Source organism: Pseudophryne corroboree, chromosome 2, assembly GCF_028390025.1.
Source record: "Pseudophryne corroboree isolate aPseCor3 chromosome 2, aPseCor3.hap2, whole genome shotgun sequence".
Classification (NCBI taxonomy): Eukaryota; Metazoa; Chordata; class Amphibia; order Anura; family Myobatrachidae; genus Pseudophryne; species Pseudophryne corroboree.
Genome location: NC_086445.1, coordinates 947,098,041 through 947,170,129, shown reverse-complemented (window position 1 = coordinate 947,170,129; position 72,089 = coordinate 947,098,041). Strand labels below are relative to the sequence as shown.

General features: G+C 48.4%; 1 long non-coding RNA gene across 2 annotated transcripts; it reads left to right on the top strand.

Annotated features, from left to right (window-relative positions):
* Positions 1–24,709: 24,709 nt before the first annotated feature.
* Positions 24,710–53,433, top strand: LOC135050129 (uncharacterized). 2 transcript variants are annotated; one of them, XR_010241546.1, is made up of 4 exons: positions 24,710–24,957; positions 25,033–25,099; positions 25,187–25,246; positions 53,124–53,433. It is a non-coding gene; the product is annotated as an uncharacterized LOC135050129 (long non-coding RNA). The 2 variants fall into 2 exon arrangements; XR_010241545.1 differs by lacking the exon at positions 53,124–53,433 and adding an exon at positions 31,039–31,266 and having other exon boundaries at positions 24,713–24,957.
* The last annotated feature ends 18,656 nt before the right edge of the window (positions 53,434–72,089 follow it).

Sequence of the window (72,089 nt, the reverse complement as noted above, 5' to 3'; positions counted from 1 at the left end):
AGAGGTAGCTACAGCCGTGAACTACCGTACTGTGTCTGCTGCTAATACAGACTGGATGATAATGAGATGTAGTATGTATAAAGAAGAAAGAAAAATAAAAACCACGGGTAGGTGGTATACAATTATGGATGGACTGCCGAGTGCCGACACAGAGGTAGCTACAGCCGTGAACTACCGTACTGTGTCTGCTGCTAATATAGACTGGTTGATAATGAGATGTAGTATGTATAAAGAAGAAAGAAAAAAAAAAACCACGGGTAGGTGTTATACAATTATGGATGGACTGCCGAGTGCCGACACAGAGGTAGCTACAGCCGTGGACTACCGTACTGTACTGTGTCTGCTGCTAATATAGACTGGATGATAATGAGATGTAGTATGTATAAAGAAGAAAGAAAAAAAAACCACGGGTAGGTGGTATACAATTATGGATGGACTGCCGAGTGCCGACACAGAGGTAGCTACAGCCGTGGACTACCGTACTGTACTGTGTCTGCTGCTAATATAGACTGGATGATAATGAGATGTAGTATGTATAAAGAAGAAAGAAAAAAAAAACACGGGTAGGTGGTATACAATTATGGATGGACTGCCGAGTGCCGACACAGAGGTAGCTACAGCCGTGAACTACCGTACTGTGTCTGCTGCTAATATAGACTGGTTGATAATGAGATGTAGTATGTATAAAGAAGAAAGAAAAAAAAACCACGGGTAGGTGGTATACAATTATGGATGGACTGCCGAGTGCCGACACAGAGGTAGCTACAGCCGTGGACTACCGTACTGTACTGTGTCTGCTGCTAATATAGACTGGTTGATAATGAGATGTAGTATGTATAAAGAAGAAAGAAAAAAAAAACCACGGGTAGGTGGTATACAATTATGGATGGACTGCCGAGTGCCGACACAGAGGTAGCTACAGCCGTGGACTACCGTACTGTACTGTGTCTGCTGCTAATATAGACTGGATGATAATGAGATGTAGTATGTATAAAGAAGAAAGAAAAAAAAAAACACGGGTAGGTGGTATACAATTATGGATGGACTGCCGAGTGCCGACACAGAGGTAGCTACAGCCGTGGACTACCGTACTGTACTGTGTCTGCTGCTAATATAGACTGGATGATAATGAGATGTAGTATGTATAAAGAAGAAAGAAAAAAAAAACCACGGGTAGGTGGTATACAATTATGGATGGACTGCCGAGTGCAGACACAGAGGTAACTACAGCCGTGAACTACCGTACTGTGTCTGCTGCTAGTATAGACTGGATGATAAATAATGATATAAAAAATATATATACCGTATTTTTCGGACCATAAGACGCACTTTTTCTCCCCAAAAATGTGGGGGAAAAAGTATGTGCGTCTTATGGAGCGAATAAGAGCAGATGCAGATGGAGTTCGCATGTAGCGGCGGGTCCTGGATGCTGCTGCTGCTGCTGAGCCGTCATCAGCAGAGCGCGGCGCATCTCAGAGCCCAGCAGCAGAGCCCGGCATCATGTGACTCCCCCCCCCCCGCTCCCCCACACCTCCTCCCTCCTCAGGAGTTTCCCTGCAGGCAGCGTTAGCTGAGTGCCTGGACATGGGGGAACCGGCGGGTCCTGGATGCTGCTGCTGCGCCGTCATCAGCAGAGCGCGGCGCATCTCAGAGCCCAGCAGCAGAGCCCGGCATCTACCCCACACCTCCTTGGTCCTCAGGAGTGCACCCGGGGCAAGCGTTAGCTGAGAGCCTGGACGCGGGGAACCACTGGTACTGTCTACAATATATGTGTGTGTGTGTGTGTCTGTGTATGCTGGCTCTGATGTGTGTGTCTGTGTGTCTGTGTATGTGTATGCTGGCTCTGATGTGTGTGTGTGTGTGTGTGTGTATGTGTGTGTGTCTCTGTCTGTCTGTGTATGCTGGCTCTTTTTTTTCCAGTTTACTTACTCTAAAAACTAGGTGCGTCTTATGGTCCGGCGCGTCTTATGGTCCGAAAAATACGGTATATCACTACTGCAGCCGGACAGGTATATATTATATAATGACGGACCTGCTGGACACTGTCTGTCAGCAGAATGAGTTTTTAAATTTTTATAGACTAAAAAAACACCACACAAGTCACACGACGAGTGTACTTTTTCAGGCAGACATTCAATCACAATATACTATACTGGTGGTCAGTGTGGTCAGGTCACTGGTCACAGTGGTCAGTGGTCAGTCACACTGGCAGTGGCACTCTGGCAGCAAAAGTGTGCACTGTTTAATATGTACTCCTGGCTCCTGCTATAACCTATAACTGCTCCCCAGTCTCCCCCACAATTAAGCTGTGTGAGCACAGTCAGATATTATACATAGATGATGCAGCACACTGGGCTGAGCACAGATATGGTATGTGAGTGTGACTGAGTCACTGTGTATCGTTTTTTTCAGGCAGAGCACAAGAACAGAACGGATTATTAAATAATAATAAATTATAAAACTGCACTGGTGGTCAGGTCACTGGTCATCAGTCACTAGTATAACTCCTCCTAAGCTCCAGTAAGTAAATGAAGTGTCTCACTCTCACTCTCCTATCTATTTTAATTTCTAAACGGAGAGGACGCCAGCCACGTCCTCTCCCTATCAATCTCAATGCACGTGTGAAAATGGCCGCGACGCGCGGCTCCTTATATAGAATCCGAGTCTCGCGATAGAATCCGAGCCTCGCGAGAATCCGACAGCGTGATGATGACGTTCGGGCGCGCTCGGGTTAACCGAGCAAGGCGGGAAGATCCGAGTCGCTCGGACCCGTGTAAAAAAACATGAAGTTCGGGCGGGTTCGGATTCAGAGAAACCGAACCCGCTCATCTCTACTATAAAGGGGGGGCACAAAGCAATTGTGGTGCATTTGATAGTGTATATTACTATTTCTCTAACGTCCTAAGTGGATTCTGGGGACTCCGTAAGGACCATGGGGATTAGCGGCTCCGCAGGAGACTGGGCACAATTAAAGAAAGCTTTAGGACTACCTGGTGTGCACTGGCTCCTCCCACTAAGACCCTCCTCCAGACCTCAGTTAGATTCTTGTGCCCGGCTGAGCTGGATGCACACTAGGGGCTCTCCTGAGCTCCTAGAAAGAAAGTATATTTAGGTTTTTTATTTTACAGTGAGATCTGCTGGCAACAGACTCACTGCAGCGAGGGACTAAGGGGAGAAGAAGCGAACCTACCTAACAGGTGGTAGTTTGGGCTTCTTAGGCTACTGGACACCATTAGCTCCAGAGGGATCGACCGCAGGACCCGACCTTGGTGTTCGTTCTCGGAGCCGCGCCGCCGTCCCCCTTACAGAGCCAGAAGCAAGAAGAGGTCCGGAAAATCGGCGGCAGAAGACTTCGGTCTTCACCAAGGTAGCGCACAGCACTGCAGCTGTGCGCCATTGCTCCTCATGTACACCTCACACTCCGGTCACTGATGGGTGCAGGGCGCTGGGGGGGGGGCGCCCTGAGGGCAATATATGACACCTTGGCTGGCAAATCTACATCATATATAGTCCTAGAGGCTATATAGATGTAAAATTACCCCTGCCAGTATTCCAGAAAAAGCGGGAGAAAGTCCGCCGAAAAAGGGGCGGGGCCATCTCCCTCAGCACACTGGCGCCATTTTTTCTTCACAGTGCAGCTGGAAGACAGCTCCCCAGGCTCTCCCCTGTAGTTTTCAGGCTCAAAGGGTTAAAAAGAGAGGGGGGCACTAAATTTAGGCGCAATATATGTATACAAGCAGCTATTGGGGGAAAAATCACTCAGTTATAGTGTTAATCCCTGCATTATATAGCGCTCTGGTGTGTGCTGGCATACTCTCTCTCTGTCCCCCCAAAGGACTTTGTGGGGTCCTGTCCTCAGTCAGAGCATTCCCTGTGTGTGTGCGGTGTGTCGGTACGGCTGTGTCGACATGTTGGATGAGGAAGGTTACGTGGAGGCGGAGCAGAGGCCGATAAATGGGATGTCGCACCCTGTGGGGCCGACACCAGAGTGGATGGATAGGTGGAAGGTATTAACCGACAATGTCAACTCCTTACATAAAAGGCTGGATGACGTAGCAGCTGTGGGACAGCTGGCTTCTCAGCCCGCGCCTGCCCAGGCGTCTCAAAGGCCATCAGGGGCTCAAAAAACGCCCGTTACCTCAGATGGCAGACACAGATGTCGACACGGAGTCTGACTCCAGTGTCGACGAGGTTGAGACATATACACAATCCACTAGGAACATCCGTTACATGATCTCGGCAATGAAAAATGTGTTACGCATTTCTGACATGAACCCAAGTACCACATAAAAGGGGTTTTATTTTTGGGGAGAAAAAGCAGCCAGTGTTTTGTTCCCCCATCAGATGAATGAATGAAGTGTGTAAAGAAGCGTGGGTTCCCCCGATAAGAAACTGGTAATTTCTAAACAGTTACTGATGACGTACCCTTTCCCGCCAGAGGATAGGTCACGCTGGGAGATATCCCCTAGGGTGGATAAGGCGCTCACACGTTTGTCAAAAAAGGTGGCACTGCCGTCTTAGGATACGGCCACCTTGAAGGAGCCTGCTGATAAAAAGCAGGAGGCTATCCTGAAGTCTGTATATACACACACTCAGGTTTTATACTGAGACCTGCAATTGCCTCAGCAAAATAGTGCTGCTGCAGCGTGGTCTGATACCCTGTCAGATGATATTAATACCCTAGACAGGGATAATATTTTGCTAACATAGAGCATTTTAAAGACATCGTCTTATATAGGAAGGATGCACAGAGGGATATTTACCGGCTGGCATCCAGAATTAATGCAATGTCCATTCTGCCAGGAGGGTATTAGAAACCCGGCAGTGGACAGGTGATGCTGCCTTTAAAAGGCACATGGAGATTCTGCCTTATAAGGGTGAGGAATTGTTTGGGGATGGTCTCTGGGACCTCATATCCACAGCAACAGCTGGGAAGAAAAAAATTTTACCTCAGGTTTCCTCACAAAAGCCTAAGAAAGCACCGTATTTTCAGGTACAGTCCTTTCGGCTTCAGAAAAGCAAGCGGGTAAAAGGCGCTTCCTTTCTGCACAGAGACAAGGGAAAAAGGAAAAAGCTGCTCCAGGCAGCCAGTTCCCAGGATCAAAAATCTTCCCTCGCTTCCTCTGAGTCCACCGCATGACGCTGGGGCTCCACAGGTGGAGACAGGTGCGGTGGGGGCGCGTCTCGGGAACTTCAGGGACCAGTGGGCTTGCCCACAGGTGGATCCCTAGGTTCTGCAATTAGTATCACAGGGATACAGGCTGGAGTTCGAGGCGACTCCCCCTCGCCGTTACCTCACATCAGTCTTGCCTGCTGCCCTCGGAGAAAGGTAGTACTGGCGGCAATTCACAAGCTGTACTTCCAGCAGGTGAAATCAAGGTACCCCTCATTCAACAAGGCCGGGGTTACTATTCCAAAAATGTTGTGGTACCGAAACCAGACGGTTCGGTGAGACCCATTCTAAAATTGAAATCCTTGAACACTTATATACGAAGGTTCAAGTTCAAAATGGAATCGCTAAGGGCGATTATTGCAAGCCTGGAGAATTTCAGGGTATCACTGGACATCAAGGATGCTTACCTGCATGTCCCTATTTACCCTCTTCACCAGGTGTACCTCAAAATTGTGGTACAGGATTGTCATTACCAATTCCAGACGTTGCCGTTGGTCTGTCCCCGGCACCGAGGGTATTTACCAAGGTAATGGCCGAAGTACTTATCCTGTACTTGGACATTCTCCTTATAAAGGCGAGGTCCAGGGAGCAGTTGTTCGTCGGAGTAGCACTATCTCGGGAAGTGCTACAGCAGCACGGCTGGATTCTGAATATTCCAAAGTCGCAGCTGGTTCCTACGACGCGTCTACTGTTCCTGGGTATGGTTCTGGACACAGAACAGGATAAAAAGGGTTTCTCCCGGAGGAGAAATCCAAGGAGTTGGCGTCTCTAGACGGAGACCTCCTAATACAAATACAGGTGTCGGTGCATCAATGCACGCGAGCCTTGGGTAAGATGGTAGCTTCTTACGAAGAAATTCCATTCGCCAGGTCCCATGCAAGGATCTTCCAGTGGGATCTGTTGGACAAGTGGTCCGGGTCGCATCTTCAGATGCATCGGCGGATAACCCTGTCTCCAAGGGCCAGGGTGTCGCTGTGGTGGTGACTGCAGAGTGCTCATCTTCTAGGAGGCCGCAGATTCGGCATACAGGACTGGGTCCTGGTGACCACGGATGCCAGCCTTCAAGGCTGGGGGGCAGTCACACAGGGAAGAAACTTCCAAGGCCTATGGAAAAGTCAGGAAACTTCCCTACACATAAATGTTCTGGAACTATGGGCCATTTACAATGCCCTAAGTCAGGCTAGGCCCCTGCTTCAACACCGGCCGGTGCTGATCCAGTCAGACAACATCACGGCGGTCGCTCAGGGAAACCGACAGGGCGGCACAAGAAGCAGGATGGCGATGGCAGAAGCCACAAGGATTCTCCGATGGGCGGAAAATCATGTGTTAGCACTGTCAGCAGTGTTCATTCCCGGAGTGGACAACTGAGAAGCAGACTTTCTCAGCAGACACGACCTCCACCCGGGAGAGTGGGGACTTCATCCAGAAGTCTTCCAAATGATTGTACACCGTTGGGAAAGGCCACAGGTGGACATGATGGCGTCCCGCCTCAACAAAAAGCTACAAAGATATTGCGCCAGGTCAAGGGACCCTCAGGCGATAGCTGTGAACGCTCTGGTAACACCGTGGGTGTACCAGTCGGTGTATGTGTTCCCTTCTCTGCCTCTCATACCCAGGGTAATGAGAATAATAAGAAGGAGAGGAGTAAGAACTATACTCATTGTTCCAGGTTGGCCAAGAAGAGCTTGGTACCCAGAACTCCAAGAAATGATCTCAGAGGACCCATGGCCTCTGCCGCTCAGACAGGACCTGCTGCAGCAGGGGGCCTGTCTGTTCCAAGACGTACCGCGGCTGCGTTTGACGGCATGGCGGTTGAACGCCGGATCCTGAAGGAAAAGGGCATTCCGGAGGAAGTTATCCCTACGCTATTTAAAGCTAGGAAAGAAGTGAACGCAAACCATTATCACCGCATATGGCGAAAATATGTTGCGTGGTGTGAGGCCAGGAAGGCCCCAACGGAGGAATTTCAGCTGGGCCGTTTCCTGCACTTCCTACAGTCAGAGGTGACTATGGGCCTAAAATTGGGTTCCATTAAGGTCCAGATTTCGGCTCTATCGATTTTCTTCCAAAATAGAACTGGCTTCACTGCCTGAAGTTCAGACTTTTGTTAAGGGAGTGCTGCATAGTCAGCCCCCGTTTGTGCCTCCAGTGGCACCGTGGGATCTCAACGTAGTGTTGGATTTCCTGAAGTCGCATTGAGTTGAGCCACTTAAATCCGTGGAGCTACAATACCTCACGTGGGAAGTGGTCATGCTGTGGGCCTTGGCGACGGCCAGGCGTGTATCAGAATTGGCGGCTTTGTCATGCAAAAGCCCTTATCTGTATTTTATATGGATAAGGCGGAATTGAGGACTCGTTCCCAATTCCTTCCTAAGGTGGTATCAGTTTTTCATGTGAACCAACCTATTGTGGTGCCTGCGGCTACTTGGGACTTGGAGGATTCCAAGTTTCTGGACGTAGTCAGGGCCCTGAAAAAGATATGTTTCCAGGACGGCTGGAGTCAGAAAGACTGACTCGCTATTTATCCTGTATGCACCCAACAAGCTGGGTGCTCCTGCTTCTAAGCAGACTATTGCTCGCTGGATCTGTAGCACGATTCAACTTGCACATTCTGCGGCTGGACTGCCGCACCCTAAATCTGTAAAAGCCCATTCCACGAGGAAAGTGGGCTCTTCTTGGGCGGCTGCCCGAGGGGTCTCGGCTTTACAAATTTGCCGAGCTGTTACTTGGTCGGGGTCAAACACTCTTGCAAGAGTCTACAAGTTTGATACCCTGGCTGAGGAGGACCTAGAGTTTGCTCATTCGGTGCTGCAGAGTTATCCGCACTCTCCCGCCCGTTTGGGAGCTTTGGTATAATCCCCATGGTCCTTACGGAGTCCCCAGCATCCACTTAGGACGTTAGAGAAAATAAGATTTTACTCACCGGTAAATCTATTTCTCGTAGTCCGTAGTGGATGCTGGGCACCCATCCCAAGTGCGGATTGTCTGCAATACTTGTATATAGTTATTGCCTAACTAAAGGGTTATTGTTGAGCCATCTGTTGAGAGGCTCAGTTGTTATCATACTGTTAACTGGGTATAGTATCACGAGTTATACGGTGTGATTGGTGTGGCTGGTATGAGTCTTACCCGGGATTCAAAATCCTTCCTTATTGTGTCAGCTCTTCCGGGCACAGTATCCTAACTGAGGTCTGGAGGAGGGTCTTAGTGGGAGGAGCCAGTGCACACCAGGTAGTCCTAAAGCTTTCTTTAATTGTGCCCAGTCTCCTGCGGAGCCGCTAATCCCCATGGTCCTTACGGAGTCCCCAGCATCCACTACGGACTACGAGAAATAGATTTACCGGTGAGTAAAATCTTATTTTAAAAGCGCTTTTGGGTTGTGGACATACTGTGTTGGCAATACTGGCGCTGGGTTTGTGAACTGGCTGCTCCTATCCTGTGTACCTCTGATAGATTTTACTGTGGGTCTGTGCCCAAAATAAGTCCCAGTGTGTCTGTGAGTGTGCTGTACACGTGTGAGGCATGTCTGAGGCAGGGAGTTCCTCCCCGGAGGAAGCCATTTTAGGGACACAGAGTTGTAATGTGGTGGCGCTACCGGCACACCAAGAGCCTGCATGGGTGAAAGAGCTACGTGACAGTATGCATCTGATTAACCGTAGATTAGATAAGTCTGAATCTAAGGCTGCATGCTGGAGAAGATCTGTGGAAGATGTGATTTTTCAGGATGCTGTTATTCCTTATGCAGGCGACCCCTCTGGGTCACATAAGAGACCATTTGCAAATGTTGAAAACACTGATATCGACACGGATTCTTATTCTTGTGTCAACAATAGTGAATCCAGAGAAATAGATCATAAATTGGCAAAAAGTATACAATATATGATTGCGGCTATAAGGGACGTGTTGGAGGTTACAGAAAGCACTCCTGTACCTCAGGAGAAAGCTTATTTATGTAAGGAAAATAAATCCAAAGTCACGTTCCCTCCTTCACACAAACTAAATGCTCTGTTTGAAGGGATGTGGGTGAATCCTGATAAAAAAAATTTGTATTCCCAAAAGGATTCACATAGCTTATCCTTTCCCGGTTGAAGACAGAAAAAAATGGGAGTCACCCCCTGTGTTAGACAGTGCACTTTCCAGGTTGACAAAGAAGGTAATTCTCCCTGCTCCTGGCACGGCTTCTCTTAAAGAGCCGGCAGACTGCAAAATGGAAACAACATTGAAATCCATTTATGTTACCAATGGTACACTGCTCAGGCCCACTATTACCTGTGCATGGGTGAGTCGCGCTATTGAAAAATGGTCAGAAAGCGTGTCATCAGAAATTGACACGATTGATAAAGATGAGATACTCCTTAAGTTAGGGAATATCAAGGACGCTGCCGCCTACATGCTGGAAGCAATGAAGGATATTGGACTCTTGAGTTCACAAGCCGATACAGCCGCTACCATGGCAGTATCGGCTAGGCGGGCGTTATGGATTCGCCAGTGGAATGCGGATGCAGATTCCAAAAGAAACATGGAGGCTCTCCCATATAAAGGTGAGGCCTTGTTTGGTGATGGCCTGGATGCATTAGTCTCAGTGGCTACCGCAGGTAAGTCAACCTTTTTGCCCTCTGCGCCTGCACCGGCAAAAAAGACCTATCACCCGCAAATGCAGTCCTTTCGGCCCAATAAATACAAAAAGGCAAGAGGTTCCCCCTTCTTTGCAGGTAGGGGAAGGAGAAAGAAGCCCACACCGGCTCCAGGATCCCAAGAGCAGAAATCTACCCCTAATTCTGCCAAATCCCCAGCATGACGCTGGAATTCCCTTGTGGGAGGCCGCTCGGGTGGGGGCACGTCTCAAGCTCTTCAGCCAGGATTGGATTCTGTCTGGCCTGGATCCCTGGGTGTTGCATATAGTATCCCAGGGATACAAACTAGAGTTTCAAGACATTCCCCCATGCCGATTTTTCAAATCGACCTTGCCAGCTTCTCCGCCAGAGAGAGAAGCAGTAACAGCGGCAATCCAAAAATTATGTCAAGACCAGGTTATAGTCCTGGTACCGTTGTCACAACAAGGGCGGGGTTTTTATTCAAGCCTCTTTGTTGTTCCAAAGCCGAATGGCTCGGTCAGACCGATCCGAAATCTAAAAGATCTGAATTTCTTCCTGAAAAGGTTCAAGTTCAAGATGGAATCACTTTGGGCGGTGATTGCCAGTCTGGAGGAGGAGGACTACTTAGTGTCGGTGGACATAAAGGATGCTTACCTGCATGTTCCCATTTATCCTCCTCACCAGGCTTATCTGAGATTCGCGATTCAGGATTGCCATTACCAATTCCAGACGTTACCTTTCGGTCTCTCCACGGCACCGAGGGTATTCGCCAAGGTGATGGTGGAGATGATGGTCCTTCTTTGTCAGAAAGGAGTCAATATAATCCCTTATCTGGACGACCTCCTGATAAAGGCGAGATCCAGGGAGCAGTTATTACAAAACATATCCCTCTCCCTGTCAACACAGGTGTATCATAAATTACCTAAAGTCACAGTTGCAACCGACGACAAGGTTGTCTTTCCTCGGGATGATTCTGGACACAGAAGTTCAGAGAGTATTTCTTCCGCTGGAAAAGGCTCTGGAAATCCAGAAAATGGTAAAACAGATATTGAAACCATCAAGTGTGTCGATCCATCAATGCATTCGGTTGTTGGGGAAGATGGTGGCGGCCTACGAGGCCATACAGTTTGGCAGGTTCCATGCCAGAGTATTCCAGTGGGACCTGTTGGACAAGTGGTCGGGGTCACACCTACACATGCACAGAAAGATAATCCTGTCGTCAAAAAACAGGATTCGCTCCTGTGGTGGTTGCACAGCTCTCTCCTGCTAGGGGGAGGCAGGTTCGGGATTCAGGACTGGGTCCTAGTAACCACGGATGCAAGTCTCCGAGGCTGGGGAGCAGTCTCTTAGGGAGAAAACTTCCAGGGACGTTGGTCACATCAGGAAGCCTGCCTTCACATAAACGTTCTGGAGCTAAGAGCCATTTACAACGGCCTTCAACAAGCGGTACATCTTCTTCAAGACCGTCCCGTGCAGATCCAGGCGGACAATGTAACAGCAGTCGCATACATAAACAGGCAGGGTGGAACGAAAAGCAGAACGGCAATGGCAGATGCGACAAAAATCCTCCGCTGGGCAGAAAAACATCTACAAGCTCTGTCGGCAATATTCATTCTGGGAGTAGACAACTGGGAAGCAGAATTCCTCAGCAGACACGATCTCCATCCAGGAGAGTGGGGCCTCCACCAAGAAGTCTTCGCAGAGGTGACAAGTCTTTGGGGAGTTCCTCAAATAGACATGATGGCGTCTCGTCTCAATAAGAAGCTTCAGAGATACTGTTCCAGGTCAAGAGACCCTCAAGCAGTAGCAGTCGATGCACTGGTGATCCAGTGGGTGTTTCCATCAGTGTATGTTTTCCCTCCACTTCCGCTGATCCCAAAAGTACTCAGGATCATAAGAAAGACAAGGGTTCGAGCAATCTTCATTGCCCCAGACTGGCCAAGAAGGGCTTGGTACCCAGATCTTCAGCAGTTACTCATAGGAGATCCTCGGCCTCTTCCTCCTCGGGAGAACCTGCTGCAGCAGGGGCCCTGTGTGTACCAAGACTTACCGCGGCGTGACGGCATGGCTGTTGAGCTCCGTATCCTAGCCAGGAAGGGTATTCCTAAGGAGGTCATCCCCACCCTTATTCAGGCCAGAAAGGGAGTAACGTCAAAACATTACCACCATATTTGGAGAATATGTGTCTTGGTGTGAATCCAAGAAAACTCCTACGGAAGAGTTTCACTTAGGACGTTTTCTCCATTTTTTGCAGGATGGTGTGGAGACTGGCCTACGATTGGGATCAATCAAGGTCCAGATTTCGGCCTTGTCAGTGTTCTTCCAAAAACAATTGGCCTCTCTTCCAGAGGTTCAGACCTTCGTGAAAGGGGTTCTACACATCCAGCCTCCATTCGTGCCTCCAGTGGCACCATGGGACCTTAACGTGGTATTGCAGTTCCTTCAATCGGATTGGTTTGAGCCTCTACAAAAGATAGAGTTGAAGTTTCTCACTTGGAAAGTGGTGATGCTTTTGGCATTGGCATCCGCAAAGCGGGTGTCGGAATTGGTGGCCTTGTCTCACAAGAGCCCTTACCTGATTTTCCATGAAGATAGGGCAGAGTTGCGAACTTGCCAACATTTTCTTCCAAAGGTTGTTTCTGCTTTTCACATAAACCAACCTATTGTGGTGCCAGTAGTTACTAACACATTCACTGATTCAAAGTCTCTAGATGTGGTTAGAGCTTTGAAAATCTATGTTGCTAGAACAGCTCGTATACGGAAAACAGAGGCTCTGTTTGTCCTGTATGATCACAACAAGATTTGCTGTCCTGCTTCCAAGCAGACTATTGCACGTTGGATTAGAAATACGATTCAGCAAGCTCATACTATGGCTGGATTGTCATTACCGACGTCAGTAAAGGCCCACTCCACTAGGAAGGTGGGCTCATCCTGGGCGGCTGCCCAGGGGGTCTCGGCATTACAACTTTGCCGAGCAGCTACTTGGTCAGGGTTAAACACATTTGCTAAGTTCTACAAGTTTTACACCTTGGCCGATGAGGACCTAAAGTTTGGTCAATCGGTGCTGCAGCGTCATCCGCACTCTCCCGCCCGTACTGGAGCTTTGGTATAGACCCCATGGTCTTGATGTCGTCCCCAGCATCCTCTAGGACGTATGAGAAAATAGGATTTTGATAACCTACCGGTAAATCCTTTTCTCCTAGTCCGTAGAGGATGCTGGGTGCCCGTCCCAGTGCGTACTTTACCTGCAGTTTAGTTATTACAGTTACACAAGTTGTGTTATCTTGGTTTCAGCATGTTGCTGCAATTAGTTCATGCCTGTTGGCGTGTGTTATGTTGAATGCCATGTGTGCGGCATGGTTGAGGGTGTGAGTTGGTAGATATCTCACCACTAGTTAAGTAATTCCTTTCCTCGGAATGTCAGTCTCCCTGGGCACAGTTCCTACAACTGGGGTCTGGAGGAGGGGCATAGAGGGAGGAGCCAGTTCACACCCAATGAAAAGTCTTTAGAGTGCCCATGTCTCCTGCGGATCCCGTCTATACCCCATGGTCTTGATGTCGTCCCCAGCATCCTCTACGGACTAGGAGAAAAGGATTTACCGGTAGGTTATCAAAATCCTAATATATATATATATTTTTCTCCCTCATTGAGAGGGTCAGATCTAAGGATATGGATGTGCTATAAATACTACACGGAAATTACGTTTGGCCACACGCCCCCTGACGAAGTCTATTGTGACGAAACCGGTCGGGACGCTTACACCAAGTGCTGAACGAGCAGCCGCATGCACTGTGATTGAGTGCTTGGATGGAAGCACAGCTGAATGTGAACCGCTAAAGTTCCCCTGTCTGAAGCATTGCTGGGTGCGATCCGGAGACGTTTCTTGTGGGGTTTTGGAGACGGGAGCTGGTATTATTTTACTTCGATGTACGTGAGCTTGTACTCTTTTACTAGTAAAGATTTCATACTCTGCTCATATTTGCGCCTTCCTTTTTTCTGTTTCTTTATATATATATATATATATACTGTATATATATATCCACAGAATATCCTGCACTCTCATCAATTCATAAATGTATACATGCGGGTGCTCCCAATGACCATCTCTGGCCACAAAAAAACCACCAAGGTGGAAGGTGCACTCTCGCCAAAATCAGTCTCTGGAGTCACTTGTTGAGTCAACTTAGTTTAATCGGGTTCAGGGATGATGCCACTAACCATCGACGTTTCGGTCCATGTGTGGACCTTTATCAAGACAGGCACTTCACAACAACTACATAATAAAAATTAAACATTACAAATAATTAATATCAGTATAAAATACCGAAATCACCTGCACCATCACCACCAGTGCCTCCCAGGCCCTTGTGACAGACGGGGGTGGAAGAACAATACACAAAATATAAAGTCTAGGGATACTTATCAAACATGGGGTGCGCATATTCATGTAAAAGGAAAACACCTCCACCTCACTCCTAACCCCATAGAGGGTATTAATATCAGCAATATGTTATGTTACCTGGACTCAATATTGGAAAAGACAAGGTAGTCAAGATAGGAACTCCTTAGAAAGGGACCACTAAAGTAAAGACAAGGCATAAAGCCTATTAAACAACCACAGAGTTGTGTAATATCAACTAACAATGCTACTAATGATGTATCGTACCTGGTGATCATACAGGTAACAAGTGGCAGCTATGGCTTAGTCAGCAGGTTCAATATAACATCTGTAACTGCAGAACAAAGAGTGTACTTACTAACTGAGCAAAGAAAGGCACCACAAGTAGCAGCAAAGGAGGAATACTCACAGAGGTCACGGGCCAAATGATAGCTGCATGCTGAGCTGTTTGAGCCTAAGGCTATTTAAGGCATCTAGACAGGAAGTGCCAATTGGAGATACTTACATGCTGCAAACAAACTAAATAATCAACCGATAGGGAAGGTATATTGACCTGTGTATTCCACAAGATAATACATCAACACAATATCACCACAAATATATTTAGAACATAATCCCAAAAGAAGGAGCTGAATACAGGCAAATACGCTAAACGCTGGGTACGCGGCTTCCGTGTTTCACAGACAGGAAGTCCGTGCGTTTCACGGACCGGAAGTGACACGGCCCCGGCTCCGCCGAGCGGCTCCACCGCTAACAGACAACAGACGCGGTCAGGGAGCATATTGTAATAAAAGATACCATGCCTGTGGGCAGTCAGAAAGGAGGGGGAATGAAAAAAAAAATGACAAAAAATGAAAATTAGACCATCAGCATACTTAATGGGTGGATAAATGAGATACACAAGGCAAAGAATCAATAAACTCTTATATCAAACATTGGGGCAGATTTATTAATCCTGGTGAAGTGATAAATTGCATGGTAATCATGTAAAAGCCAATCAGCTCCTAACTGTCATGCCACAGACTGGATTTGAAAAATGACAGTTAGGAACTGATTGGCTGGTACTTTATCACCTTCCACTTTATCACTTCACCAGGCTTAATAAATCTGCCCCATTATCACATATTGCTAAGAGTGTACCAATTCTTGAATGCCATCACTCAAGATTGGAGGAGAGTGATCGCCATTCTAAACACAGATCGGTGCCCTTGAGCTTATGTATCCAAAAACTTTCCCTATGTTTAAGGAGTAATGTGCGGTCTCCACCAGATTGCGGCGGGGGGACCCAATCAATCAACTGACATTTCAGGGCAGCTACTTGATGTCTTGCGGACACAAAATGTCGTGCCACCGGTTTATCCGAGAGGCCAGACAGAAGGGCGGTGTGGTTGAACGACCGGTGATTGGCCATCCGATCACGAAATGGACGTGTCGTCAATCCGACGTAACAGAGTCCACAAGGACATTTCAGGAGATAAACAACATAGTCCAATCGACAGTGAAGATGGTACTTGATAGGAATCCTTTTTCCTGTATGTGTATGGTATAGAAAAGGGCCAGTAATCATAGCTCTACATGTGGTGCATCTCCCACACGAAAAACTGCCAGGTTTGGCCTGCATGAGCTGAATATTAGACTTGTTTTGTTCTGGGAATGTAGTGGGCCTCATTTGAAGCTGTTTTAAGTTAGCACCTCGTCGATAGGCCACCATTGGTGCTGGTACCTTAGTAAAGGGCAAGTTATCAGATGCTACTATAGGCCAATGCCTACGAAGAGCTTTTCTGGTAACCCCCGAGGTGCCATCGAATTGAGTGGAAAAAATCATGCGCTGATCATGTACTGTACTTTTGGCCTGCTGTCCATTAAAGATACTATGTGCTTTACTCAAACACCGTGTCAGTACCGCTTTGGAGTACCCTCGTTCCAAAAATCGGGAAGTTATTTCAGCACATTGTTGATTTTTGAGTGTTGGAATGGAATTGATCCTCATCGCTCTGAGATATTGCGATATTGGTAAACCCTCTTTGAGTGCAGGCGGGGTGATGACTGGTCACGTGTAAGGTCAAATTGCGGTCCGTCTGAACATAGTGGTTTCCAAGCGGTTCTCGGTTTTGATGATACTCACGTCCAAAAAATTGATGGTCGTGGCCGATACAGAATACGTAAATCTGATAGGACTGTCCTGTAAGTTAAGATGATTCACCATGTCGATAAATTCGGGTTCAGTACCCTCCCACAACAGGAAAATGTCATCTATAACTCTTTTGAAAATGAGATATTGTGCCCGTAATTCAGCAACAAATATGTATTTTCATAATGCGTCATAAAGAGGTTAGCATATGAGGGGGCCAAATTTGACCCCATCCCCGTTCCGGCTAACTGTAAAAAGTAATCGTTTTTGTACATAAAATGATTACACGTCAGGACTAATGAGGTCAATTCCAACACGAACTCAGGAGGATAGTCTTTACAGGAAAAGTGAGACAAAAATTTCCGTATTACCTCTAAACCCTGCTGATGGGGTATAACCATTGTAACCAATAGAGTGTGATCACTGAGTTTGTCAAATTTCTGGAGCTGAGACAAAAAATCCCCAGTATCCCTGAGATAACTGTCAGTTTTTAAGACTAGAGGCTGAAGGATACTGTCTACAAATATTGCGATAGGTTGTAGAAGAGAACCTTCTGCAGCAATTATAGGTCTACCCGGAGGGCATACAAGGGTTTTGTGAATCTTGGGAAGTGTGTATAAAATGGGGCACCTAGGCGAATTGACGGTAAGAAATTGTAGAAGATCCTCACAGATAAATTCCTGCTCAAAACCAAACTTAAGACTCTGGTCAATCTTTGATTTTATCTTAGGTATTGGATTGACAGTCAACCTGCGATAAGTCATAGCATCGGATAATTGCCGATTGATCTCTGTGTCATAATCAACCCAGTTTTGAACAACAATAGCGCCGCCCTTATCAGCAGGGCGGATCACTATGTTGGTGTATTCTCCTAAAGTTTTTTTTTTAAGAAGAATTTTATTGGTCGATCCACAGTAATACACATAAACGGTGTGTTTCATAAGCATAGCAAACATTTTAGTACTAAGATGTACACAACTAGGAAATAACAGTAATCAAGTGAGTAAATCTTTTTTTTCTTTCTTTTTAAAGTGAGACAACAGACATAGTGCGAGAAAGGAGAGTCCTCCAGGTCCATGGTGTGGCCAACCAACCCAGGGGAGTGAGAGAACGGGAAGAATAGAGACAGGAAAAGGAAGAAACAAGATTGTGGGCAAAAAGGGAAGGTAGAAAGAAGAGGAGGGGAGGTCCGAGTGGCGGAGCCCGGGCAGCCAACATAAAGAATAAGGGTGGGTAGCTTAATCAGTTACTGAATGGGGAGGGGGCATTTTGGGAAGTGAGCCAGGGTGCCCAGATTTTATCGAATGCCCTGGCAGATTGTCTAATAAGACTAGTCATATATTCCATCTTATAAACGAACCAAATGTAAGTGACAACGGATTGTAGGGACGGTGGGGAGGGCAACCTCCAGGCCTTCGCTATTTGACATGTCGTGGCAGTAGCCACATGACGTAGTAACTTGTTTTGATGTGTAGTCACAGCCGGAAGGTCCAGAGGCAGTAGAAAGTATTTAGGGTCCAGGGGGAAAGGGGGGGAAATAGGGATGAAAGAAGTCGGACAACCTCCTTCCATAAGGGTATCAATTTCGGGCAGGTCCACCAGATATGCATATATGTCCCCTCAGAAGCACAGCCCCTCCAACAGCCGTCCGTAGCATCAGGGAACATCGCCTTCAATCGCGAAGGTACATAGTACCAACGGTATACCAGTTTATACAAATTTTCCTTTACCCTGACACAGATAGAGCTAGAGGACGCATTACTCCAAATTTCATCCCATTCCTCCTCGTCCAAAGTGACACCCAAGTCTCTCTCCCAGGCCAATTCTCTGTGATCTCTGGGGGTAGCAGAGCCCTGCAATAGCAAAGCATAGAGATCTGATATAAGACCTTTCGTAGAAGAGCGTCGCCAACATATATTTTCTAGAGTGGTGAGAGGCCTAGAAGAGAGAGTGGTATGAACCCCGGAGTGAAATTGTCTAAGTTGGAGGTAGCGGAAAAATTCACTATGAGGGAGAGAGTATTGCGTCTGAATCTCGGTAAACGCAGGAAAGGGTGTAGTAGAGGCAATGGGGGTAATTCCAAGTTGATCGCAGCAGGATTTTTTTTAGCAGTTAGGCAAAACCATGTGCATTGCAGGGGAGGCAGATATAACATGTGAAAAAATTTGATTTGGGTGGGTTATTTTGTTTCTGTGCAGGGTAAATACTGGCTGCTTTATTTTTACACTGCAAATTAGATTGCAGATTGAACATACCACACCCAAATCTAACTCTTTCTGCACATGTTAAATCTGCCTCCCCTGCAGTGCACATGGTTTTGCCCAACTGCTAAAAAAAATCCTGCTGCGATCAACTTGGAATTACCCCCAATGTCATTAAGAAAGGCAACGTTTCCCTGTTTCCAGAGTGAGAAAGCAGATTTAACCATTCCAGGAGGGAAGGCAGGGTTGTGGAACAGAGGTATGAGGGGGGATGGGCTAGGGGCCAATTGATGTTTCCTCACAACAAAATCCCAAATATATAAAGAACGGGCCACCACTGGGTGAGATGAAGTGGCACGAGGGTGGGCGGTTCTTGGAAGCCACAAGAGGGAAGAGAGCGTGGAGAGTCCCAGCTCGCCGGCTTCAATAGCTATCCACACCTTGTCCGCCCCCGGGCCACACCACTGAACACAGGATGCCATCTGGGCTGCGTGATAATAGTATTTTAAGTTGGGTATGCCTAAACCTCCGCCCCGGGAAGGCCGTTGCAGCAGCGGAAGTTTAATTCTAGGATGTTTATTGGCCCAGATAAAATGGGAAGTTTGATATTGCAAGAATTTAAAAACGTAGGGGGGGATATAGATCGGGAGCGTTTGAAAAAGATAAGTGAGTCTGGGAAGAACGTTCATCTTTACAGAGTTGGCACGTCCAATCCATGAAATGAAATAGGAGGACCAAGTTTGAAGGTCAGAGCGAATTTGGTCCAAAAGATGTGGGAAATTCACCTGAAAGAGTTGATGATGTCTGTGGGTTAGATAAATACCTAGATATTTGAGTTTTCGGTTATGCCAGGAGAATGGAAATGTTGATTCAAGATGCGCCCTAGACGCAGGGGTGATGTAAAAATCAAGAACTTCTGTTTTAGTAGCGTTAATCTTATAACCCGAGTATTGTGAATATAGGTCAATCTCAGAGAGGAGAGGAGAGAGTGACGATGTCGGGTTTGAAAGAGAAACCAGTACATCGTCAGCATAAAGTGCAATTTTGTGTTCCATGCGGCCAATTCGAATCCCTGTAATATTTGGATTGAGACGAACCCTGGCCGCTAAAGGCTCCATGACAAGGGCAAAAATCAAGGGCGAGAGCGGGCATCCCTGTCTGGTACCATTAGATATCTGAAAGCATGATGAAGTAACCCCGTTGACAGAGACCCGCGCTGAGGAGTTGCGATACAGTGCTGAGACACCATCATAAAACTTACCAGAAAAGCCCATGCGTTGGAGAACCGAGAAGGCGAAGGGCCACGAAATGCGATCAAACGCCTTCTCCGCATCCAGGGCTAGCAACAGGGAAGAGGACTTTTGTTTGTGGATAGAATGTATAGTATCAATGGCCCTTCTGGTGTTATCAGATGCCTGTCGACCTGGAATAAATCCAACCTGATCGGGATGTACCAGTGCAGGGAGATGGGGGGCCGATCTCAGAGCTGGGATTTTTGTATAAATTTTCAGATCGACATTGAGCAATGAGATGGGCATATAATTACAGCACTGAGTGGGGTCTCTGTCAGGCTTGGGGATCACGACTATATCAGCTTGAGTAGTCGCCGGAGCAAAAGATGCCCCCCCCCCAATATCCGATTAAAGAGGGCGGTAAGGTGAGGGGCTAGTATTTTAGCAAAGTGTTTATAGTAGTGTGCCGTGAAACCGTCAGGGCCAGGAGCGGCTGAGGACCGCATGGATTTCACAGCTGTTAATGTCTCCTCTACTGAGATATCTTGGTTTAGTGTGTCTAATTGAGCCGTGGATATGACCGGCAGAGGGGTTGAGGACAGATAGGAATGTAACCTCTCCGGGTCGAGAGAAGGGGAATGCGTCGGAGTCGTCAAGTTATAAAGAGAGCTATAGTAATCCCTAAACTCATCAACCATTTGTTTAGGATCGTAAGTAGGCCCACCCAGAGTTCGGGAATACAGTTTGTCGATTGCGCCAGTCGCCTGTTTGTGTCGCAATTTATTCGCTAGCAGGGAATCTAACTTGTCCGCCTTGTCATAGAATTTCTGATTTAATTTCCGCAGAATGAGAGCTGCACGACGGGACAAAAGTGCGTTCAGTTGGCCTTGTAAGTTAGTGATTTGTGTAAGTAAGGCAGGACAGGAAGTTAGTGTATGTTGGGCGGTAAAGGTGGCTATTTGGGATTCTAGCGAGTGTATCTCCTGCGTCGCTTTCTTGCGCAGCGAGGAGGTCCGTGCCATAAGGAGACCTCTCAAGGTGGCCTTATGAGCCTCCCAAATTATACCCGAAGAGACATCAGGCGTGGTATTCTCAGTAAAATATTGTTCTATCGCCAGTCGTATTTCTGAGGAGATTGACGAATTAAGCAACAGGGATTCATCGAATCGCCATTTGCGAACAGTGTGTGCGGAATGATACAGATCCAGGAGAACATAAACACCGGAGTGGTCAGTCTAAGTGAAAGGGGTTATTCCTGCGTCAGTGATTCTAGAGGCAATGGATGACAAAATATGTAACATATCAATCCGGGTGTAGTGTTGGTGCGGGGCCGAATAGTGGGTATAGTCTCTGGCTCCAGAGTGACAGAGACGCCACGAGTCCCGCAGGTCATGAAATTTAAGGGAGGCTGCAAGCGTGCGTGAAGCTCTAGAAGCAAGGGGGGACCAGTCCTATCTAAACTAGGGTCAAGAATGGTGTTAAAATCTCCACCCAACACAATATGGCCCTGTGCAACCTTGCTAATGTGACGGAAAAGAGAGTGGAAAAACTGAGGCTGATCCTGGTTAGGAGCGTATACAGAAATAAGTGTCAAGACTTCAGAACGGAGGGCACCAATAACCATCAAGTACCGACCGTTTGGATCCGCCACAGTTTTGCTGTGTGTAAAGGGAACGTGGCGATTAATTAAAATTGCAACCCCACGTGTCTTACAATCTGCTGAAGCAAAAAAAAGTCTGAGTAAATTGCCTACAGCGGAGTTGCGTATGGGAGCCCGCAAGGTGAGTCTCCTGAAGAAAGACTACATCAGCCTTCTCACGTCTACAGGCACCCAGGAGCACCGCCCGCTTTTTGGGGGAATTGACGCCATTTACATTAACGGATAGTATCTTTAGGGGCATAGCGGCTTGAGTAACAACATCTCATTGAGAGCCATCAAAAAGGGGGCACGAAAGCAAAGACTTCCCAGGATCCAACAACCCATAAAGGAATAAGAGCAAGTAGAATGGGTACCCAGACTCCACCACAAGGACAATAGGAGAAAAGGGAGATGAGAGAAAAGAAGGCCACAGAAGAAAAGTAAAGAAGAGCCAGAAGAAAGGAGAAAAAGCCCGTCCGGTCAAAAACCCTGTAACAATGGGTCCCGTAACAGGACCGCCACACTAAAGAAAAACATAGTCAAAAAAGCAATCAAGGCAGGGAGCATGGGGGTAGTGGCACGAACCACCATATCAGGCTGAGCGGCCTGACCGAGAACAGAATGGCCGAGGCCAAAAAACTATAACATACGAAGACAAAACCTGTGTCAGGAGAGGAAGGAAGGGGAGGGAGGGAGAAGAGGGGAAGAAGGAAAAAGGGAGAGGAGGGGGGGGAAAGAACCGGGGAGGAAGGAGCGGGAAGGAGGGTATCAAGGAGAATAGTATGGCAACTACATGTGGTCCACATGGTAGGGTAGGCATCATAGGACCAAACCATCAAAACAACCGGTCATCCTGTGAACATAAACCAGAAATCAAAATGTACAATAGCAGACATGACAGGTTAAACGTTTAAAGAACCTTCATATATAGTGCCTGCAATAAACTAGGAGGGTCCATGAGGAAGGGACCAGGTCAACCGGCTCCGTGGAGGGCCCCCAGGAAAAAACAAAAACAAAACACCATGCAAACAGCAAATGTCAAATGTCATTGGATATAGAACATTAAGGGCAAGACATCCAGCAACGTAAAGAGAAAAAAAAAGGGGGAGGTCCAAAGAACCGGGGATGGTCAGTCCAGTCCAGGGGGAACCTCTAGCAAACTGGAACAATGGCATAATGAAACCAGTAGTAGAAAAGAAGGCAGACAATCAAGGGGGAGCATCATCTTCACCTCTATGACGAGATACTCTCGTCCAGTCTGGCTGAGGCGGACGGAGTCGTTGTGATTTCGGTGAGGCAGATGGGTCGAAAGACGAGGACAACGAATCTGGGAGAAGATCAAGCTTACGAAGCAGTTCCTGCCCTTGAGCCAGGGTCTTAAATGTATAATTGATGCCATTAAAAGAAAAATGCAACTGAAAGGGGAATCCCCATCGATATTGGATTTGGTGGTGGCGTAGTAGCTTAGTAATCGGTTGGAGGTCCCGTCTTTTCTGGATGGTCGAGGGCGCCAAGTCCTGATAAATCTGCAGTTGCATTCCCCGGAAGGCTATATCAGAGGCATCCCGGACTGAAGCAATTATTTTCTCCTTTGAGCGGTAATAATGGAGACGGGCTATAATGTCCCGCGGGGGTTGTGACGTCGAAGGTTTGGCCTGCAGGGCCCTGTGTGCCCTATCAAAGAGGCAATCCTCGTCAGATAAGTCCGGGACTAAATGCTGAAAGAGGTCTTTCAAGAAGGAGGGCAACGTAGAGCTCTGAACCGATTCCGCCATATTACGTATGCGCAAGTTATTGCGACAAGATCGATTCTCTTGGTCCTCTTGGCGCTCCTTCAGGGTCTCAACCTCAGCATGGAGCCTCGAGAGTTCGTGGTCTAGACGCTGTTGCGAGCGACATAAGTCGTCAGTCTTCGTCTCCAAGGCATCCGTACGATTTCCAAGCGAGGCAATCTCCGTTTTGAAGTCCAAGACAGCCTTGGATAGTTCCTGCTTAAAGGCTGTTTGCACGCCCTCCAGGAGGCCAGACATCACAGCTTGTATCTGAGGATCGATACCCGATTCTGATGAGCGTGGTGACGAAGGGGACTCTGGGGAGGGCGCCAAGTCTGGGGACCCTTAGCCTTGTTCCCGAAGAAGTTTGCGGAGGCCTGGGGGGCCTTCTTGTTCCTTTGTGACATAATGGATGCCAGCCGAGGGGAGAAATATCTTGTCCAGTAAAGTTGCAATAGAGAGGGGGGAGAATAGGAATTGACACAGGTGGGTTATGAGGCGGTCAGCCCGACCATGGGGTGTTATTCATCCAGAGACCATCGCAGCCGCGAGGAATACCAGGGCCAGGCTGTTTAGGCAAGAGCAGGAATCTTGTAGCCGTGAGTAACAGCGACCACTGGGGGGGGTCAGTGTATCAAAAATCGGTCTGTAGAATCCAAGCAGGGGCAGTATATCAGGGTACGCTGTGGCGAGACAGAGATATAACTGTTGTGCCCCCTAATAAAGGGTAGGGGACGGTCGCGGACCTTCAGCAGGTGAGAGCGTAACAGCTCGTGGGTAGCGGAGGACCTTTTGTGGATGGCAAATAGGAGGTGCGGGGGAGAGAGAATGAGATGTCCCATGCAGCAGATCCCCGAGCTTGGTCAGATCCCAGAACACTCTGGTTACAGCATCCAGTGGGTACTTGCAGGGGGGTACAGCAGGTCCGTGAGTGCTGCAGGGTAGCTGCAGCGGGAGAAGCCCAGAGTCAGGAGTGGGAAGGGGGGACTATACTAGCAAGGGGGTAGCAATATGACTATTGGTGCAAGAACAGCACCACCCAAACATACCAGCCTGCTTTGAATTAAAAATATAGTTGAGGTGAAAATGTACAGCAGCCTTATGTACATATATATATATGGGGGCCACGGAGCTTCAGCCCCTCCACAATAATATGCACTAGGTGAGAGAGGCAGATGGGTGGGATCCCTTACACCCCGCAATCTCCACAGGGGGCTCCAGCACTCCCACACCCCACAGAGACCTGTAGATGCAGGGATCAGTGGAGGCTCGTGTCTCCCCCACAGCGCGCTACGAGCCACCTGCAGCCGCGGGCTGGCTTCTGCCTCTACACGCCGAAAGGCTAGCGGGGGGGTGTGACTCACCAGCTGCACGGGGCCGCCGCTTCCCCCACCACGTGATCCGGACCTCGGCCGCCGGGACGCAGAGGGAGCAGTCTCTGGTCCTCGTCCACTCACAGGGGTAGCCGCGTCTCTCCTCGGCTCATCCGCCAAGCGGCCTGCACCGCCACACTTCCGATCGGGAGGAGAGTACACTGCAGTCCCCGGCTTCAGGTGGACCCGGCATTTAGCATATTTGCCTGCATTCAGCTCCTTCTTCTGGGATTATGTTCTAAATATATTTGTTATGATATTGTGTTGATGTATTATCTTGTGGAATACACAGGTCAATATACCTTCCCTATCGGTTGATTATTTAGTTTGTTTGCAGCATGTAAGTATCTCCAAGTGGCACTTCCTGTCTAGATGCCTTAAATAGCCTTAGGCTCAAACAGCTCAGCATGCAGCTATCATTTGGCCCGTGACCTCTGAGCTGTGAGTATTCCTCCTTTGCTGCTACTTGTGGTGCCTTTCTTTGCTCAGTTAGTAAGTACACTCTTTGTTCTGCAGTTACAGATGTTATATTGAACCTGCTGACCAAGCCATAGCTGCCACTTGTTACCTGTATGATCACCAGGTACGATACATCATTAGTAGCATTGTTACTTGATATTACACTACTCTGTGGTTGTTTAATAGGCTTTATGCCTTGTCTTTAATTTAGTGGTCCCTTTCTAAGGAGTTCCTATCTTGACTACCTTGTCTTTTCCAATATTGAGTCCAGGTAACATAACATATTGCTGATATTAATACCCTCTATGGGGTTAGGAGTGAGGTGGAGGTGTTTTCCTATTACATGAATATGCGCACCCCATGTTTGATAAGTATCCCTAGACTTTATATTTTGTGTATTGTTCTTCCACCTCCGTCTGTCACAAGGGCCTGGGAGGCACTGGTGGTGATGGTGCAGGTGATTTCGGTATTTTCTCTATCGTCCTAGTGGATGCTGGGGTTCCTGAAAGGACCATGGGGAATAGCGGCTCCGCAGGAGACAGGGCACAAAAAGTAAAGCTTTTCCAGATCAGGTGGTGTGCACTGGCTCCTCCCCCTATGACCCTCCTCCAGACTCCAGTTAGATTTTTGTGCCCGGCCGAGAAGGGTGCAATCTAGGTGGCTCTCCTAAAGAGCTGCTTAGAAAAAGTTTAGCTTAGGTTTTTTATTTTACAGTGAGTCCTGCTGGCAACAGGATCACTGCAACGAGGGACTGAGGGGAGAAGAAGTGAACTCACCTGCGTGCAGGATGGATTGGCTTCTTGGCTACTGGACATCAGCTCCAGAGGGACGATCACAGGTACAGCCTGGATGGTCACCGGAGCCGCGCCGCCGGCCCCCTTGCAGATGCTGAAGTCAGAAGAGGTCCAGAATCGGCGGCTGAAGACTCCTGCAGTCTTCTAAAGGTAGCGCACAGCACTGCAGCTGTGCGCCATTTTCCTCTCAGCACACTTCACACGCAGTCACTGAGGGTGCAGGGCGCTGGGGGGGGGCGCCCTGGGAGGCAAATGTAACCTATATAAAGGCTAAAAATACCTCACATATAGCCCCCAGAGGCTATATGGAGATATTTAACCCCTGCCTGGATTCACTAAATAGCGGGAGACGAGCCCGCCGGAAAAGGGGCGGGGCCTATCTCCTCAGCACACGGCGCCATTTCCTCTCACAGCTCCGCTGGTCAGGACGGCTCCCAGGTCTCTCCCCTGCACTGCACTACAGAAACAGGGTAAAACAGAGAGGGGGGGCAAAATTATGGCGATATTTTGATATATATAAAGCAGCTATAAGGGAGCACTTATTATAAGGCTATCCCTGTTATATATAGCGCTTTTGGTGTGTGCTGGCAAACTCTCCCTCTGTCTCCCCAAAGGGCTAGTGGGTCCTGTCTTCGTTAGGAGCATTCCCTGTGTGTCGGTACGTGTGTGTCGACATGTATGAGGACGATATTGGTGTGGAGGCGGAGCAATTGCCAAATATGAGGATGTCACCCCCTAGGGAGTCGACACCAGAATGGATGCCTTTATTTATGGAACTACGGGATAGTGTCAACACGCTAAAGCAGTCGTTTGACGACATGAGACGGCCGGACAATCAATTAGTGCCTGTCCAGGCGACTCAAACACCGTCAGGGGCTGTGAAACGCCCTTTGCCTCAGTCGGTCGACACAGACCCAGACACAGGCACTGACTCCAGTGGTGACGGTGACGAATCAACCGTATTTTCCAGTAGGGCCACACGTTATATGATTTTGGCAATGAAGGAGGCGTTACATTTAGCTGATACTACAGGTACCACTAAACAGGGTATTATGTGGGGTGTGAAAAAACTACCTATAGTTTTTCCTGAATCAGAAGAATTAAATGACGTGTGTAATGAAGCGTGGGTTGCCCCTGATAAAAAGCTGATAATTTCAAAGAAATTATTGGCATTATACCCTTTCCCGCCAGAGGTTAGGGAGCGCTGGGAAACACCTCCTAGGGTGGACAAGGCGCTAACACGCTTATCTAAACAAGTGGCGTTACCCTCTCCTGAGACGGCCGCACTTAAAGATCCATCAGATAGGAGGATGGAAAATATCCAAAAAAGTATATACACACATGCAGGTGTTATACTACGACCAGCTATAGCGACTGCCTGGATGTGCAGTGCTGGGGTAGTTTGGTCAGAGTCCCTGATTGAAAATATTGATACCCTGGACAGGGACAATATTTTACTGTCGTTAGAACAAATAAAGGATGCATTTCTTTATATGCGTGATGCACAGAGGGATATCTGCACACTGGCATCACGGGTAAGTGCTATGTCCATTTCGGCCAGAAGAGCTTTATGGACGTGACAGTGGACAGGCGATGCGGATTCAAAACGACATATGGAAGTTTTGCCGTATAAAGGGGAGGAGTTATTTGGAGTCGGTCTATCAGATTTGGTGGCCACGGCTACAGCCGGGAAATCCACCTTTCTACCTCAAGTCACTCCCCAACAGAAAAAGGCACCGACTTTTCAACCGCAGCCCTTTCGTTCCTTTAAAAATAAGAGAGCAAAGGGCTATTCATATCTGCCACGAGGCAGAGGTCGAGGGAAGAGACAGCAACAGGCAGCTCCTTCCCAGGATCAGAAGCCTTCCCCGGCTTCTACAAAAGCCTCAGCATGACGCTGGGGCTTCTCAAGCGGACTCGGGGACGGTGGGTGGTCGTCTCAAAAATTACAGCGCGCAGTGGGCTCACTCGCAGGTAGATCCCTGGATCCTGCAGATAATATCTCAGGGGTACAGGTTGGAATTAGAGACAGATCCACCTCGCCGTTTCCTGAAGTCTGCTTTACCAACGTCCCCCTCCGAAAGGGAGACGGTTTTGGAAGCCATTCACAAGCTGTACTCTCAGCAGGTGATAGTCAAGGTACCTCTTCTACAACAAGGGAAGGGGTATTATTCCACTCTTTTTGTGGTACCGAAGCCGGATGGCTCGGTAAGGCCTATTCTAAATCTGAAGTCCTTGAACCTGTACATAAAGAAGTTCAAGATGGAGTCACTCAGAGCAGAGATAGCGAACCTGGAAGAGGGGGACTTTATGGTATCCTTGGACATCAAGGATGCGTATCTCCACGTTCCAATTTACCCCTCACACCAGGGGTACCTCAGGTTCGTTGTACAAAACTGTCACTATCAGTTTCAGACGCTGCCGTTCGGATTGTCCACGGCACCTCGGGTCTTTACAAAGGTAATGGCCGAGATGATGATTCTTCTTCGAAGAAAAGGCGTATTAATTATCCCATACTTGGACGATCTCCTAATAAGGGCAAGGTCCAGAGAACAGCTAGAGATGGGATTAGCACTGTCGCAAGAAGTGCTAAAACAGCACGGGTGGATTCTGAATATTCCAAAATCCCAGTTAATGCCGACAACTCGTCTGCTGTTCCTAGGGATGATTCTGGACACGGTTCAGAAAAAGGTTTTTCTCCCGGAGGAAAAAGCCAAGGAGTTATCCGAGCTTGTCAGGAACCTCCTAAAACCAGGAAAGGTGTCTGTACATCAATGCACAAGAGTCCTGGGAAAAATGGTGGCTTCTTACGAAGCAATTCCATTCGGCAGATTCCACGCAAGAATTTTCCAAAGGGATCTGTTGGACAAATGGTCAGGGTCGCATCTTCAGATGCACCTGCGGATAACCCTGTCTCCAAGGACAAGGGTGTCTCTTCTGTGGTGGTTGCAGAGTGCTCATCTATTGGAGGGCCGCAGATTCGGCATACAGGATTGGATCCTGGTGACCACGGACGCCAGCCTGAGAGGCTGGGGAGCAGTCACACAAGGAAGAAACTTCCAGGGAGTATGGACGAGCCTGGAAACGTCTCTTCACATAAACATTCTGGAACTAAGAGCAATATACAATGCTCTAAGCCAGGCAGAACCTCTGCTTCAGGGAAAACCGGTGTTGATCCAGTCGGACAACATCACGGCAGTCGCCCATGTGAACAGACAGGGCGGCACAAGAAGCAGGAGTGCAATGGCAGAAGCTGCAAGGATTCTTCGCTGGGCAGAGAATCATGTGATAGCACTGTCAGCAGTGTTCATCCCGGGAGTGGACAACTGGGAAGCAGACTTCCTCAGCAGACACGATCTTCACCCGGGAGAGTGGGGACTTCATCCAGAAGTCTTCCACTTGCTGGTAACCCGTTGGGAAAGACCAATGGTGGACATGATGGCGTCTCGCCTCAACACCTCTGCCTCTCATACCAAAAGTATTGAGAATTATACAGCAAAGAGGCGTAAGGACGATACTAGTGGTTCCGGATTGGCCAAGAAGGACTTGGTACCCGGAACTTCAAGAGATGATCACGGAAGATCCGTGGCCTCTACCTCTAAGGAGGGACTTGCTTCAGCAGGGTCCCTGTCTGTTTCAAGACTTACCGCGGCTGCGTTTGACGGCATGGCGGTTGAACGCCGGATCCTAAAGGAAAAAGGCATGCCGGAAGAAGTCATTCCTACTTTGATTAAAGCAAGGAAGGAAGTAACCGTGCAACATTATCACCGAATTTGGCGAAAATATGTTGCGTGGTGCGAAGATCGGAGTGCTCCGACGGAGGAATTTCAACTGGGTCGATTCCTACATTTCCTGCAATCAGGATTGTCAATGGGTCTCAAATTGGGATCTATTAAGGTTCAAATTTCGGCCCTGTCGATTTTCTTTCAAAAAGAATTGGCTTCAGTCCCTGAAGTCCAGACCTTTGTTAAGGGAGTGCTACATATACAGCCTCCTGTGGTGCCTCCAGTGGCACCGTGGGATCTCAATGTGGTTTTGGACTTTCTAAAATCTCATTGGTTTGAACCACTAAAGAAGGTGGATTTGAAATATCTCACATGGAAAGTGACCATGCTTCTAGCCCTGGCTTCGGCCAGGAGAGTGTCAGAATTGGCAGCTTTATCTTACAAAAGCCCATATCTGATTTTCCATTCGGACAGGGCAGAACTGCGGACTCGTCCGCATTTTCTCCCTAAGGTGGTGTCAGCATTTCATCTGAACCAGCCTATTGTAGTGCCTGCGGCTACAAGTGACTTGGAGGACTCCAAGTTACTGGACGTTGTCAGAGCATTAAAAATATATATTGCAAGGACAGCTGGAGTCAGAAAATCTGACTCGTTGTTTATATTGTATGCACCCAACAAGATGGGTGCTCCTGCGTCTAAGCAGACGATTGCTCGTTGGATCTGTAGCACAATCCAACTTGCACATTCTGTGGCAGGCCTGCCACAGCCTAAATCTGTAAAGGCCCACTCCACAAGGAAGGTGGGCTCATCTTGGGCGGCTGCCCGAGGGGTCTCGGCATTACAACTTTGCCGAGCAGCTACGTGGTCAGGGGAGAACACGTTTGTAAAATTTTACAAATTTGATACTCTGGCTAAGGAGGACCTGGAGTTCTCTCATTCGGTGCTGCAGAGTCATCCGCACTCTCCCGCCCGTTTGGGAGCTTTGGTATAATCCCCATGGTCCTTTCAGGAACCCCAGCATCCACTAGGACGATAGAGAAAATAAGATTTTACTTACCGATAAATCTATTTCTCGGAGTCCGTAGTGGATGCTGGGCGCCCATCCCAAGTGCGGATTATCTGCAATAATTGTACATAGTTATTGTTAACTAATTCGGGTTATTGTTGAAGGAAGCCATCTTTCAGAGGCTCCGCTGTTATCATACTGTTAACTGGGTTTAGATCACAAGTTGTACGGTGTGATTGGTGTGGCTGGTATGAGTCTTACCCGGGATTCAAAATCCTCCCTTATTGTGTACGCTCGTCCGGGCACAGTACCTAACTGGAGTCTGGAGGAGGGTCATAGGGGGAGGAGCCAGTGCACACCACCTGATCTGGAAAAGCTTTACTTTTTGTGCCCTGTCTCCTGCGGAGCCGCTATTCCCCATGGTCCTTTCAGGAACCCCAGCATCCACTACGGACTCCGAGAAATAGATTTATCGGTAAGTAAAATCTTATTTTATACTGATTTTAATTTTTTGGAATGTTTAATGTTTATTATTTAGATGTTGTGAAGTGCCTGTCTTGATAAGGTCCACACATGGACCGAAACGTCGATGGTTAGTGGCATCATCCCTGAACCCGATTAAACTAAGTTGACGCAACAAGTAACTCCAGAGACTGATTTTGGCGAGAGTGTACCTTCCTCCTTGGTGGTTTTTTTGTGGTATATGTATATATAGATTTGACCAACAGGTTGAACTAAAAATAAAACAATGAAAAACTGCTGCGTTGATTGAGGCTTTGCCATGAGCTTAGCATAGTTTTTAACTGTAATAATTTTGATTCTACCATATGTGCAATAACTGTTGTATTCACTCTTGAGATGATGCTTTGGTACGGTACAAAATGTCAATATCAGAATATTGACATGATCTGAATATCGACATTCACAATGTCAACAATGAGATAATGTTGCTAGAATGTCGACATTGTGAATGTCAACAGTTGGCATGTCGACACACTATATTTCGTTAACTTAAGCCCTAACCCTGGCTGCAACCTAACCCTAAGACTAACATTAGCTGTCGTCATTGTGCCTATCGACATTCAGAATGGCGATATTATGAGAGTGTCTACATTATGTCAATGAATGTCAACATTTAGACTGTCAACATAATGTCTGTGGGGGGTATCCAATTAGCTGCGCTAATGCATTCCACGATCACGGCTAAAGTTATCACCTGAAAAAAAACAGCTTATTGCTGTCTGTATGCTCCTTTTTTTTTTTTGCACTTATTCTATTCCAAAATGGTGAAAACGGAATTACATGTTAATTGTACTCAGCAAAACCAGAGATACATATAGGAGAAAATGGGAAAATCTGCCTGTACCCCCCAAAAAAGGCAAACTAATTGAGGAAAACATTATAGAAGTCTATTATACGGGTGGTTTTCAGTATGCCGGCTGTCGGGATCCCGGCGCACAGTATACCGGCGCCGGAATCCCGACAGCTGGCATACCGACACTTATTCTCCCTCGTGGGGGTCCACGACCCTCCAGGAGGGAGAATAAAATAGCGTGGCGAGCGCAGAGAGCCCGCAAGGGGCTCATTTGCGCTCGCCACACTGTCTGTATGCCGGCGGTCGGGCTCCCGGCGCCGGTATGCTGGTCGCCGGGAGCCCGACCGCTGGCATACCATACTACACCCCTATTATATCCCCTTCACACTGCATTTAGAGGGTCGCACCCAGGACTTATGCACAGGTGCTTCCCAGGTGCGATCTGCTTGAGAGCCCATTCAGACTGGCGTCCCCAGCCATGCATATTGCCGTGTTGGTGGCGTCAGCGGTGATGCGTGCGGTGGCGGCACTTGGAGATCAGATGATTTCCAAGTGCCGCTTGTTCCTTTATAGTGAATGGGTAGTGGGTCTCATCGGCCCAGCAAACCCATTCACACCGCATAGCGACCTGGGTTGAAATACCGGATGGCTTGATCCAGGTTATTTCCCTTTGGCCCCTTTTACACTGCACAAAATACTGGGATCAGTGGCGGTTCTTGCCACGGGCAAGCGGTACTTTTGCCCGGGGCGCCGCCTTCCGGAGGGCGCCGGCGCCATCCGGAGGGCGCCGCACCAGGGCAAGATCCGTCACTGTGCCCCCCGCAGTGCCCTGCTGTGCCCCCCCGCTTTGAAGGGAACCAGACGCGTAGCGTCTAGTTTCCCTTCATTGAGAGGACCTTAGTTGTGCGGTGCGCGATGACGTCATCGCGCACCGCACAGCAAAGGTCCTCTCCATGAAGGGAAACTAGACGCTACGGTCTAGTTTCCCTTCGTGTAGAGGACCTTTGCTGTGCGATGCGCGATGACGTCATCGCGCACCGCACAGCATAGTGGCACAGACACTAGGGGTCATAATTGACCTCTAGTGTCTATGCTGTTCTATGGGAGAGACGTAATAACGTCTCTCCCATAGATCGAAGAGAAGAGAGAGGGGAGAAGAGCGGTGCCGCCGGCGGAGGGGGTCTGGATCAGGAACGGGGATGGTAAGTATTCTTTTTATTTATTTATTTTTCTCTATCGTCCTAGTGGATGCTGGGGTTCCTGAAAGGACCATGGGGAATAGCGGCTCCGCAGGAGACAGGGCACAAAAAGTAAAGCTTTTTCCGATCAGGTGGTGTGCACTGGCTCCTCCCCCTATGACCCTCCTCCAGACTCCAGTTAGATTTTTGTGCCCGGCCGAGAAGGGTGCAATCTAGGTGGCTCTCCTAAAGAGCTGCTTAGAGAAAGTTTAGCTAGGTTTTTTATTTTACAGTGATTCCTGCTGGCAACAGGATCACTGCAGCGAGGGACTGAGGGGAGAAGGAGTCAACTCACCTGCGTGCAGGATGGATTGGTTTCTTGGCTACTGGACATCAAGCTCCAGAGGGACGATCACAGGTACAGCCTGGATGGTCACCGGAGCCACGCCGCCGGCCCCCTTGCAGATGCTGAAATCAGAAGAGGTCCAGAATCGGCGGCTGAAGACTCCTGCAGTCTTCTAAAGGTAGCGCACAGCACTGCAGCTGTGCGCCATTTTCCTCTCAGCACACTTCACACGGCAGTCACTGAGGGTGCAGGGCGCTGGGAGGGGGGCGCCCTGGGAGGCAAAATGAGTACCTATAAAGGCTAAAAATACCTCACATATAGCCCTAGAGGCTATATGGAGATATTTAACCCCTGCCTAATTTTTCTAAATAGCGGGAGACGAGCCCGCCGGAAAAGGGGCGGGGCCTATCTCCTCAGCACACGGCGCCATTTCCTCTCACAGCTCCGCTGGTCAGGACGGCTCCCAAGTCTCTCCCCTGCACTGCACTACAGAAACAGGGTAAAACAGAGAGGGGGGGGCACATTTATGGCGATATTTTGATATAACAAAGCAGCTATAAGGGAGCACTTATTATAAGGCTATCCCTGATATATATATAGCGCTTTTGGTGTGTGCTGGCAAACTCTCCCTCTGTCTCCCCAAAGGGCTAGTGGGTCCTGTCTTCGTTAGGAGCATTCCCTGTGTGTCTGCTGTGTGTCGGTACGTGTGTGTCGACATGTATGAGGACGATATTGGTGTGGAGGCGGAGCAATTGCCAAATATGAGGATGTCACCCCCTAGGGAGTCGACACCAGAATGGATGCCTTTATTTATGGAACTACGGGATAGTGTCAACACGCTAAAGCAGTCGTTTGACGACATGAGACGGCCGGACAATCAATTAGTGCCTGTCCAGGCGACTCAAACACCGTCAGGGGCTGTGAAACGCCCTTTGCCTCAGTCGGTCGACACAGACCCAGACACAGGCGATGACTCCAGTGGTGACGGTGACGAATCAACCGTATTTTCCAGTAGGGCCACACGTTATATGATTTTGGCAATGAAGGAGGCGTTACATTTAGCTGATACTACAGGTACCACTAAACAGGGTATTATGTGGGGTATGAAAAAACTACCTATAGTTTTTCCTGAATCAGAAGAACTAAATGACGTGTGTAATGAAGCGTGGGTTGCCCCTGATAAAAAGCTGATAATTTCAAAGAAATTATTGGCATTATACCCTTTCCCGCCAGAGGTTAGGGAGCGCTGGGAAACACCTCCTAGGGTGGACAAGGCGCTAACACGCTTATCTAAACAAGTGGCGTTACCCTCTCCTGAGACGGCCGCACTTAAAGATCCATCAGATAGGAGGATGGAAAATATCCAAAAAAGTATATACACACATGCAGGTGTTATACTACGACCAGCTGTAGCGACTGCCTGGATGGGCAGTGCGGGGGTAGTTTGGTCAGAATCCCTGATTGAAAATATTGATACCCTGGACAGGGACAATATTTTACTGTCGTTAGAACAAATAAAGGATGCATTTCTTTATATGCGTGATGCACAGAGGGATATATGCACACTGGCATCACGGGTAAGTGCTATGTCCATTTCGGCCAGAAGAGCTTTATGGACGCGACAGTGGACAGGCGATGCGGATTCAAAACGGCATATGGAAGTTTTGCCGTATAAAGGGGAGGAGTTATTTGGAGTCGGTCTATCAGATTTGGTGGCCACGGCTACAGCCGGGAAATCCACCTTTCTACCTCAAGTCACTCCCCAACAGAAAAAGGCACCGACTTTTCAACCGCAGCCCTTTCGTTCCTTTAAAAATAAGAGAGCAAAGGGCTATTCATATCTGCCACGAGGCAAAGGTCGAGGGAAGAGACAGCAACACGCAGCTCCTTCCCAGGATCAGAAGCCCTCCCCGGCTTCTACAAAAGCCTCAGCATGACGCTGGGGCTTCTCAAGCGGACTCGGGGACGGTGGGGGGTCGTCTCAAAAATTACAGCGCGCAGTGGGCTCACTCGCAAGTAGATCCCTGGATCCTGCAGATAATATCTCAGGGATACATGTTGGAATTAGAGACAGATCCACCTCGCCGTTTCCTGAAGTCTGCTTTACCAACGTCCCCCTCCGAAAGGGAGACGGTTTTGGAAGCCATTCACAAGCTGTACTCTCAGCAGGTGATAGTCAAGGTACCTCTTCTGCAACAACGGAAGGGGTATTATTCCACTCTTTTTGTGGTACCGAAGCCGGATGGCTCGGTAAGGCCTATTCTAAATCTGAAGTCCTTGAACCTGTACATAAAGAAGTTCAAGTTCAAAATGGAGTCACTCAGAGCAGTGATAGCGAACCTGGAAGAGGGGGACTTTATGGTATCCTTGGACATCAAGGATGCGTATCTCCACGTTCCAATTTACCCCTCACACCAGGGGTACCTCAGGTTCGTTGTACAAAACTGTCACTATCAGTTTCAGACGCTGCCGTTCGGATTGTCCACGGCACCTCGGATCTTTACAAAGGTAATGGCCGAGATGATGATTCTTCTTCGAAGAAAAGGCGTATTAATTATCCCATACTTGGACGATCTCCTAATAAGGGCGAGGTCCAGAGAACAGCTAGAGATGGGATTAGCACTGTCTCAAGAAGTGCTAAAACAGCACGGGTGGATTCTGAATATTCCAAAATCCCAGTTAATGCCGACAACTCGTCTGCTGTTCCTAGGGATGATTCTGGACACGGTTCAGAAAAAGGTTTTTCTCCCGGAGGAAAAAGCCAAGGAGTTATCCGAGCTTGTCAGGAACCTCCTAAAACCAGGAAAGGTGTCTGTACATCAATGCACAAGAGTCCTGGGAAAAATGGTGGCTTCTTACGAAGCAATTCCATTCGGCAGATTCCACGCGAGAATTTTCCAAAGGGATCTGTTGAACAAATGGTCAGGGTCGCATCTTCAGATGCACCTGCGGATAACCCTGTCTCCAAGGACAAGGGTGTCTCTTCTGTGGTGGTTGCAGAGTGCTCATCTATTGGAGGGCCGCAGATTCGGCATACAGGATTGGATCCTGGTGACCACGGACGCCAGCCTGAGAGGCTGGGGAGCAGTCACACAAGGAAGAAACTTCCAGGGAGTATGGACGAGCCTGGAAACGTCTCTTCACATAAACATTCTGGAACTAAGAGCAATATACGATGCTCTAAGCCAGGCAGAACCTCTGCTTCAGGGAAAACCGGTGTTGATCCAGTCGGACAACATCACGGCAGTCGCCCATGTGAACAGACAGGGCGGCACAAGAAGCAGGAGTGCAATGGCAGAAGCTGCAAGGATTCTTCGCTGGGCAGAGAATCATGTGATAGCACTGTCAGCAGTGTTCATCCCGGGAGTGGACAACTGGGAAGCAGACTTCCTCAGCAGACACGATCTTCACCCGGGAGAGTGGGGACTTCATCCAGAAGTCTTCCACATGCTGGTAACCCGTTGGGAAAGACCAATGGTGGACATGATGGCGTCTCGCCTCAACAAAAAACTGGACAGGTATTGCGCCAGGTCAAGAGATCCGCAGGCAATAGCTGTGGACGCGCTGGTAACGCCTTGGGTGTACCAGTCGGTGTATGTGTTTCCTCCTCTGCCTCTCATACCAAAAGTATTGAGAATTATACGGCAAAGAGGCGTAAGAACGATACTAGTGGTTCCGGATTGGCCAAGAAGGACTTGGTACCCGGAACTTCAAGAGATGATCACGGAAGATCCGTGGCCTCTACCTCTAAGGAGGGACTTGCTTCAGCAGGGTCCCTGTCTGTTTCAAGACTTACCGCGGCTGCGTTTGACGGCATGGCGGTTGAACGCCGGATCCTAAAGGAAAAAGGCATGCCGGAAGAAGTCATTCCTACTTTGATTAAAGCAAGGAAGGAAGTAACCGTGCAACATTATCACCGAATTTGGCGAAAATATGTTGCGTGGTGCGAAGATCGGAGTGCTCCGACGGAGGAATTTCAACTGGGTCGATTCCTACATTTCCTGCAATCAGGATTGTCAATGGGTCTCAAATTGGGATCTATTAAGGTTCAAATTTCGGCCCTGTCGATTTTCTTTCAAAAAGAATTGGCTTCAGTCCCTGAAGTCCAGACCTTTGTTAAGGGAGTGCTGCATATACAGCCTCCTGTGGTGCCTCCAGTGGCACCGTGGGATCTCAATGTGGTTTTGGATTTCCTAAAATCTCATTGGTTTGAACCACTAAAAAAGGTGGATTTGAAATATCTCACATGGAAAGTGACCATGCTTCTAGCCCTGGCTTCTGCCAGGAGAGTGTCAGAATTGGCAGCTTTATCTTACAAAAGCCCATATCTGATTTTCCATTCGGACAGGGCAGAACTGCGGACTCGTCCGCATTTTCTCCCTAAGGTGGTGTCAGCATTTCATCTGAACCAGCCTATTGTAGTGCCTGCGGCTACAAGTGACTTGGAGGACTCCAAGTTACTGGACGTTGTCAGAGCATTAAAAATATATATTGCAAGGACAGCTGGAGTCAGAAAATCTGACTCGTTGTTTATATTGTATGCACCCAACAAGATGGGTGCTCCGGCGTCTAAGCAGACGATTGCTCGTTGGATCTGTAGCACAATCCAACTTGCACATTCTGTGGCAGGCCTGCCACAGCCTAAATCTGTAAAGGCCCACTCCACAAGAAAGGTGGGCTCATCTTGGGCGGCTGCCCGAGGGGTCTCGGCATTACAACTTTGCCGAGCAGCTACGTGGTCAGGGGAGAACACGTTTGTAAAATTTTACAAATTTGATACTCTGGCTAAGGAGGACCTGGAGTTCTCTCATTCGGTGCTGCAGAGTCATCCGCACTCTCCCGCCCGTTTGGGAGCTTTGGTATAATCCCCATGGTCCTTTCAGGAACCCCAGCATCCACTAGGACGATAGAGAAAATAAGATTTTACTTACCGATAAATCTATTTCTCGGAGTCCGTAGTGGATGCTGGGCGCCCATCCCAAGTGCGGATTATCTGCATAAATTGTACATAGTTATTGTTAACTAATTCGGGTTATTGTTGAAGGAAGCCATCTTTCAGAGGCTCCGCTGTTATCATACTGTTAACTGGGTTTAGATCACAAGTTGTACGGTGTGATTGGTGTGGCTGGTATGAGTCTTACCCGGGATTCAAAATCCTCCCTTATTGTGTACGCTCGTCCGGGCACAGTACCTAACTGGAGTCTGGAGGAGGGTCATAGGGGGAGGAGCCAGTGCACACCACCTGATCGGAAAAAGCTTTACTTTTTGTGCCCTGTCTCCTGCGGAGCCGCTATTCCCCATGGTCCTTTCAGGAACCCCAGCATCCACTACGGACTCCGAGAAATAGATTTATCGGTAAGTAAAATCTTATTATTTTCTTGCAGCGTCGTGACCACGCCCCCAATTGAAGCCACGCCCCCATATTTTGCCCGGGGCGCCACAAGTCTTAGAACCGGCCCTGACTGGGATCAGTACTAAATGCCGCCGGCCGGAATCCCAGCGGTCGAAATACCGACGCCGGAATCCCGACCACGCAATCCCGACAGGGGTGGCGATCGGAATGCAGCCCCTTGCGGGCTCGCTTCGCTCGCCACACTGCGGGCGCGGTGCTTCGCTACGCTCGGCACACTATTATATTCTCCCTCTATGGGTGTCGTGGACACCCACGGAGGGAGAATATGTCGGGATTGTGGTGGTCGGGATTACGGCGTCGGTATTTCGACCGCCGGGATTCCGGCCGGCGGCATCTTGACTGCATCCCAAAACACGGGTTGACGCATGTTCACATGTAATAACTCAGATTATTTTTGGCAGTGCGAAAGGGGCATGAGTGGCCATAATAAAACTATTTGGTGTAATTAAATTGGGTCAAATTCTGTTATATGCATTTTTTAAATAAAAAAATGAAAAAATTATAGAATGCATTTTGGGGGATATCCAATTATTCCCGGTAAAACAATGGGTCACTTTTTTCCGATGTTTCACCGATTTTATTTATTATTTACAGTAGAGATGAGCGGGTTCGGTTCCTCGGAATCCGAACCCGCCCGAACTTCAGTTTTTTTTACACGGGGCCGAGCGACTCGGATCTTCCCGCCTTGCTCGGTTAACCCGAGCGCGCCCGAACGTCATCATCCCGCTGTCGGATTCTCGCGAGGCTCGGATTCTATCGCGAGACTCGGATTCTATATAAGGAGCCGCGCGTCGCCGCCATTTTCACACGTGCATTGAGATTGATAGGGAGAGGACGTGGCTGGCGTCCTCTCCGTTTAGAGTGACTAGTACTAGAGAGAGACACAAATTTTGGGGAGCATATAGGAGGAGCACTACTTGCTGCTGATAGTGTGACCAGTGACCAGTGCCACCAGTTTAATTAATCCGTTCTCTGCCTGAAAAAAAACGATACACAGTGTGACACAGTCACACATACCATATCTGTGCTCAGCCCAGTGTGCTGCATCATATACTGTATATCATTATCTGACTGTGCTGAGTGCTCACTGCTCACACAGCTTAATTGTGGGGGAGACTGGGGAGCAGTTATAGCAGGAGTACATATTTTAAGTACAGTGCACACTTTTGCTGCCAGAGTGCCACTGCCAGTGTGACTGACCAGTGACCACTGACCACCAGTATTGTGATTGTCTGCTGACCACCAGTATATTGTGATTGTCTGCCTGAAAAAGTTAAACACTCGTCGTGTGGTGTTTTTATAAACGCATTCTGCAGACAGTGTCCAGCAGGTCCGTCATTACATAATATATACCTGTCCGGCTGCAGTACTAGTGTGATATATATATATATATATATATATATATATATATATATATTTTAATTTTATCTCATTATCATCCAGTCTATATTAGCAGCAGACACAGTACGGTAGTCCACGGCTGTAGCTACCTCTGTGTCGGCAGTCGCTCGTCCATCCATAATTGTATACCACCTACCCGTGGTTTTTTTTTTTTTTCTATCTTCTTGATACTAGTAGCTTACTTTAGGAGTCTGCAGTGCTGAGTCTGACAGACAGTGTCCAGCAGGTCCGTCATTACATAATATATACCTGTCCGGCTGCAGTACTAGTGTGATATATATATATTTCTCTATCGTCCTAAGTGGATGCTGGGGTTCCTGAAAGGACCATGGGGAATAGCGGCTCCGCAGGAGACAGGGCACAAAAGTAAAGCTTTTACAGGTCAGGTGGTGTGTACTGGCTCCTCCCCCTATGACCCTCCTCCAGACTCCAGTTAGATTTTTGTGCCCGGCCGAGAAGGGTGCAATTCTAGGTGGCTCTCATAAAGAGCTGCTTAGAGAGTTTAGCTTAGGTTTTTTATTTTACAGTGATTCCTGCTGGCAACAGGATCACTGCAACGAGGGACAGAGGGGAGAAGAAGTGAACTCACCTGCGTGCAGGATGGATTGGCTTCTTGGCTACTGGACATGAAGCTCCAGAGGGACGATCACAGGTACAGCCTGGATGGTCACCGGAGCCACGCCGCCGGCCCCCTCACAGATGCTGAAGCAAGAAGAGGTCCAGAATCGGCGGCTGAAGACTCCTGCAGTCTTCTTAAGGTAGCGCACAGCACTGCAGCTGTGCGCCATTTTCCTCTCAGCACACTTCACACGGCAGTCACTGAGGGTGCAGGGCGCTGGGGGGGGGCGCCCTGGGAGGCAAATGAAAACCTTTAAAAAGGCTAAAAATACCTCACATATAGCCCCAGAGGCTATATGGAGATATTTACCCCTGCCTAAATGTACTAAATAGCGGGAGACGAGCCCGCCGAAAAAGGGGCGGGGCCTATCTCCTCAGCACACGGCGCCATTTTCTGTCACAGCTCCGCTGGTCAGGAAGGCTCCCAGGTCTCTCCCCTGCACTGCACTACAGAAACAGGGTATAACAGAGAGGGGGGGCAGAATAAATGGCAATATATTAATATAAAAGCAGCTATAAGGGAGCACTTAATCATAAGGCTATCCCTGTCATATATAGCGTTTTTTGGTGTGTGCTGGCAGACTCTCCCTCTGTCTCCCCAAAGGGCTAGTGGGTCCTGTCTTCGTATAGAGCATTCCCTGTGTGTCTGCTGTGTGTCGGTACGTGTGTGTCGACATGTATGAGGACGTTATTGGTGTGGAGGCGGAGCAATTGCCAAATATGAGGATGTCACCTCCTAGGGGGTCGACACCAGAATGGATGCCTTTATTTGTGGAATTACGGGATAGCGTCAACTCGCTTAAGCAGTCGTTTGCCGACATGAGGCGGCCGGACACTCAATTAGTGTCTGTCCAGGCGCCTCAAACACCGTCAGGGGCTGTAAAACGTCCCTTGCCTCAGTCGGTCGACACAGACCCAGACACAGGCACTGATTCCGGTGGTGAAGGTGACGAATCAACCGTATTTTCCAGTAGGGCCACACGTTATATGATTTTGGCAATAAAGGAGATGTTACATTTAGCTGATACTACAGGTACCACTAAACAGGGTATTATGTGGGGTGTGAAAAAACTACCAGTAGTTTTTACCGAATCAGAAGAATTAAATGACGTGTGTGATGAAGCGTGGGGTGCCCCGATAAAAAACTGCTAATTTCAAAGAAGTTATTGGCTTTATACCCTTTCCCGCCAGAGGTTAGGGAGCGCTGGGAAACACCTCCTAGGGTGGACAAAGCGCTAACACGCTTATCAAAACAAGTGGCGTTACCCTCTCCTGAGACGGACGCACTTAAAGATCCATCAGATAGGAGGATGGAAAATATCCAAAAAGGTATATACACACATGCAGGTGTTATACTACGACCAGCTATTGCGACTGCCTGGATGTGCAGTGCTGGGGTAGTTTGGTCAGAGTCCCTGATCGAAAATATTGATACCCTGGACAGGGACAATATTTTACTGTCGTTAGAACAAATAAAGGATGCATTTCTTTATATGCGTGATGCACAGAGAGATATCTGCACACTGGCATCACGGGTAAGTGCTATGTCCATTTCGGCCAGAAGAGCTTTATGGACACGACAGTGGACAGGCGATGCGTAGAGGAGTTATTTGAGGTCGGTCTATCGGATTTGGTGGCCACGGCTACGGCCGGGAAATCCACCTTTCTACCTCAAGTCACTCCCCAACAGAAAAAGGCACCGACCTTTCAACCGCAGCCCTTTCGTTCCTTTAAAAATAAGAGAGCAAAGGGCTATTCATATCTGCCACGAGGCAGAGGACGAGGGAAGAGACAGCAACAGGCAGCTCCTTCCCAGGAACAGAAGCCCTCCCCGGCTTCTACAAAAGCCTCAGCATGACGCTGGGGCTTCGCAAGCGGACTCGGGGGCGGTAGGCGGTCGTCTCAAAAATTACAGCGCGCAGTGGGCTCACTCGCAGGTAAATCCCTGGATCCTGCAGATAATATCTCAGGGGTACAGGTTGAAATTAGAGACAGAGCCACCTCGCCGTTTCCTGAAGTCTGCTTTACCAACGTCCCCCTCAGAAAGGGAGACGGTTTTGGAAGCCATTCACAAGCTGTATTCTCAGCAGGTGATAGTCAAGGTACCTCTTCTACAACAAGGGAAGGGGTATTATTCCACTCTATTTGTGGTACCGAAGCCGGATGGCTCGGTAAGGCCTATTCTAAATCTGAAGTCCTTGAACCTATACATAAAGAAGTTCAAGTTCAAGATGGAGTCACTCAGAGCAGTGATAGCGAACCTGGAAGAAGGGGACTTTATGGTATCCTTGGACATCAAGGATGCGTATCTCCACGTTCCAATTACCCCTCACACCAGGGGTACCTCAGGTTCGTTGTACAAAACTGTCACTATCAGTTTCAGACGCTGCCGTTTGGTTTGTCCACGGCACCTCGGGTCTTTACAAAGGTAATGGCCGAGATAATATTTCTTCTTCGAAGAAAAGGCGTATTAATTATCCCATACTTGGACGATCTCCTAATAAGGGCAAGGTCCAGAGAACAGCTAGAGATGGGTTTAGCACTATCTCAAGAGGTGCTAAAGCAGCACGGATGGATTCTGAATATTCCAAAATCCCAATTAATGCCGACAACTCGTCTGCTGTTCCTGGGGATGATTCTGGACACAGTTCAGAAAAAGGTTTTTCTTCCCGAAGAAAAAGCCAAGGAGTTATCTGACCTGGTCAGGAACCTCCTAAAACCAGGAAAGGTGTCTGTACATCAATGCACAAGAGTCCTGGGAAAAAATGGTAGCTTCTTACGAAGCAATCCCTTTCGGCAGATTCCATGCAAAGGGATCTGTTGGACAAATGGTCAGGGTCGCATCTTCAGATGCACCTGCGGATAACCCTGTCGCCGAGGACAAGGGTATCCCTTCTGTGGTGGTTGCAGGAGGCTCATCTATTGGAGGGCCGCAGATTCGGCAGGCAGGATTGGATCCTGGTGACCACGGATGCCAGCCTGAGAGGCTGGGGAGCAGTCACACAGGGAAGAAATTTCCAGGGAGTGTGGTCGAGCCTGAAAAAGTCTCTTCACATAAGCATTCTGGAACTAAGAGCAATCTACAATGCTCTAAGCCAGGCGGAACCTCTGCTTCAAGGAAGACCGGTGTTGATCCAGTCGGACAACATCACGGCAGTCGCCCATGTAAACAGACAGGGCGGCACAAGAAGCAGGAGGGCAATGGCAGAAGCTGCCAGGATCCTTCGCTGGGCGGAGAATCACGTGATAGCACTGTCAGCAGTATTCATCCCGGGCGTGGACAACTGGGAAGCAGACTTCCTCAGCAGACACGACCTTCACCCGGGAGAGTGGGGACTTCATCCAGAAGTTTTCCACATGCTATTAAACCGTTGGGTAAAACCAATGGTGGACATGATGGCATCTCGCCTCAACAAAACACTGGACAGGTATTGCGCCAGGTCAAGAGATCCGCAGGCAATAGCTGTGGACGCGCTGGTAACACCTTGGGTGTACCAGTCGGTATATGTGTTTCCTCCTCTGCCTCTCATACCAAAGGTATTGAGGATTATACGGCAAAGAGGAGTAAGACTAGTGGCTCCGGATTGGCCAAGAAGGACTTGGTACCCGGAACTTCAAGAGATGGTCACGGACGATCCGTGGCCTCTACTTCTGAGAAGGGACCTGTTTCAGCAGGGTCCTTGTCTTTTTCAAGACTTCCCGCTGCTGCGTTTGACGGCATGGCGTTGAATGCCAGATCCTAAAAGGAAAAGGCATTCCAGAAGAAGTCATTCCTACCTTGATAAAGGCAAGGAAGGAAGTCACCGCGAAGCATTATCGCCGTATTTGGCGACAATATGTTGCGTGGTGCGAGCAGCGGAGTGCTCCGATGGAGGAATTTCAACTGGGTCGTTTTCCTACATTTCCTGCAATCAGGATTGTCTATGGGTCTCAAATTGGGATCTATTAAGGTTCAAATTTCGGCCCTATCAATATTCTTCCACAAAGAATTGGCCTCAGTCCCTGAGGTCCAGATTTTTATCAAAGGAGTACTGCATATACAGCCTCCTGTGGTGCCTAAGGTGGCACCGTGGGATCTAAATGTAGTTTTAGATTTCCTCAAATCCAATTGGTTTGAACCACTAAAGAATGTGGATTTGAAATATCTCACATGGAAAGTGACTATGTTACTGGCCCTGGCTTCGGCCGGGAGAGTATCTGAACTGGCGGCTTTGTCTTATAAAAGCCCTTATTTAATTTTCCATTCGACATAGGGCAGAGCTGCGGACGCGTCCGCATTTTCTCCCTAAGGTGGTATCAGCGTTTCACCTGAACCAGCCTATTGTAGTGCCTGCGGCTACAGACGACTTGAAGGACTCCAAGTTGTTGGACGTTGTCAGAGCCTTAAAAATATACATTTAAAGGACGGCTGGAGTCAGAAAATCTGACTCGCTGTTTATACTGTATGCACCCAACAAGTTGGGTGCACCTGCTTCTAAGCAGTCGATTGCTCGTTGGTTTTGTAACAAAATTCAACTTGTACATTCTGTGGCAGGCCTGCCACAGCCTAAATCTGTTAAGGCCCATTCCGCAAGGAAGGTGGGCTCATCTTGGGCGGCTGCCCGAGGGGTCTCGGCATTACAACTCTGCCGAGCAGCTACGTGGTCAGGGGAGAACACGTTTGTAAATTTTTACAAATTTGATACCCTGGCAAAGGAGGACCTGGAGTTCTCTCATTCGGTGCTGCAGAGTCATCCGCACTCTCCCGCCCGTTTGGGAGCTTTGGTATAATCCCCATGGTCCTTTCAGGAACCCCAGCATCCACTTAGGACGATAGAGAAAATAAGAATTTACTTACCGATAATTCTATTTCTCGGAGTCCGTAGTGGATGCTGGGCGCCCATCCCAAGTGCGGATTATCTGCAATACTTGTACATAGTTATTGTTAACTAATTCGGGTTATTGTTTAGGAAGCCATCTTTCAGAGGCTCCTCTGTTATCATACTGTTAACTGGGTTTAGATCACAAGTTGTACGGTGTGATTGGTGTGGCTGGTATGAGTCTTACCCGGGATTCAAAATCCTCCCTTATTGTGTACGCTCGTCCGGGCACAGTACCTAACTGGAGTCTGGAGGAGGGTCATAGGGGGAGGAGCCAGTACACACCACCTGACCTGTAAAAGCTTTACTTTTGTGCCCTGTCTCCTGCGGAGCCGCTATTCCCCATGGTCCTTTCAGGAACCCCAGCATCCACTACGGACTCCGAGAAATAGAATTATCGGTAAGTAAATTCTTATTATTTTAATTTTATCTCATTATCATCCAGTCTATATTAGCAGCAGACACAGTACGGTAGTCCACGGCTGTAGCTACCTCTGTGTCGACAGTCGCTCGTCCATCCATAAGTATACTAGTATCCATCCATCTCCATTGTTTACCTGAGGTGCCTTTTAGTTGTGCCTATTAAAATATGGAGAACAAAAATGTTGAGGTTCCAAAATTAGGGAAAGATCAAGATCGACTTCCACCTCGTGCTGAAGCTGCTGCCACTAGTCATGGCCGAGACGATGAAATGCCAGCAACGTCGTCTGCCAAGGCCGATGCCCAATGTCATAGTACAAAGCATGTAAAATCCAAAACACCAAATATCAGTAAAAAAAGGACTCAAAAATCTAAAATAAAATTGTCGGAGGAGAAGCGTAAACTTGCCAATATGCCATTTACCACACGGAGTGGCAAGGAACGGCTGAGGCCCTGGCCTATGTTCATGGCTAGTGGTTCAGCTTCACATGAGGATGGAAGCACTCAGCCTCTCGCTAGAAAAATGAAAAGACTCAAGCTGGCAAAAGCACCGCAAAGAAGTGTGCGTTCTTCGAAATCCCAAATCCACAAGGAGAGTCCAATTGTGTCGGTTGCGATGCCTGACCTTCCCAACACTGGACGTGAAGAGCATGCGCCTTCCACCATTTGCACGCCCCCTGCAAGTGCTGGAAGAAGCACCCGCAGTCCAGTTCCTGATAGTCAGATTGAAGATGTCAGTGTTGAAGTACACCAGGATGAGGAGGATATGGGTGTTGCTGGCGCTGGGGAGGAAATTGACCAGGAGGATTCTGATGGTGAGGTGGTTTGTTTAAGTCAGGCACCCGGGGAGACACCTGTTGTCCGTGGGAGGAATATGGCCGTTGACATGCCTGGTGAAAATACCAAAAAAATCAGCTCTTCGGTGTGGAAGTATTTCAACAGAAATGCGGACAACATTTGTCAAGCCGTGTGTTGCCTTTGTCAAGCTGTAATAAGTAGGGGTAAGGACGTTAACCACCTCGGAACATCCTCCCTTATACGTCGCCTGCAGCGCATTCATAATAAGTCAGTGACAAGTTCAAAAACTTTGGGCGACAGCGGAAGCAGTCCACTGACCAATAAATCCCTTCCTCTTGTAACCAAGCTCACGCAAACCACCCCACCAACTCCCTCAGTGTCAATTTCCTCCTTCCCCAGGAATGCCAATAGTCCTGCAGGCCATGTCACTGGCAATTCTGACGAGTCCTCTCCTGCCTGGGATTCCTCCGATGCATCCTTGCGTGTAACGCCTACTGCTGCTGGCGCTGCTGCTGTTGCTGCTGGGAGTCGATGGTCATCCCAGAGGGGAAGTCGTAAGCCCACTTTTACTACTTCCACCAAGCAATTGACTGTCCAACAGTCCTTTGCGAGGAAGATGAAATATCACAGCAGTCATCCTGTTGCAAAGCGGATAACTGAGGCCTTGACAACTATGTTGGTGTTAGACGTGCGTCCGGTATCCGCCGTTAGTTCACAGGGAACTAGACAATTTCTTAAGGTAGTGTGCCCCCGTTACCAAATACCATCTAGGTTCCACTTCTCTAGGCAGGCGATACCGAGAATGTACACGGACGTCAGAAAAAGACTCACCAGTGTCCTAAAAAATGCAGCTGTACCTAATGTCCACTTAACCACGGACATGTGGACAAGTGGAGCAGGGCAGGGTCAGGACTATATGACTGTGACAGCCCACTGGGTAGATGTATGGACTCCCGCCGCAAGAACAGCAGCGGCGGCACCAGTAGAAGCATCTCGCAAACGCCAACTCTTTCCTAGGCAGGCTACGCTTTGTATCACCGGTTTCCAGAATACGCACACAGCTGAAAACCTCTTACGGCAACTGAGGAAGATCATCGCGGAATGGCTTACCCCAATTGGACTCTCCTGTGGATTTGTGGCATCGGACAACGCCAGCAATATTGTGTGTGCATTAAATATGGGCAAATTCCAGCACGTCCCATGTTTTGCACATACCTTGAATTTGGTGGTGCAGAATTTTTAAAAAAACGACAGGGACGTGCAAGAGATGGTGTCGGTGGCCAAAAGAATTGCGGGACACTTTCGGCGTACAGGCACCACGTACAGAAGACTGGAGCACCACCAAAAACGCCTGAACCTGCCCTGCCATCATCTGAAGCAAGAAGTAACGAGGTGGAATTCAACCCTATATATGCTTCAGAGGTTGGAGGAGCAGCAAAAGGCCATTCAAGCCTATACAATTGAGCACGATATAGGAGGTGGAATGTACCTGTCTCAAGCGCAGTGGAGAATGATTTCAACGTTGTGCAAGGTTCTGCAACCTTTTGAACTTGCCACACGTGAAGTCAGTTCAGACTCTGCCAGCCTGAGTCAGGTCATTCCCCTCATCAGGCTTTTGCAGAAGAAGCTGGAGGCATTGAAGGAGGAGCTAAAAGGGAGCGATTCCGCTAGGCATGTGGGACTTGTGGATGGAGCCCTTAATTCGCTTAACAAGGATTCACGGGTGGTCAATCTGTTGAAATCAGAGCACTACATTTTGGCCACCGTGCTCGATCCTAGATTTAAAACCTACCTTGGATCTCTCTTTCCGGCACACACAAGTCTGCTGGGGTTCAAAGACCTGCTGGTGACAAAATTGTCAAGTCAAGCGGAACGCGACTTGTCAACATCTCCTCCTTCACATTCTCCCGCAACTGGGGGTGCGAGGAAAAGGCTCAGAATTCCGAGCCCACCCGCTGGCGGTGATGCAGGGCAGTCTGGAGCGACTGCTGATGCTGACATCTGGTCCGGACTGAAGGACCTGACAACGATTACGGACATGTCGTCTACTGTCACTGCATATGATTCTCTCCCCATTGAAAGAATGGTGGAGGATTATATGAGTGACCGCATCCAAGTAGGCACGTCAGACAGTCCGTACTTATACTGGCAGGAAAAAGAGGCAATTTGGAGGCCCTTGCACAAACTGGCTTTATTCTACCTAAGTTGCCCTCCCACAAGTGTGTACTCCGAAAGAGTGTTTAGTGCCGCCGCTCACCTTGTCAGCAATCGGCGTACGAGGTTACTTCCAGAAAATGTGGAGAAGATGATGTTCATTAAAATGAATTATAATCAATTCCTCCGTGGAGACATTGACCAGCAGCAATTGCCTCCACAAAGTACACAGGGAGCTGAGATGGTGGATTCCAGTGGGGACGAATTGATAATCTGTGAGGAGCGGGATGTACACGGTGATATATCGGAGGATGATGATGAGGTGGACATCTTGCCTCTGTAGAGCCAGTTTGTGCAAGGAGAGATTAATTGCTTCTTTTTCGGTGGGGGTCCAAACCAACCCGTCATTTCAGTCAGTCGTGTGGCAGACCCTGTCACTGAAATGATGGGTTGGTTAAAGTGTGCATGTCCTGTTTATACAACATAAGGGTGAGTGGGAGGGCCCAAGGACAATTCCATCTTGCACCTCTTTTTTTCTTTCATTTTTCTTTGCGTCATGTGCTGTTTGGGGAGTGTTTTTTGGAAGGGCCATCCTGCGTGACACTGCAGTGCCACTCCTAGATGGGCCAGGTGTTTGTGTCGGCCACTAGGGTCGCTTAGCTTACTCACACAGCTACCTCATTGCGCCTCTTTTTTTCTTCTTTGCGTCATGTGCTGTTTGGGGAGTGTTTTTTGGAAGGGCCATCCTGCGTGACACTGCAGTGCCACTCCTAGATGGGCCAGGTGTTTGTGTCGGCCACTAGGGTCGCTTAGCTTACTCACACAGCTACCTCATTGCGCCTCTTTTTTTCTTCTTTGCGTCATGTGCTGTTTGGGGAGTGTTTTTTGGAAGGGCCATCCTGCGTGACACTGCAGTGCCGCTCCTAGATGGGCCAGGTGTTTGTGTCGGCCACTAGGGTCGCTTAGCTTAGTCATCCAGCGACCTCGGTGCAAATTTTAGGACTAAAAATAATATTGTGAGGTGTGAGGTGTTCAGAATAGACTGAAAATGAGTGGAAATTATGGTTTTTGAGGTTAATAATACTTTGGGATCAAAACGACCCCCAAATTCTATGATTTAAGCTGTTTTTTAGGGTTTTTTGAAAAAAACACCCGAATCCAAAACACACCCGAATCCGACAAAAAAAATTTGGTGAGGTTTTGCCAAAACGCGGTCGAACCCAAAACACGGCCGCGGAACCGAACCCAAAACCAAAACACAAAACCCGAAAAATTTCAAGTGCACATCTCTAATTTACAGGCGAGAAACCCTCCTCCTGACAACACACAGGTTCAGTGAAACCTGTGTGTCTTCGTGTGAAACAGCCCTGTTTTCGTCCAAAAACGGGGCTGTTTCCGGGGATTCTGCTTCACCTGAGGCAGGTGAAACAAAATCCCCAATAAGCCATCTTATCAGGGCTAATCAGGGCTAATTAGCTGGCCCCCGGCGGGACAATTACTGGGGCAAATTGGAAATAAGTGTTCTCATTAAATTTGGGGTAAAAATGGGTATTAGTATATATTTGGGTCATTTTAGGGGACTATTAAAAATAAGTGGAAACAGACCGATTACTCTCACCTGCAAGTCTAAAAACACTTGTGCCACTCATAAAGCACCCCAATATACCAGTCCCATACCTTGTACCCCAATTTCCATCACTTTGCATTTTTTTTACCCCAAAAATGACATGTCATTATTGGCCAATTAAAAATAATCAAAAACATCCAAGTGCTTAATTAGTAATTCACGGGGGTGTACCAGGGGTCCTAAACCAAATCCCCATATTTTTACCTTTTGCGCTACTTATCAACTGCTCAGAGATGGTGAAGAGAAATTTGTGATAAACCCTATTGAGACTTCTCGTCAATAACTTTTCGCAGCTAATTGGATACAGAGTTATCCCAAGTGCAATAAAATGTCCTGTTATTATTGTGAAACCGCCTTAACGTGGCTAATTGGATACCCCCTGTGTTGGTATTCTAAATGTCGAAATTCAGACCATGTTGACATTCTAAATATCGACGTTTGACTACATACCCTTTGGCACTTGGTGAATCATTCATATAGCAGTGCACTTTCATTTTTGTTCTCTGTGTAATTAACGGAGTATGGGGAAAAGCCAGAAGAACTTATTTATAACATACTGTATGCTTATCTGTCCAGCCCCTGTTTAGAGAGGTCATTTTCTCCCGGCCCCTAGGAAAAATAGGCTAGGTTATTATTCACACACACACACACACACACACACACACACACACACACACACACACACACACACACACACACACACACGTTATATTAGTCAGAAGCCAATTGACCTTCCAGCAGTGCTTACAGTGGTCCTAGAGAGGTGGTGGTACTCACCTCCCCCCTCCACCACGGCCGTGAAATAAAGGGATTGCGCGCGCCACAATAAAAGGGGCGTGGTCACCCAATAGTATCTCCAATTCAAATTATGCCGCACGGTAGCACTATCTTATTAACATTACACCACACATTAGTGCCTCTTATACACAAAGCCCGCAGTAGTAGCACCCCAAATACACATAATGCTCACAGCAATAGTGCCCCTTATACAATGCCCTCAGTAGTAGTGCCCCTTATGTCCCCAGGAGTGATGCCCCTTATAAAGTGCCCCCTATGCAATGCCCTCTCAGTAGTGCCCCCAGTGGTAATGCCCCATGTAGTGTTGCTCCCAGTAGTAATGCTCCCTGTAGTTATGCCCCCAGTCAGTAGATATGCCCCCAGTAGATATGCCCCCTGTAGTTATGCCCCAGTAGATTTGCCCCCAGTAGTTATGCCCCCAGTCAGTAGATATGCCCCCAGTCAGTAGATATACCCCCTGTAGTTATGCAACCAGTAGATATGCCCACAGTAGATGTGACCCCAGTAGATGTGACCCCAGTAGATGTGCCCCCAGCAGATATGCCCCCTGTAGTTATGCACCCAGTCAGAAGTTATGCACCCAGTAGATGTGCCCCCCAGTAGATGTGCCCCCCAGTAGATGTGCCCCCCAGTAGTTGTGACCCCAGCAATTGTGACCCCAGCAGATGTGCCCCCTAGTAGCGCTGCTTACACACATACAAAACCCCCCCAAAAAAACACTATACTCACCAGCCCCGCTCCTGCTTCCAGTCCGCTGCTGCCCTCCACCTGGCCATCCGCTCTTCGGATCTATGGGAGAGACGTCATGACTTCTAATTCTATTGAGCCGGAAGCTGGAGCTCAGGAGTGAGCTACCTATTCTATTAGAAGTCTCAGGAGTGAGCTCCGGCGTCCGGCGGCAACTGAGAGGAAGAAGCCGGGCGCCCGCTGGTAACAAAATCTCAGTGGGCGCCCGACTTCTCCCTGGGTTAGGTGAGCCGAAGGAGGCGGGACTGCGTTCCGGCGCCAAATGGACTGACGGAACGCAGTTCCGCCCCGTTTTGGCTTTAACCTCTACCTTCCAGTATGTTTTTAGACAGTTGAAGGAAACTAAAGGACCCAGCCTAACCCCATGGAAACACAGGCAGAAAAGAACTGCCCACAAAGAAACACGGACAGAAATGGACTATCCACACAAACATGGGCAGAAATGGACTGTCCACACAGAAACACGGGCAGAAATGGACTGTCCACACAGAAACACGGGCAGAAAAGGACTGTCCACACAGAAATACGGGCAGAAATAAACTGTACACACAGAAACACTGGCAGAAATAGACTGGGGTTTTTTTAATGACACTTTTTATGGGGATGGGGGTATATACATGATCGAAAAGTTTGCGAATATAAAAATAATCATATTATTTCTATGGTGTGTGTATGTGTGTGTGTGTATATATATATATATATATATGTAGTACAGTGTACATATACAGTATACAAGATGTACTGTATATCTATAACTGCACAGAATGATTAAGGTACGACCTCAAGCTGCATTGCCGTTATTTCACATACAGTATCCGCAGCTGAATAAACAGACTCACTGGGACTTCTTTCCTGATTTATCTCTCACATAGAAATCACAAAGATATATACAGCACATTCTGGCTGCCTAAGATTTACATTAATTGGTTTTCTTGTTTTTGTTCCGCAGTTTATAAAGCTCACAGGAACGAAAAACGTGCACGTAAAAACCATTGCTCATCTATGACTAGCAACATACTGTTTTTATGGCATTGCTCTGATATCATGACACGATGGTAGAACATGTATCAGCAATGTTTCACACAGACTAGCAACGCATCAATTCCTGCATAAATCCAATAAATTAGAAGAAAAGAAAAAAACACAGCATCACGAGCTCCATCAGTACTCACTGAAGATTGATAGTGTGACAGTCAGTCTGGAAAGTTGATAGCTCTGCTCAAGAGACTTATACACTGTTCATAAAGCATCAACCAGTATAGACTGTATTTCTGCTAGATTGTGTTCTCACAAGCTGGGCTCTCTCTCCTCTCTGTTCCCTATGTACTTATGTCAAATATGCACTTCAATTAACCACTGTATATAGGTAGATAATCTAATTGTGCTTTAAAAAAAATAACAATAAAATAATAATAATAATAGTTAAAAAAAAAAAAAAAATATGTTACATTTTTAAAAGGGTGTCTAGCTTTCCATCCACTCACTGAGGAGCTGGGTTTGATGTACTGTATCAAGCAGTAAAAACAGTGGAAAAGTGGACCAATGAAGAAGTTGCCCACGTCGGTTACAAATCTGAAAAAAGTGTGACCCTTTAAAATGTTTTACTATAAAGTATAATTTTCTATCATGTATATAACAGGGATAAAAAAAAATAGGATTTTAATTACCTACCGGTAAATCCTTTTCTCGTGGTCCGTAGAGGATACTGTGGTCCACATTAGCACCATGGGGTATAGACGGGTCCACTAGGAGCCATGGGTACTTTAAGAAATTGATAGTGTGGGCTGGCTCCTCCCTCTATGCCCCTCTTACCAGACTCGGTCTAGGAAACCGTGCGCGAGGAGATGGACATACTTTGAGAGAAGGATATAAAAGGATAGTGGTGAGATTCCGAACCAGCACACACAAACTAGAGGAAAGCCAAGCTAACCAAACTTTAAACCAGGAACAGCAACAGCTGAACCAACAATACTTAACCAAGTAACAGTGCAGGAAGAAACGAAGCACTGGGCGGGCGCCCAGTATCCTTTACGGACTACGAGAAAAGGAATTACCGGTAGGTAATTAAAATCCTATTTTCTCTTACGTCCTAGAGGATACTGGGGTCCACATTAGTACCATGGGGATGTACCAAAGCTCCCAAAACGGGTGGGAGAGTGTTGACCAAACTGAAGGTCCTCAGAGGCCAAAGTATCGAACTAGTAGAACCTAGCAAACGTGTTGGAACCTGACCAAGTAGCTGCTCGGCAGAGCTGTAAAGCCGAGACACCCTGGGCAGCCACCCAGGAAGAACCCACCGATTCTGTACAGTGGGCCTGTACAGATTTTGGACACGGCAAACCTGCCCTGGAATAAACATGCTGGATAGTAATCCTGATCCAGCGTGCAATTGTCTGCTTTGGAGCAGGACACCCAATTTTTTTGGGATCATAGAGAACAAACAGCGAGTCAGATTTTCTGTGACAAGCTGTCCGCTTCACATACTGTAGATCAGGGCTGGCCAAACCAGTCCTCGAGATCTACCAACAGTTCACATTTTCCAGACCACCTAGCTGGTGCACAGGTGTAGTCATTACTAATTAAGATGTGCTGCATTCATTCCTAACTGACAATTCTACAGCTCTCCAGGAGGCCTGGAAAACATGAACTGTTGGTAGATCTCGAGGACCGGTTTGGCCAGCCCTGCTGTAGATATTCAAAGCCCTCACAACATCCAAGGACTTTGAAGTAGCAGAGGTGTCTGTAACCACCGGAACCACAATAGGTTGGTTGATATGAAACTCAGACACCACCTTTGGAATAAATTGCTGACGAGTTCTGAGTTCAGCCCTATCTTCGTGAAAAATAAAATAGGGGCTTTTGTGAGACAACACCCCCAGCTCCAACACACGCCTTGCAGAAGCCAAGGCCAACAGTGTGACGGCCTTCCACATAAGAAACTTGACGTCAACGTCCTGTAAAGGCTCAAACAATTCCGATTGCAGGAACTGCAACACCACTTTGAGATCCCAAAGGGTGGTTGGATGTGCAGAACCCCCTTCCAAAAATGTCTGAACCTCAGGGAGAGAAGCCAATTGTTTCAGGAAGAAAATGGAAAAGGCCGAAATCTGGATTTTTATGGAGCCCAAACGTAGGCTCACATCCACACCTGACTGCAGAAAAAGAAGAAGACGTCCCAGTTGATATTCCGCCGCAGGAATTTTCCTGTACTCCTACCAAGAGGCATATTTTTTTCGAAATACGGTGGTCATGTTTAGACGTTACCCCCTTTCTGGCTTGGATCAGGGTTGGAATAACCCTATCTGGGATTCCTTTCCGGTCTAGAATTTGATGCTCAACCTCCATACCGTCAAAAGTAGCCGAGGTAAGTCTTGATAGACGAACGGTCCCTGTTGGAGAAGGTCCTCGTGAAGAGGTAGAGGTCATGGGTCCTCTAGGAGCATCTCCAGTAGATCCACATACCAGGCCCTTCTCAACTTGGAGCAATGAGAATTGCTTGAACCTTTTCCCTTTTAATTCTTTTGAAACATTTTGGGATCAATGGGAGTGGTAAAAACACGTACACCATCTGGTAGACCCATGGAGTCCACTGCCACTGCTTGTGGGTCCCTCGACCTGGAACAATACCGTTGAGCTTCTTGTTGAGACGAGAGGCCATCATGTCGATTTGTGGTATTCCCCACCGACGTGTCAAGCACCCGAACACCTCCGGGTGAAGGCCCCACTCTCCTGGGTGGAGGTCGTGTCGGCTGAGGAAGTCTACTCCCGGATTGAAGATCGTGGAATACACCACAGCATGTCTTTCTGCCCAGAGGAGAATCCTTGTTACCACTGCTATTGCTGCCCTGCTCCTAGTTCCGCCTTGTCGGTTTATGTACGTTACTGCCGTCACCTTGTCCGACTGAACCTGAATGGCTTGATCTTGTAGAAGATGCGATGCCTGTAGAAGGGCGTTGTATATGGCCCTTAGTTCCAGAATGTTGATTGGAAGAATGGCTTCCTGACTTGACCATTTTCCTTGGAACTGTTCCCTCTGGGTGACTGCTTCCCAACCTCTGAGGCTTGCGTCTGTGGTTAGCAGAATTAAATTTTGAATCCCGAACCGTCATTCCTCAGTCAGGTGAGAAGTCTGAAGCCACCAAAGAAGAGAAATCCTGGCTTTGGCGACAGACGGATCCTCTGGTGCATGTGAAGATGCGATCCGGACCATTTGTCCAACAGATCCAGCAAGAAGGGCCTTGCGTGAAAGCTTCCATACTGTAGCGCCTACCATCTTTCCCCGAAGGCGAATGCATAGATGCACCGATGTCCGGGTTTGTCTTAGAACATCCCGCACCATCGACTGGATCACCAATGCCTTTTCCAACGGAAGGAATACCTTCTGCGCCTCCGTATCCAATTTCATCCCCTGGAACGGAAGCCTCCGTGCTGGTTCCAGATGAGATTTTGATAGGTTCAAAATCCACCCGTGATCCTGGAGTAGTCGGGTTGAGAGGGCAATGTTGACTAACAACCTCTCCCTGGATGGTGCCTTTATCAGCAGATCGTCCAGGTACGGTATTATGTTCACTCCATGTTTGCGGAGTTGAAACATCATCTCTGCCATTAGCTTGGTGAATACCCTCAGTGCCGTAGAGAGGCCAAATGGCAGGGCCTGGAACTGGTAGTGACAGTCCTGTAATGCAAACCTTAGATAAGCCTGATGAGGTGGCCAAATCGGAATATGAAGGTACGCATCCTTGATATCCAGAGACACCAAGAATCTTCCAGACCTGAGATCACCGTTCTCAGAGACTCCATCTTGAACTTGAACACCTGTAAGTACAGGTTCAACGACTTGATGTTTAAAATGGGCCTTACCGAACCGTCCGGTTTCGGAACTACAAACAGGTTGGAATAATAACCCTGGTTTTGCAGCTGAAGTGGAACTGTAACAATGACCTGAGTCTGTACCAGTTTTAGAATTGCTTCCTGTAAAGTCATACTTGCTTCTTGAGAAGCTGGTAAGCCTGATTTGATGAATCTGTGAGGTGGGAGTTTCTGAAACTCCAATCTGTAGCCCTGGGCTATAGGATCTTTGACCCAGGAATCCTGGCATGTCGTTGCCCATATGTGACTGAAGAATCTCAAACGGGCTCCCACCTGCCTGTGTTCCAGGCAGTGCGGTCCACCGTCATGCTGAAGGTTTAGAGGAAGCAGAACCGGGGTTCTGTTCCTTTGAACCTGCAGTTTCTGGTTTTCTGGGTTTACCTCTATTGCCTTTGAAGGCCGTAGAAGAAACTTTGGCTTTGTTTTTAAACTTCACTGTCCGAAAGGATTGCAGAGTTGGAGCAGTGTAGGATTTTCTAGTCGGGGAACTGCGGAAAGGAAGGTATGTAGACTTACTCGTCATAGTCTTGGATATCCACGTATCCAGTTCATCTCCAAAAAGGGCTTCACCTGTGAAAGGTAGGCTTTCCACGCCTTTCCTGGAATCCGCGTCCGCAGTCCACTGACATAGCCACAAGCCCCTGCGTGCTGACACTGCCATGGCAGTGGTGAGTGCATTGAGTAAACCAATTTCCTTTATGGCCTCCACCATAAAGTTAGCAGAATCCTGTATATGCTGTAGGAGTAAAATTATCTCCCCCCTGGATAAGGAATCTAACCCATCAATTAGATTACCTGACCATTTTGGAATGGCCCTAGGGATCCATGCACAAGCTATAGTGGGTCTCTGGGCCACCCCAGCCGCTGTGTACAGAGATTTGAGAGTGGTCTCAATCTTGCGGTCTGCAGCATCCTTCAAGGAAGGTGCCCCAGGAATAGGTGAAACTATCTTACGTGACAGCCTAGAAAACGATGCGTCAACTATCGGTGGGTTTTCCCATTTTTCCTATCATCCTGAGGAAAGGGGAAGGATGCGAGTAACCGTTTTGGGATCTGAAACGTCTTGTCAGGATTTACCCAAGCTGCTTCAAATAGGGAATTTAATTCCTTAGATGCAGGGAAAGTAGCTGAGGATTTGTTTTTCACATTAAAATAAGATTCCTCATCTTCCTCTGTCACTTTGTCAGGGATGTGCAGGACATCTCTAATAGCTTCTATCAAGGTCTGCATTCCCTGTGACAAAGCTGCATTCCCCCCCCCCCTCCTGAGTCCACCTCACCCTCCTGGGTCTGATACATCATCATCATCGATATCAGCCTGCATGATTTGGGCCAGAGTACGCTTCTGTGGACAAATGGCAGGGGTCTGAGACGCTGGAATAACCACTAAATCTCTATTCATCAAGTCATCAACAGATTGCCTTAAGTATTTCGTCTCTTTCTCATTTTGGGATAATTTATTTGAAATATTTGAAATCATCCCTTTAAATGAATCTAACCATACTGGTTCAGATCCACTAGCCTGAGAATGTGTACTATCCTGAGTACATGGCAGTGATCCCCCAGATTGAGAAAAAACACTCTGCTGTGCATGATACACACTCTTTTGACATTGTATATGTGAAAGAAACCACACACACACGAAAATAGAGTAAACACAGTTAACCCACACAGAGCCCTCTAGGGAGACACAGAGTATAATGGAGCCAGCCACAGAGCGCCCCTACAGCTAAAGTACAAGTTCAGCTGGGTCGCAAACTAAGTATCCTTAATAGGGTTTAGTACACCAAATTTTGCTCCCCCCTTTGCTATGACCCCATGGTACCGCTGAGGTGCTCTGGAGTCCTTGTGGAGGAGCTGCGCTTCCCTGCCAGTCTGCCTGTGTATAACTGCAGAGGGAAAATAGTGCTGGTGAGCTGCTGGATCCACTCATAGTGAAGCCCCGCCCCCTTAATGGTACGCGGTCTTCCCATTTTTTTATACTGGCTGAGGTCATTTCTGTTCTACAGTGGGTTAAAACCCCTGTAGAACTGCTGCCAGTGTGGGTATTTGTTTGTTGTGGCTTCAGCTTGCCCCTCACAGCGGAACACACAACTCCCTGTATGCCTCTGAAGCCTGGAGCCGCAGCCTGCTTGTCAGCGCTGCGCTCCTACCCCTTGTGCCGCCATTAGAGCCGGTGACCCACTAACCGGGACGCCGGCCACCTACTCACCACTCTTCTTACTTCTGTCTCTGTTAGGAGTGGCGGCGTGCTGCTGGTCTGTACGCTTGCCATGGTGGGGCTTGCAAATAGGACCCTCAGGAGCTCAGTGTCCTGTCAGCGGGGAACGGGACCATTAACCCTAGGGAGGTTGCCCCCCCCCCCAAGTCCCATGGAAACTCTTCAGGAGCTTCCCAAGCGTGACCGGCTCCTCCGGGCACATTTTCTAAACTGATTCTGGTAGGAGGGGCATAGAGGGAGGAGCCAGCCCACACTATCAATTTATTAAAGTGCCCATGGCTCCTATTGAACTAATGTGGACCCCAGTATCTTCTTAAGTGTCTCCTGAGGCTGGCTCAGCGCTCCAGGGCCAGATCCCAGCTGCGTTGCTGATGTCCTCACTTCACATCTCCTACCTGTGATCCCGCAGCGCTATCACTACAGCTTCATAAATTTAACTTGCTAAATCTTAAAATGGCGTCTCCAGCCCTCCGCTGCCTCCGCCGCCATCCCTGTGGTTCCAGTGTGCAAATAACCAAGTATGGCGTCTTCTGCCCTCCACGGCCATTACTATCATTTCTCCACATGGTTTCACAAACTGACTTTCCCTCCAAATGCTAACATGGGCGCAGCCATGTTTTTCACATGCTATCACTTCACCTATCCGCTGTGCTGCTGGACTCTGCATTATTGATCAGCCAATGCCTGCCTCCCAGCAGGTATAAATATCCTGTTCCAGGACCAGGAAGTTGTCAGTGCTTTGGTTGTCAAACCCAGTGTTTCCAGTCTCATCTACTTGTGGTTGTTTGCTAGTTCCAGGTATTTCCAGCTCCTGTCTTCAACTCCACTAGAGACCCGCACCAGTTACCACCTTGCGGTGCAGCCTGACCCTGCAGTGTCCCATCACCGCACCCTGCTACTGGCAGTTCTCTAACACCGGCTTCCAGCGTCTGGCTTCCAGTGGTGTCCAGTCTCCTGTTACTACCGGTGCTCCGCCATCGGTTTCCAGATACCATCGGTGCTCTGCCATCGGTTTCCAGATACCATCGGTGCTCCGCCATCAGTTTCCAGATACCATTGGTGCTCCATCATCGGTTTCCAGATACCATCGGTTTCCAGATATCATCGGTGTTCCACCATCGATCCCTAGCATCACCAGTGTCGCTCATCTGTTCACCAGCTACATTTGTTCACCAAACACTTCCACACAGTTCATCACCTAGTCCGGTTCTACCCGGCCTACTCGGCAGTTTATTTGTGATCATCCAGTGCCAGTGTTTCTTCAGTACTCCCAGCTTCCAGTGAAACATCAGCTGGCCAGTTCCTATTCTCAATTCCATTACTCAGCGGATGGGTGTTAGTCAAGGACTTTCCATCTCCTAGTCACTCAAGACTGTCTTGTGTTATCACCACACCCCAAAGACATCTTTACTACTGCTGCATTTCTAGGAACTGTATACTGTTTTATTTATTCATACCTGAATACTGTAACTGCCGATGTACCATCTGAACTGTGCTTAAATAAACATTTTAACTTTTTCCCTGTTGTCGTGGTCACGCCTTCAGGCTTTGGTACTGCAGGTCCATTTGCATGTCAAGGAATCATATATTGCCTCCCAGGTTCACATACACCTCAGCCCCTACAACTGAGGCCTCCACTGGTCAGCCCCAGCCCTCAGTTGTGACACAATCCCTGCTCCTGTCCCCACTTTCACTGTCTGACACTCCCAGCTCCTGTCCCCACTTTCACTGCCTGCTATTTCCAGCTCTTGTCCCCGCTTTCACTGCTCCTGTCCTCACTTTCACTGCCTGCAATCCCTGCTCCTGTCCTCGCTTTCACTGCCCGCCACTCCCAGCTCCTGTCCCCACTTTCACTGCCCGCCACTCCCAGCTCCTGTCCCCACTTTCACTGCTCGCCATTTTCAGCTCCTGTCCCCAATTTCACTGCCCGCCACTCCCAGATCCTGTCCCCACTTCCACTGCCCGCCATTCCCAGCTCCTGTCCCCACTTTACCTGCCAGTCATTCCTAGCTCTTGTCCAGACTTTCACCGCCCGAGGCTCCTAGCTCCTGTCCCCACTTTCACTGCCCGCCATTCCCAGCTCCTGTCCCCACTTTCACTGCCCGCCATTCCCAGGTCCTGTCCCCACTTTCACTACCTGCTGTTTCCAGCTCCTGTCCCCGCTTTCACTGTTCCTGTCCCCACTTTCACTGCCTGCAATACCAGCTCCTGTCCCCACTTTCACTGCCCGCCACTCCCAGCTCCTGTCCCCACTTTCACTGCCCGCCATTCCCAGCTCCTGTCCCCACTTTCATTACCTGCTGTTCCCAGCTCCTGTCCCCGCTTTCTCTGTTCCTGTCCCCACTTTCACTGCTTGCAATACCAGCTCCTGTCCCCACTTTCACTGCCCAACACTCCAAGCTCCTGTCCCGATTTTAACTGCCTGCCATTCCCAGCTCCTGTCCCCACTTTCACTGCTCCTGTCCTTACTTTCGCTGCTTGCAATCCCAGCTTCTGTCCCCGCTTTCACTGCCTGCCATTCGCAGCTCCTGTCCCCACTTTCACTGTCTGCCATTCCCAGCTCCTGTCCCCACTTTTACAGCCTGCTGTTTTCAGCTCTTGTCTCCACTTTCACTGCTCCTGTCCTCACTTTCACTGCCCGCCACTCCCAGCTCCTGTCCCCACTTTCACTGCCCGCCACTCCCAGCTCCTGTCCCCGCTTTGACTGCTCGCCATTTCCAGCTCCTGTCCCCACTTTCACTGTTTGCAATACCAGATCCTGTCCCACTTTTACTGCCTGACATTCCCAGATCCTGTCCCCACTTCCACTGCTCGCAATTCCCAGCTTCTGTCCCCACTTTCACTGCCCGAGACTCTCAGCTCTAGTCCCCGCTCCACTTTAACTGCCAGTCATTCCTAGCTCTTGTCCCGACTTTCAACGCCCTCGGCTCCTAGCTCCTGTCCCCACTTTCACTGCCTGCCATTCCTAGCTCCTGTCCCCACTTTCACTACCTGCTGTTCCCAGCTCATGTCCCCGCTTTTACTGTTCCTGTCCCCACTTTCACTGCCTGCAATACCAGATCCTGTCCCCACTTTCACTGCCTGACACTCCCAGCTCCTGTCCCAACTTTCACTGCCTGACATTCCCAGATCCTGTCCCCACTTTCACTGCCCGACACTCCAAGCTCCTGTCCCCACTTTCACTACCTGCTGTTCCCAGCTCCTGTCCCCACTTTCACTGCCTGCAATATCAGCACCTGTCCCCACTTTCACTGCCCGCCACTCCCAGCTCCTGTCCCAACTTTCACTGCCTGACATTCCCAGATTCTGTCCCCACTTTCACTGCCCAACACTTCATGCTCCTGATCCCACTTTCATTGCCCGCCATTCCCAGCTCCTGTCCCCACTTTCACTGCTCCTGTCCCCACTTTCACTGCTTGCAATCCCAGCTCCTCTCCCCTCTTTCACTGCCCACCATTCCCAGCTCCTGTCCCTGCTTTCACTGCCTGCCACTATCAGCTCCTGTTCCCGCTTTCACTACTCCTGTCCCCACTTTCACTGCCTGCTGTTTCCAGCTCTTATCCCCGCTTTCACTGCTCCTGTCCTCACTTTCACTGCCTGCAATCCCAGCTCCTGTCCAAACTTTCATTGCCCGCCACTCCCAGCTTCTGTCCCCACTTTCACTGCCCGCCACTCCCAGCTCCTGTCCCCACTTTCACTGCCCGCCACTCCCAGCTCCTGTCCCCACTTTCACTGCCCGCAACTTCTAGCTCCTGTCCCCACTTTCACTACCTGACATTCCCAGCTCCTGTCCTGAATTTCACTGCCTGATATTCCCAGCTCCTGACCTCACTTTCACTGCCCGACACTCCAAGCTCCTGTCCTGATTTTAACTGGCCGCCACTCCAGATCCTGTCCCCACTTTTACTGCCCTACACTTCATGCTCCTGTCCCCACTTTCATTGCCCGCCATTCCCAGCTCCTGTCCCCACTTTCACTGCTCCTGTCCCCACTTTCACTGCTTGCAATCCCAGCTCCTCTCCCCTCTTTCACTGCCCACCATTCCCAGCTCCTGTCCCTGCCTTCACTGCCTGCCACTATCCGGTCCTGTTCCCGCTTTCACTACTCCTGTCCCCACATTCACTGCCTGCTGTTTCCAGCTCTTGTCCCCGCTTTCACTGCTCCTGTCCTCACTTTCACTGCCTGCAATCCCAGCTCCTGTCCAAAATTTCACTGCCCGCCACTCCCAGCTCCTGTCCCCACTTTCACTGCCCGCCACTCCCAGCTCCTGACTGTCCCCACTTTCACTGCCCGCCACTCCCAGCTCCTGTCCCCACTTTCACTGCCTGACATTCCCAGCTCCTGTCCTGATTTTAATTGCCCAATACTCCAGATCCTGTCCCCACTTTCACTGCCTGACACTCCAAGCTCCTTTCCCGTATTTTACTGCCCGCCACTCCCAGCTCCTGTCCCCACTTTCACTGCCTAACATTCTCAGCTCCTGTCCCCGCTTTCACTGCCGGCCACTCCCAGCTCCTGTCTCCACTTTCACTGCCTGACATTCCCAGCTCCTGTCCTGATTTTAACTGCCCACCACTCCAGATCCTGTCCCCACTTTCACTGCCTGACATTCCCAGCTCCTGTCCTCACTTTCACTGCCCGACACTCCAAGCTCCTGTCCTGATTTTAACTGCCTGCCACTCCAGATCCTGTCCCCACTTTCACTACCCGACACTCCAAGCTCCTGTCCCGAATTTCACTGCCTGATATTCCCAGCTCCTGTCCCCACTTTCACTGCCCGACACTCCAAGCTCCTGTCCTGATTTTAACTGGCCGCCACTCCAGATCCTGTCCCCACTTTTACTGCCCTACACTCCAAGCTCCTCTCCCGAATTTCACTGCCCGCCGCTCCCAGTTCCTGTCCCCACGTTCACTACCCACTGATCCCAGCTCCTGTTCCCGCTGCCAGCTCTTGTCCCCACTTTCACTGTCCGCTGCTGCCAGCTACTGTCCCCACTTTCACTGTCTGCCATTCCCAGCACTGCCTGCATCCACCAATTTACCTGTTTTTAACAGCTTAAACTTCTATGCTCAGGGTCTGATAAAGTCCATTCAGTATGACTGCATACCCTCGGGGCTCTGACACAGTGGGCGGAGGTCCAAGACACAGATAGAAGCGAAGCATCTGTGCAGATGCCTCCTCTGCTCCGGCCTCCAGCACATCGACTGCAATGTGTCAAAGCAGTGGAGCCGGGTGCTATGGGAAAGTCACGCTGCCCAGTTTCAACTGATCATCGGTATATTTAACTAGGTGGCTCTTCGCGCCCTACGGGCGCTCTTCACACCATCGCAAGGGGCTACGCCCCCTTAACCCTTGCACGGGCTTGTTCCGTGCAATATTTAGATTATATGGAGTATTACCTCCAATCATAAATCTGTGAGTGGTTAAAGATTGCACGGACAAAGGGCGTGCAATGGTTAAGGGGCCGTAGCCCCTTGTGACGGCGTGAACAGAGCACGCAAAGGATGATGTATCACTTAGTAGGTGCTGTGGTTGGGGGAGTGGCGCGTGCGGGGGAGAGGTGTGTGTGTTAAAAAAAAGTGGTGGGTACTGATGTATGGTGCTTGCATAATTGCGTGGGGGTAGGTGGCTGACTGTATATGTATTGGTCTAGGGTTGAGGGATGGGGGTGGTAACAGGAGGTGCAGTGTGTGATGTGGTTGTGGGTGGCAGGGGGATGGGGTTGGAGGTGTGCATGGGTGGAGTAGGTCCACATGGGATGGGTGGGTGGATGGTGGTGGGTTTTGTGGTGGTTGTGTGTGCATGGAAGGGGGGGCAGATGGGTAAGTTTGTATTGTTTTGGGGTGGTGGGGTTGGTGGTATATTTGTGGTGGGTGGTTGGCAGGTATGGGGTTATTGTGGTTGTGGGATAGGCTTAGGGTGTGCGGAGGGTGTAGGAGAGGTGGGTGGGTGGGTGGATTTGAGTGTCTTTGTAAGATGTATTTCTGGGTGTGTGTGTGGTTTTTTGTGTGTGTTCTTGTGGTGTGAGGGTGATGGGGGCAGGATTGAACGTTGGTGGGTGGTGGTGTGGCAAAGTTGGGGAAGGTGTTTCATCTGTGGATGGGGGGGTGTAGGGTGCGTGGGTGTTGTTAGGAGTGTGTGTGTGTGTGTGTGTGTGTGTGTGTGTGTGTGTGTGTGTGTGTGTGTGTAAGGTAGTAGGCAATGGCATAGGTGGGTCCATGAGGCTGCAGGATAGTGGTGACTGGCCATGTATTATTGTGTGGGTGCGCTGTTGTTGCTTGGCTGGGGGTGTGGGTGTGTGGGGCTGGCAGGGGAGAGTCTTGCTGTATGGGGAGCTGGGGGCAGGAGCGGCAAAACACCTGTCGGCGTGAAAGAGACAGGTGCGGGTGATGCTGTGGCGCATGTGCACTATGTCTGCATCTGTTGTGCGGACGGCGTCTCCCGGTACAGTGTGTCCCTGCCACGGCTGGAATGCGAGAGGTAGTGCTGGGGATGTGCGGAGGGCGGGAGCGGTGGTGTGGGCTGCGGCTGCCTGGTCGTCCGTGGTGCGGACGGCGGGTCCCGGTATAGCATGTCCCTGCGGCGGCTGGATGTGGGAGGTGGTGCTGGGGTTGTGCGGAGGGCTGGAGCGTTGGGGTGGGCTGCCGCTCTCCACTGTGTGGTCGTCCGTGGTGCGGACGGCGGGTCCCGGCCAGCGTGTCCCTGCCGCGGCTGGATGTGGGCGGTGGTGCTGGGGTTGTGCGGAGGGTGGGTAGGGTGCTGTAGGGTCTGGGTGTCCAGTGTGTTATGCGGACGTGGGCTCTGGGGCTGCGTGGGCCGTCAGTGGCTGCATGTGGGAACTGGTGCAGGGGTTTTGTGGAGGGTGGGTTTGGGGTGTGGGGTACGGGTGTCAGTGGGTTGTAGATGTCTGTGTTTTTGCGGGTAAACCAAGGGAGGGGTCCATGGTTACTGGGCAGTGTGGTGCGTCCGTCCACTGGTGGCTTCTCTCAGGGGATGGTGGCCGGATTCTGTGGCTGCTGCTCCCGTTGCTGGTAGTGCTAAGTGGTGTGCTGGCACTGGGACAGGGCAGGAGCTGTTAACTCCGCCCAGGCATGTGACTCCACCCAGCGTTAGAGGGCCAGGCACAGAGTCTCATTTGGGCTAATATATAGGAGATAATGGGCAGCGTGATTTTCAGTAACCAGTGTGCTGGGAAAGGTGACTGGAGGAGCTCTGTATCACATGAGAACAGCCTCTTCCTGCGATTTCGGAAACAGAACTCCACCAGGCTGCGGACCGCTGACAGAATCTGGCTGGCTGCCTCTACCTGTCAGAAAGAATGTGAGTGATTCACTACTGGGGGCGGGGCCAGATGCATCAATCGGCCCCACATGACTGTCGGCCTCCCGGAAAGTTCCTGGTGACCTTGATGGCCAACCCGACCCTGGCCCCCAGTGAGTCAACTAGCCACAGTAAATTACTGCAGATTATTGGATACTACCCTATATTCCTACAGCAATTTGCACTATTGTACGGTTTTCCTGTTATGTCACTTTGATAATGTTCACAAATAATTCTGAATCACTTGTAAATTAATATTTGCCCCATAACTCTTGTTCCGTTTTTTTATTACATTTTAAATACAATGACACATTTATATGTTGCATGTCTTAATTCATCATAATGGCATCATAAATCCATAGTTAATTAAAATAAAATAGAGATTAATAAAAGCAACTTCCTTTGCTTAATTTATCTATCAAATTGATTTGTAACATAGCTACCAAATATCATAAAATGATAATGATAATATATAATATGCTGTGCCCGGCTTGTTCTGAGAGACTAGACTCTTTGTAAATTCTGTAACCTTTATTCTCTCCATAGTTCACTGCACTTGTGAAAAATGTGCAGCTACACCCTGAGGTCCCACAGCAGAATGGAGAGCGATGGCAGTTTATAAACCCAATTCTCATATCAACAACTTGCCAAATCATCTGTACAGACTGTCCTCTATGAGGTTTCTGATATCTGTATGCATGAACAATAACGCCAAAACGGACAATCGGATCAAAATTTGGATTGCAGCTCCAGTGTGTAAAATTTCATAAACTACAAAAATGGTCCTGTCACTTTTTACCGTATCTCTCACTCACTAACTGACTCATCACTAATTCTCTTACCTGATATGTTAGGAAGCTGAAATTAACATAGGTATTCTTCAGGTGGGAAATAGGAAAACTACATAATTAGAATTATGATAAATCTGCCTTGAGGGGATGAAAAGGAGGTTGACATTTTAACGTCATTACCGATGCGTAACAATAACGGGCAAACGGACAATTGGATCAAAATTTGGATTGCTCCTCTAGTGTGTAAAATGTAATAAACTACAAAAATGGTGACGTCACTTTTTACCGTATCTGCTTCATAACGCCAAGAACCATGGATTAATATTTACTTACATTAAGACGTCTCAAATTTACATCTCTATAAATTTACCAAATTTTTAACCCTCATTTATGTGTACAGCCGTGAAAATCAGAAACTCCTGTGCGAAGAACGGGTTGAACAGCTATTGTATAACTAAAAAGATGCACAAACACCTGTGTCCCCGACTTTTACACCCGGAGCGATTAAATTACAAGCCCTTTTCCTCCGTGGCTAACTGGTGTTAGCCATACTTGCTGCACCCTCCTCCGGTAGGGGGCAGCACGGATGGCGCATGGAGGGGTGGCGGACGCAAAAGGTGGGTTGTGCGGAGGAAGGGGGATGTGTGGCACAATCGCATCATTGTGGCTCCGCCCTCCAAATATACAGTGCCAAGAAAATAGGCATTGTATAACAATGCATACAGGCATTGTATACAATGACGCGATTCAGCATGAATCGCGTCATCTGGCCCCCTCGAACCACCTACTTGTGCTTTGTGAGTGTGTGGCCACTGTGGGTACAAGCATGCCCTTCCACAGTTTTACTGCTAGGGCATTATAAATGTGGCAGGCCATGCTGGTATGTGTAGTTCCAGAGCATCTGGATTACCACACATTGACTACCCCTGTTCTGGGAGCTGATTTATGAATAATGTCAGACAGGAAATGTTTATAGCAGTGCTGACAGTGATATCTCCCAGGCTCCCCACTGTCCCCCTGATGACAGCCCTGTAGGCTCTTTATGTTCTTGTCTTAAAATATTCAATAAATTAAAAACCATCTGCAATCCTGTAACTGAACAGTGTGACGTGTACCTATTTCCTGCACAAAAGTGTATATTAAACCAAACTTTTGTTCCTACTTTGAACTAAAGTCAGTTTGGAGGTATCACACCGATTCTTGGGTTCATTAATTCACAGAACCTTGGCATATAAACCTGAGATTTTGAACACACTTCAAGGTAAATGAATGGATGTTGCTGGGTGGTCTACTCTTCTCTACAGGAAACCGAGAGATTAATGGTTTCGTCATTAAGGACAATTCTTAGATAAGGTCATAACGAGAGGCACAAGGGATGTCTGACATGAACAACATAATACATTTAATTACTACATTTCACACTGTAATAGACTATTCTCCCTTTTAATTATGGATGTAATCATGTTTTCGGATTCTCCACTCAAAAGCATTTCTCTGGTTTTGAGTAATTTATAAGGTCCGATGAACATCCATCGGGATTGATTTGGGAATCATTAAGAATTGGGTGAGGCACATAATTTGTCTTACATGACACAGATCATTAATCTGTCACAGTACACCTGATCCATTGCGCACCGATCAGGGAAATTTACCCTAATAAACATTTGTTACTGGAATGCAGAGATGGCATGTCTTGTGCAAGCTACGCTACGTTTCCTCACAGTGGGTCAGGATTCTGTTCAACTCTCACCTGAACTTGTTACGATGGAAACAGACCTTCTGCTGCAGTATGTGCTCCTTTGTGAAGGGGTCATAAGACCTGCATTAGGAGCTGCGATGCTAAATATCTCGCTATGACTTCCGCAAACACTGGTTATCTTTAGTTCCTGTAAATAAAGGATAATAACAAGCTTTTCATATTGGATCCATCTGTAACATTTTTGCTTCATTTATTGTATTTACTAAGAATATTGCCATAACAATACATATGGTGGATGAATTGGAAATAGTAACAATTTCTTCTTGCTCTTATCAAATCATACCCAGAATATTAAATAAGAATACATGGAACGCTGTGTTAAAACAAAAGTAAAAATGCAGCTTAATTGCATTTTCAGTTAAGCTTATGGGGTCTATTCAATGCCTGTGGGATCCTCTCCGATGGAGAAGATCCGACAGATCAGTATTCAATTAGCAGGCATTTCCGACAGGTTTTTTTGAAGCCGGATCAGCATTGTCGAAAACGGACCAAAAATCTGTCGGAATTGGCCGCTAATTCGATAAAACATGTGGATCCACAGCTAATCCACTGATCCACGTGTTTTCCGACAAATCATAAAAATGGCAGACCATTTGTATAGGTCGAATCCTAAGTCGACCTAAAAAAGTCGGAAACTGCCGTCTTTCCGACTTGACGGCAATTATGACAGGCATTGAATAGACCTGTACTGTATATCTCTATTTTGTAAACAGGAATTCCAAATTCTCATTATACTCAAATCATTGTTTATAATGCATTACCATTGATATAAATAAACATTTTTAACCACATTAAGGCACATCAGACACGTTGAAACGGAACAAGTGTTAACAACAACAACAACAAAAAAAAGACCTGCAACGCAAGTTAAATACACATAAAACTTCAAATATGTACAGTCTAATTTGGTACAATGATTTATATTATAATATCCATTTACATGTACTTTAATATAATTAGAAATAGATTTCAACAGAATTGCAACATCATATTATTTGTTATCCTAAGTTAGGATAGCCTTCCTTCCGGTATTCTATAGGACATTCTTGAATGACCTGCTTTTTTGGGGGGGGGGCGGGGGGGGTTGAGGGTGCACCTTGTCATTGCTGCTCTGCATATGCACTGCAGCGCTGCAGGTGAATACATGCCATTGGCTTGCTCACAGCATCTAAACAGTGTGGGAGTAAGAACCGGAATTAGGGAGGTGCAGAGGAAAGGCACACCCAACTACCCACAGGCCACATCCCTTTTTCAGACACGCGTCTTCAGCGCACATGGGCATCTTCAACACACATGCCATCGCATTGCTGAACAAGGGAAGCCCCCCTGCCAGCGCTAAAATACTTTGCTGCATTTTTTGTAAGCATGAACAGTTGTCTGGAAAGAATGGGGTAGCCCACTCTCTGTGCCTCCTAATGAGTCAATAACACAACATGTATTTTTACTTAACTTGTGAAATAGATGGAACTCTTTCAATCTGCTTGTTTCTTCTTAATGTTTATGAAATATGTTTTCCGACTCTGGCAGACGATATAAGCCCCTGTCTGGTAGCTCTAGGGCCGGCACCCCCCTCAGCTGATTCACCCTTATATTCAACCACAGCACACTTTACCCTTTATGGGAAAAAGGGCACAGAGACTGAGCTCTCCCACAGCAGCCTGGCTTGTGCTATCTCACCACCATTCATTCACCTCACGCCCAGTGCTGCTGTAATACTTTAGCTGCATTCATCCTCAGCTGCTTCCTGGGGTGCCTGGTGTTTATATGCGTTTTCTGATTGATACCTGCAAATCTACCTCGCAACCTACTCGGACCTCCCCCCCCTGCAGCTCTAATGCCTTGAACTAAGCCTTTGCTCCACGCCATGACCCCCTGAATCACCCACATACAATGGGGTTTGGTGGCTGATGACATAGACCGGGACACTCGTACCGCAGCGGGGACTCTACAAGTCGGATATGGAGTTCTTCTGATCCACTTATGTGACTTTCCTCTGTTTCTCTGTACACTATTATGTATTACATCTGCTGATGGGGAAAACGAAGAGGGGCGGGAAATCATCTACAGCTAAGAAATCTGGTGACAAGTCCCTACAATCTAATTTACTCCGCTATCTTCAACCGGACATGGAGAGCGAGGACACTCGTTCATCATCCTCTGTTTCTGGCTCTCCTGCCGACACCGGAGGGATGGCGGGAGCCGACTCTTCACCGTTGGGCAAGGGGCCTGAAGCCTCTATGGCTGATGTTTTGAACTACTTGCGTTCACTTCCTACTAAAAAAATCTGCCTACTAAAAGAGACTTTTTGGATTTGGAACAAAAGATACGTGACACGGTTAAATCTGAGATCTCCGTACTTCAGGCAGATATCTCCCAAATATCCCATCGAGTTTCGTATATGGAAGACCACGTTGATGAAGTTTCCTCATTTCAACGGAAGCTCTGTGATACTGTCGCACTTCAGGCTCAGGAACTGAGGGCGCTTTGGCGTCGACAGGACGACCTTGAAAACAGAGGCCGGAGAAACAGCGTACGCGTCAGGGGGTTGCCGGAAGATGTCCACGGCCCGGGGATTGCGGACGCCCTCACTAAGATCTTCAATGAGATTATGGATGCAAAACCGGACAACACCATTCTGTTTGATAGGGCTCACAGAACGCTACGGCCGAAAGGTCTTTCTTCTGAGGCTCCCAGAGACGTTATATGTCGTCTTCACTATTATCACTTAAAGGAAGAGATTCTTACTAAATCCCGCAAATTGGATCGATTGGAATTCAATAATAATGTAATTCAGATCTTTCCGGACTTGTCATGGTCTACGCTCCAGCAACGTAGATCTCTCAAGCCCCTGACGGAGGCTCTTAAAGAGAAGGGTATCCGGTTCCGATGGGGCTTCCCCTTTAATACACAAGCCACCTTTTAGGGAAGACAGGTTTTCTTGCACACGCCAGACGA